This window comes from Pan paniscus, chromosome X, assembly GCF_029289425.2.
Source record: "Pan paniscus chromosome X, NHGRI_mPanPan1-v2.0_pri, whole genome shotgun sequence".
Classification (NCBI taxonomy): domain Eukaryota; kingdom Metazoa; phylum Chordata; class Mammalia; order Primates; family Hominidae; genus Pan; species Pan paniscus.
In genome coordinates this window covers 119295790-119367213 of record NC_073272.2, presented here as the reverse complement: position 1 = coordinate 119367213, position 71424 = coordinate 119295790, and the positions used below count along the sequence as shown (strand labels likewise).

The following is a 71424-nucleotide window of genomic DNA, read 5'->3' as shown; positions in this document are numbered from 1 at the left end:
ACTTCCATATGTGGGTTGGACACGGTGGCTCACACCTGTAAGCCCAGCACTTCATGGGGCTAAAGTGGGAGGATTGCTGCAGGCAAGTTTGAGACCAGCGGGGGCAACATAGCAAGACCCCATCTCTTAAACAAAATTATCCAGGTGTGGTGGCTGAGACGGGAGGATTGCATGAGCCCTGGTGTTGGGGGCTGCAGTGAGCTATGATCAATACACTGTGCTCCAGCCTGGATGACAGACTGAGACGCTGTCTCAAAAATAAAGTAAAATAAGAAAAGAAAAGAAAAGCTCTTAATATGACAATAGGAATTTCCCAAACTGAAAAGCAAAGAGAAAAAATAATGAAACAAAAAACAAACAGAATATCAAAGAACTGTGGACAATTACAAAGGTGTAACATATGCATAATGAGAGAAGAGAGAAAGGAATGGAAGAAATAATTAACATAATAATGGCAGAAAATTTTTCAAAGTTAATACAGAGAGCAAACCACAGATCCAATATAGTCAAGGAACACGTAGTAGAATAAATACCAAAATAATCTATATTTAAGCATATCATATTCAAACTATAGAAAATCAAAGACAAAGAGAAACTCTTAAAAGAAGATGGATGAAAACAATACCTTACCCATAGAGGAGCAAGAAGAGGTATTCAAAGAAAAGCACCAACAACCTAGAATTCTGCACCCAGTGATATTACCCTTCAAGAGGATAAAGACTTTCTCAGACAAACAAAACTGGGAGAAATTGTCACCAGTATAACCGCTTTGCAATAGATGTTAAAAGTTTTTTTTTTCTTTTTTTTTTAGACAGAGTATTGCTCTGTCACTCAGGCTGGAGTGCAGTGACACGATCTCGGCTCACTGCAACCTCCACCTCCCGGGTTCAAGTGATTCTCCTACCTCAGTCTCCTGAGTAGTTGGTATTACAGGCACCCCCCCTCCCATCACACCCAGCAAATTTTTGTATTTTTAGTAGAGACAGGGTTTCACCATGTTGGCCAGGCTGGTCTCGAACTCCTGACCTCATGATCCACCCACCTTGCCTCCCAAAGTGCTGAGATTACAGGCGTGAGCCACTGTGCCCAGCCAAAAGTTTTTCAAAGAATAGAAAAATGATCGGCTGGGCACAGTGGCCCAGGCCTGTAATTCCAGCACTTTGGGAGGCCGAGGCAGGCAGATCACCTGGGGTCAGGAGTTTGAGACCAGCCTGGCCAACATGGTGAAACCCCATCTCTCCTAAAAATACAAAAATTAGCTGGGCGTGGTGGCAGGTGCCTGTAGTGCCAGCTACTTGGGAGGCTGAGGCAGGCGAATCACTTGAAGCCAGGAAGTTGCAGTGGGCCAAGATCACGCCATTGCACTCCAGCCTGGGAGACAAGCGCAAGACTCAAAAAAAAAAAAAAAAAACCAAAAACTCCAATTTACATAAAGAAAGGAAAAACATTAGGGAAATCTTCGATAAAGGTAAAATAAAATAAATATCTCATTTTTCTTATTTGATCTAACTGATAACAGTGTTCAAATTAATTATAGAAACAATGGGTTCAGTGATTATAGTTTAGAGATAAGTGAAATGAATGACAGCAATGTTATAAAGGACAGAAATGTTATAAGGGAGGAATTGGGAATACTGTGTTATAAAATAGTTGTACTACCCATGCAATGATATAGTGTTATTTGAAAGTGAACTTAGATTAGTAGTAAATGCATATTGCAAACACTAGGGCAACACTAAAAATATTTTTAAGAAGTATAATTAGCCATGTGTGGTGGCGTGTACCTGTACTGCCAGCTACTCAGGAGGCAGAGACAGGATGACTGCTTAAGCTCAGCAGGTCAAGGCTGCAGTGAGCTATGATCGTGCCACTGCACTCCAGCCTGAGTGACAGAGTGAGACCTTACCCTAAAAAAAAAAGAAAAGAAAAAGAAAACACACACACAAACCATTAAATAAAATTTTAAAAAAGAAGTATAACTGATATACTAAGAGAGGAGAGAAAATGGAATCATAATTAGAAGCTCAATTACAACCAAAGAAGGCAGAAAAAGAGTAAAAGACAAAATAGAAACCAAGAACAAAGGCAACAAATTGAAAATAGTTACAAATATGGTAGACACTAATCCAAATATATCAATAATCACTTTAAATGTGAATGATCTAAATACACAAATTAAAAGACAGACAGAAACTTCATGATATGAGCATGAAGAGGAAAAAAAAGACAGAAACACTCAGAATGGATAAAAATACAAGACCCAACTCTATATTGGCTACAAAAAACTCACTTTAAATACAAAAACAGGCCAGGTGTGGTAGTTAACACCTGTAATTTCAGCACTTTGGGAGGCTGAGGCAGGCAGATTACCTGAGCTCAAGAGTTCAAGACCAGCCTGAGCAACATGGCAAAACCCCTGCTAATATAAAAATTAGCCAAGCAGGATGGCCTGTGCCTGTAGTCCCAGCTACTCAGAAGGCTGAGGTGGGAGGATCACCTGAGCCCAGGGAGGCTGAGGTTGTAATGAGCCATAATCACGCCACTGCACTCCTGCCTGGGCAACAGAGTGAGACCTTGTCTCATAAATAAATAAATAAATAAAATATAAAGACATGGATCAAAAGTAAAAGAATGGTTTTGATTTGGAGACAGGAGTTTTTTCTGAAAAAGGATGGAGAAAGATTATGCTATAGTAGCACTAATCAAAAGAAAGCTGTGCCAGGTTCGGTGGCTCACACTTGTAATCCCAGTGAGAGGTGAAGCCAGCTGGACTTCTGGGTCAGGTGGGGACTTGGAGAACTTTTCTGTCTTGCTAAAGGATTGTAAATGCACCAATCAGCACTCTGTAAAAATGCACCAATCAGCGCTCTGTGTCTAGCTAAAGGATTGTAAATGCACCAATCAATCAGCACTCTGTAAAAACGCACCAATCAGCACTCTGTGTCTAGCTAAAAGATTGAAAACACACCAATCAGCACTCTGTAAAATGGACCAATCAGCACTCTATAAAATGGACCAATCAGCACTCTGTAGAATGGATCAATCAGCAGGATGTGAGTGGGGCCAAATAAGGGAATAAAAGCTGGCCACCCGAGCCAGCAGCGGCAACCCACTCAGGTCCCCTTCCACGCTATGGAAGCTTTGTTCTTTTGCTCTTCACAATAAATCTTGCTGCTGCTCACTCTTTGGGTATGCACTACCTTTATGAGCTGTAACACTCACCGCGAGGGTCTGCGGCTTCACTCCTGAAGTCAGCGAGACCACAAACCCACTGGGAGGAACAAACAACTCCGGACGTGCGCCACCTTTAAGAGCTATAACACTCACTGCCGGGGTCTGTGGCTTTGTTCCTGAAGTCAGCAAGACCACAAACCCACCAGGAGGAGCAAACAACTCCGGACGTGCCACCTTTAAGAGCTGTAACACTCATTGCGAAGGTCTGCGGCTTCACTCCTGAAGTCAGTGAGACCACGAACCCACCAGAAGGAAGACACTCTGGACACATCTGAACATCTGAAGGAACAAACTCCAGACACACCATCTTTAAGAACTGTAACACTCACCACGAGGGTCTGCGGCTTCATTCTTGAAGTCAGCGAGACCAAGAACCCACTGGAAGGAACAAATTCCAGACACACCAGCACTTTGGGAGGCCGAGGCAGCTAGATCACTTGAGGCCAGGAGTTTGAGACCAGCCTGGCCAACATAGTGAAAACCAACATAGGGAAACCTCCCATCTCTACTAAAAATACAAAAATTAGCCGGGCGCAGTTGCATGCACCTGTAGTCCCAGATACTTGGGAGGCTGAGGCACGAGAATCGCTTAAACCTGGAATGCGGAGATTGCAGTGAGCCAAGGTCATGCCACTGCACTCCAATCTGGGTGACAGAGTAAGACTCTTGTCTCAAAAAACAAAAAAGAAAAAGAAAAAGAAAGCCGGAGTAGCTATATTAATTTCAGACAAAGCAAACCTTAGAGTAAGGAAAATTATTAGGGATAAAGAGGGGCCCTTCATAAGGATAAAGGAGTCAATTCTCCAGAAAACAGAACAATCCTTAATGTGTATGTGTCTAATGAGAGAGTATCCAAATATGTGCAGCAAAAACTGACATAACTGCAAGGAGAATGAGCTAAACCCGCTATTATACTTGGAGACATCAACACGTCAACATCAGTAATTGACAAATCCAGCAGGCAGAAAATCAGTAAGGATATGGTTGAACCATCAATAAACTGGATCTAGTTGACATTTATAGAGCATTTTATCCTACAATAGAATACACATTCTTCTCAAACTCGCATGGGACATTCAGCAAGGTAGACCACTTCTTTGCCATAAGACACACTTCTAAAGAACACATGGATCAAAGAAGACATTTCAGGGGAATTTGAAAAATATTTTGAACTACGTGAAAATGAAAATACAACTTTTCAAAATGTGTGGTAATCAATGAAAGCAATGCATAGAGGAAAATTCATTAGCACTTAGTGCATGTATTAGAAAAACAGGGCCGGGCACACGCCTGTAATCCCAGCACTTTAGGAGGCTGAGGCAGGTGGATCATGAGGTCAGGAGATCGAGACCATCCTGGCTAACATGGTGAAACCCCATCTCCACTAAAAATACAAAAAATTAGCCGGGCATAGTGGCACGCGCCTGTAGTCCCAGCTACTCGGGAGGCTGAGGCTGGAGAATTGCTTGAACCCAGGAGGCAGAGGTTGCAGTGAGCCGAGATCGTGCCACTGCACTCCATCCTGGGAAACAGAGCGAGACTCTGCCAAAAAAAAAAAAAAAAAAAGAGGAACTAAAATTCATAATCTAAACTTCAACCTTAAGAAACTAGAGAAAGAAGAGTAAATTGAATGAAAAGAAAGCAGAAGAAAAGATGGAATAAAAACTCAGAGCAAAAATCAAGGAAATTTAAAACAGAAAACAAGAAAAGCAACAAAACCAAAAGTTGGCTCTTTGAAAAGATCACAAAATCGGTAAATATCAAGTCAGGGTAACCAAGGGAAAAAAGAGACAAAACATAAATTTTTTTCCTCTTTTGGCGGGAGACAAAAGTCTTGCTCTGTCACCCAGGCTAGAGTGCAGTGATGCAATCATAGGCTGACTGTAAACTTGTACTCCTGTGCTTAAGGGATCTTCTGCCTCAGCCTCCCAAAGTGCTGGGATTACAGACATGAGACACCATGCCCAGAAACAAATTTCTAATATCAGAAATGAAAGAGAGGTCATTACTACCGATCTCATGGACATTAAAATGATGAGAAAGGAATATTTTGCAAAACTTTATGGCCACAAATTTAATAACTTAGATGCAATGGACCAATTCCTTGAAAGATACTGTTGGGATGATCAGACCCAACACCAGGTTGTGGGGACGACGAAGTCCAGTGGAGTCAAAGGATTGAGAAAAAGACAGTTTGAGAGAAAGTGGGACCAGGGGGCCATCGCAAATGTGGAGGCTGCAAAGGCCCTGAGCTCTGGGAGCCCACGCTATTTATTAGTGCTCAAAGAAACAGGTGGTGAGGATGTGGGGGTTGAAAGGAAACAGTGTATCAAGTGAATGAAAAACATATGGCTACTTGGGATAATGGGAGCGCTAGAAGTAAGGAGCCAGCAAGTCTAGCAGACATGCAAGCCCTGCCTCAGCTTCTCTCCCGACACTCAGCTTTTCTCCCTACACTCAGCTTTTCTCCCAACAGATACAATCTACTAAAACTCACACAAGGAGAAACAGACAATCTCAACATCTATATGTATTTTTAATTGAATCAATAATCTTCCAGAACAGAAAGCACCTGGCCAAGATAGTTTCACTGGGGAATTCTACCAAACATTTAAGGAAGAAATTATACTAATTCTCTACAATCTGTTCTAAAAAATAGAAGCATAGGAAATACGTCCTAACTCATCCTCTGAGGTTAGCATTACCCAAATATCAAAATCAGACAAATGCATTACAAGCAAGGAAAACCACAAATGAACATCTCTCATGAACATAGATGTAAAATCTTCAACAAAATGTTAGATCAAATTCAGCAATGTATACAAAAAAATTATACACCACAACTAAGTGGAATTTATTTCATGCATGCAAAGGTGGTTCAACATTTGAAAACCAATTAATGTAACCCATCACATTAACAAGCTAAAGAAGAAAAATAACATTATCATATCAACAGATGCAGAAAAAAGCATTTGACAAAATCCAACACCCATTCATGTTAAGAACTCTCAGAAGCCCAGGAAGAGAGAGTAAGTTCCTCACCATGATAAGGACATCTAAAAATGCCTACATTACACTTAATGGTGAGAAACTAGATGTTTTCCCCTTAAGATCAGGAACAAGGCAAAGGCATCACCTCTCACCACTCCAATTCACAATTGTCCTGGAAGTCCTGCCTAATGCAATAATAAAATAAAGTAAAATAAACAGTATATGAACTGAGAGGAAAAAAATAAAATTGTCCTTATTCACAGATGACATGATTATATGTGTAGAAAATCCCAAGGAATTAACAATAAAAAATAACACTCCTGAAACTAATGAGCAATTATAGCAAGATTGTAGGACACAAGGTTAATATACAAAAGTCAATCATCTTCCTATATGTCAGCAATGAGCAACTGGAATTTGAAATTAAAAACACAATACCATTTATATTAGCACCAAAAAATTAAATACTTAGGTATAACATAACAAAATATGTGTTATATCTCAATATCTATATGCAGAGAACTACAAAACTCTGATGAAATAAATCAAAGATCTAAATGGAGATCCTTTGAGCTGCAAGGTAAAAAATTTAATAAAAATAAATAAATACATGAAGAGAGATTCTATGTTCACGAATAGGAAGACTCAATATTGTTTAGATGTCACTTCTTCCCAACTTGACCTATAGATTGAATGCAATTCCCATCAAAATCCCTGCAAATCATTTTGTGGAAGTCAACTAACTGATTTTAAAGTTTATATAAAAAATCAAATGACCCAGAAATTGCCAAATTAATTCTCAAGAATAAGAATAAAGTGAGAGGACTGACATTTCCCAACAACAAGATATTACTATTATAAAGCTACAGTAATCTAGACAGTGGGGTATTGGTGAAAGAATAGATTGATGAGACATAACAGACAGCTCAGAAATAGGCCCACACAAATATAGTTAACTGATCTTTGATAAAGGAACAAAGGCAATCCAATGGAGAAAGGATAGTCTTCTCAACAAATGGCGCTGGAAAAACTGGACAGCTACATGCAAAAAAATGAATCTTACACCTTTCACAAAGAGTAACTCAAAATGGATCACAGATTTAAATATAAAATGTAAAACTAGGCCAGGTGCAGTGTCTCACACCTGAAATCCCAGCAATTTCAGAGGCTGAGGCGGCTGGATCTCGTGAGTTCAGGAGTTTGAGACCAGCCTAGGTAACATGGCAAAACCCTGTCTCTACCAAAAGAAAAAAAAAATTAGCCAGGCATGGTGGCGCCTGCCTGTAGTCCCAGCTACTTAGAAGGCGGAGGTGGAGGATTGCTTGAGCCCAGGAGGTGGAGATTGCAGTGATCTCGCCACTGCACTCCAGCCTTGGCAACACAGCGAGACTTCGTCTCAAAAAAAAAAAAAAATTAATGTAAAGCTATAAAACTTCAAGAAGATAACATATGAAAAAATCTGGGTGACTTGGGGTTTGTCAATAAGTTTTTAGGTAAAAAGCAAACAGAATAGTCCATGAAAAAAAAATTGATAACTTGGACTTCATTAGGATTAAAAACATCTGTCGTACAAAAAACATCATTAAGAGAATGGGGCTGAGCGCAGTGGCTCATGACTGTAATCCCAGCACTTCGGGAGGCCAGGGCAGGTGGATCACAAGGTCAGGAGTTCAAGACCAGCCTGGCCAATATGGTGAAACCCTGTCTCTACTAAAAATACAAAAATTAGCCCGGGCCTGGTGGCGGGCACCTGAAGTCCCAGCTACTCAGGAGGCTGAGGCAGGAGAATCGCTTGAACCCAGGAGGCAGAGGTTGCAGTGAGCCAAGATTGTGCCACTGCACACCAGCCTGGGAGACAAAGCAAGACTCTGTCTCAAAAAAAAAAAAGAGAGAGAGAGAGAGAATGAAAATACAAGCCACTGACTGAAAGGAAGTATTTTCAAAATACATATAAAAGGCTTGTATCCACAATACACAAGGAACTCTTCAACTCAACAATAAGAAAATAACCCAATTAAAAATATGTGAACCAAAAGAAGACATACACATGGCAAACAAGCACATGAAAAGATGTTCAACATCATATGTAGTTTGCAAATTGAAAATTAAAATGAGATACCACTACACAGCTATTAGAATGGCCAAAATCCACAACACTGACAGCACCAAATGCTGACAAGAATGTAGACCAACAAGAATTTTCATTCATTGCTGGTGGGAATGCCAAATGGTTCAGCTACATTCAAAGACAGTTTGGTAGTTTCTTACAAGGCTAAACATAGTCTTACCATATGATCCAGTAATCACACCTCTAGGTATGTACCCAAGTAAGGTTAAAACATATATCTGCACAAAAACCTACGCATAAATGTTTATAGCAGATTTATGCATAATTGCCAAAACTTGGAAACAATCACGATGTCCTGCAATAGGTGAATAGATATGCAAATTGTGGTGTATCCATACAATAGAATATTATTCAGCACTAAAAAGAAATGAACTGTCAAGTCACAAGAAGACATGGAGGAATGTGAAATGCACATTGCCAAGTGGAAGAAGCCAGTCTGATTGCAAATATATGGCTGTGATGGTTAATACTGAGTGTCAAATTGATCGCACTGAAGAATGTTCCAAAGTATTGTTCCTAGGTGTGTCCATGAGGGTGTTGCCAAAGGAGATTAACATTTGAGTCAGTGGACTGGGAGAAGCAGACCCACCCTCAATCAGGGTGGGCTCCATCTAATCAGCTGCCGGGGGGCCAGAATAAAAGCAGGCAGAAGAACAGACTAGACTGGTTTAATCTTCTGGCTTACATCTTTCTCCCGTGCCGGATGCTTCCTACCCTTGAACATCAGACTCCAAGTTCTTCAGCTTTGGGACTTGGAGTAGGCTCCTTGCTCGTCAGCTTATAGACAGCCTACTGTGGGACCTCACCTTGTGATCATGTGAGTCAATACTCCTTAATAAACTCCATATATATATATATATATATATATATGCTATTAGTTCTACTAATGCTATTAGTTCTACTAATAGCATATATATACTACTATTAGTTCTACTGCTAATATATATGTATATACATATATAGTATATATATACATATACAGCATATATACATATATACTATATATACATATAGTATACATACACATATATTGTATATGTGTGTATATATATACAATATATGTATACATGTATATATATACAATATATGTATACATATATTATATATATACACACACATATACAATATATGTATACATATATACACACACACACATATATATGTATATATATAATTAGTTCTGTCCCTCTAGAGAACCCTGACTAATACTATGGCATTCTAGAAAAAGTACAACTGTAGAGACAGTAAAAAGATCAGCAGTTTCCAGAAGTTTGGCAGGGAAGAAGGGAGAGGGTAGGGAAGGAAGGATGAATAGGTAGAGCACAGAGAGATTTTAAAGGTAGTGAAACTGCTCTGTATGATGCTGTAATAGTAGGTACATGACATTATGCATTTGGCAAAATCCATAGAAAGTAGAACACAAAGAATGAACCTAAATGTAAACTACAGACTTTAGTTAATTATCATATATCAAAATTCATTCATCAATTAACAAATGTGCCACACCACCAGGTGCAGTGGCTCACGCCTGTAATCCCAGCACTTTGGGAGGCCAAGGCAGGTGTAATCCCAGCACTTTGGGAGGCCTGAGGTCAGGAGTTCGAGACCAGCCTGGCCAACATGGTAAAACCCCGTCTCTATTAATAATACAAAAATTAGCTGGATATGGTGCCACATGCCTGTGGTCTCAGCTACTTGGGAGGCTGAGGCAGGAGAATCGCTTGAACCCAGGAGGCAGAGGTTGCAGTGAGCCAAGATCGCACCATTGCACTCCAGCCTGGGCGACAAGAGCAAAACTCCGCCTAAAAAACAAACAAATAAACAAAAAAACAAATGTGCCATACCAAAACAAAATGTTCATAATAGAGGAAACTGTGGAGGTGGAGTGGGGCAGGGCAGGGGGAGTATATGGGAGCTCTGTACTTTCTGCTCCATTTTTCTGTAAACCTAAAACTGCTCTTAAAAATAAAGTCTATTAATTTAAAAAAAAAAAACAAGGCAAGATCAAAGCATGACTACAGCTAGCATCTCTGCTCACTGAGTCCAATGTTTTCAGGGTGTGCCTATTTTGGGTTTTCAGTTTATTGGCATGGCTTATCCGATAATAGATACGAGTACTTCATGTAGTGTTTAGTTAAATTTTGCAAAACTGCATTCTGAGGAAGTCCTGTTCTTTCATTTTTAAAGCTACAGGAAGAGAGGGGGAAGGGACAGAAGGGAAGGAGGAGGAAAAGAAGCGGGGAGCATGAGGGAATCAAATGCCACAGTCCCATATTTAACATTTGCCCTTACAGGAATAGCAAATGTGCGGCACGTTGATTTCTCACTATCAGCACCAAAGTTTTGTACTCTAGATACTGCAAATAAGGAATGTCAGTTAATTGGAGTTAAGCAACACAGGAACAGAGGGTTATATCTTACTTCTCTCTGTGATCAACCCTCTTTCCCTTTTTTGCCCCTTCTCACATAGACGCAAACTGGAAGCTGTTCAATTGTATTTGGAATCTGTGACACAACTATTGTGTCTATTGTGATTATTGGCTGTGCTTTAGGATATCAGTTGTTTGGCCAAGTTTTGGGGCGGCCTCGTCCCCTGGCTAACATCCTAGTCCCCTAGGGACCCGGTGGGCAGCAGAGCACTCAAATTCTCCATCCATGTCTAGCACTGAGCTCTGCTTCATTCAATGTTCCTCTCTCTATCTTTTGTGTGCGCATGAGCACACACGATCTTTAGCTCGAATATATCCTAGAATGGTCACATCACTTATTTTATCCTGTGCTTTTGGTCCTCAGAACACACCTGCAAGTTCCAGCCATATTTCTACCTGTTGGTAGATACAGCTCCTCCTAGTGGAGTCAAATTAGAAACAGTTCTCCATTTATGACAGTCTTTCCAATGTGAGATTCAAATAGGCTAACCCAAGAGTGCGAAATTTTCCATATTTAGGGGCCTAATATCATCCAATTTCTTCCTGTAGAAGTAGTAGCAATTCATTATCAGAGAAGAAATGCAGATAAGTGAGGTGTTAGAGGAACTGACAAAGCCAGCACGCCAGTTAAGTTATCAGGGATCACAGGTCTGTATTGACTAAGAAGTATTCTAAAAGAAAATTCTTTTTAGAAATTATGTAGTTCGGGTTTTGATCCTGCAAATTCTTTCAAAAGAGGTTAGTGATTAAAAACATTGTTTTAATCTCGCAGTCTCTAAAACAATTGTTGGCATAATTGGAAAGCATCCTCAAATTCAAATGGACACAAACTACAAGAGTCCCCCTAACACCCACTCCTTAAATTCCATTTCCACAACCCAGATCCCTGCCTCAGTCCTCTGGGTGTTAGCCATGCACCTGTCCAGACAGCTGCAGAGTCTCAGACTTTGAAGAGGAGTAGTGAATGGAAGCTGAATACCTCCATATCCCATAACACACAAATGGTTTAATTCCTGTAGAGAATGGATCAGGTCAGGTGAGGTGGCTCACGCCTGTGATCCCAGCACTTTGGGAGGCCGAGGCGGGCGGATCACTTGAGCTCAGGGGTTCCAGACCCACCTGGGCAACATGGCGAAACCTTGTCTCTACCAAAAACGTCAAAACTTAGCCAGGCATGGTGGTATGCGCCTGTTGTCCCCGCTACTCGGGAGGCTGAGGTGGGAAGATCGCTTGAACCCAGGAGGCAGAGGTTGCAGTGAGCCAAGATAGTGCCACTGCACTTTAGCCTGGGTGACAGAGTGAGACCCCCATCTCAAAAAAAAAAATTTAAAGAATAGGCCAGGTGCGGTGGCTCATACCTGTAATCCCAGCACTTTGGGAGGGTGAGGCAGGCGGATCATGAGGTCAGGAGTTCAAGACCAGCCTGGCCAACACAGTGAAATCCCGTCTCTACTAAAAATACAAAAATTAGCTGGGCATGGTGGCGCATGCCTGAAGTCCCAGCTACTTGGGAGGCTGAGGCAGGAGAATCACTTGAACCTGGGAGGCAGAGGTTACCCAGGCTGGAGTGCAGTGGCAGGACCCAAACTCTGCAAGCCTGATCCCACTGGCTGTCTGCACCTCCCTGTGTGCTCTAGCTCCCCCTCACTGCCAACTCATGAAACACAGGCTGCTCCCAGGATACCTGGCAAGAAGAGCACCATGCCATTCAGATGTGCAGGAGTAGGGGTTTTCTCTTTCCAACTAAAGTACATGTCCACCAGCCATGGGGCAGGTAGACCAATCACTGTTGCAGAGTTGGTTTTATAGGCAACTGATGTGAAGGTGTACAGCCTGTTGTTGCAAAAGTTAGGCAGTAGGTTTTCCATTGAAAACTTTCTTATTAGAAATTCTCCCCAATCTCCATCCCAAATCACAGAATTTCTCTCACTCGATTAAGTTTTTGGACCTGGCCCCATGACAAATTAGTTATACATAGAACATATCCAATAGTGTGGTCCACTCTTTCCATTTAACATTATTTCATACGTCTTTCCCTTAAATTCCAAAAAAAGGAGATTTCTGATAATCAATTGGCATTAATTTTCATGATCTGATAAATTACTTCTTAGGAAAATCCCAGAGGCCATCATGCTACTGGCAGACTGGACTTGGAATTTCTTCAGCAAACCTATGTACCTTCAAAAATCCAAATTGAGGGCTGTGCATGGAGGCTGACGCCTGTGATCCCAGTACTTTAGGAAGCGGAGGCTGGCAGATCATTGGAGGTCAGGAGTTTGAGACCAGCCTGGCTTACAGGGTGAAACCCAGTCTCTACCAAAAATACAAAAATTACCTGGGCATGGTGGTGGGCACCTGTAATCCCAGCTACTTGGGAGGCTGAGGCATGAGGACTGCTTGAACCCAGGAAGCAGAGGTTGCAGTGAGCCAAGATCCTGCCACTGCACTCCAGCCTGGGCAACAGAGCAAGACTCTGTCTCAAAAAAAAAAAAGTCGAAATCAGTAGAATTAATGTTGGAATGCCCTTTGATTTAAAAACAGTAGAGGCCTAGGTGCAGTGGTTCAAGCCTGTAATGACAGCACATTGAGATGCCAAGGTGTGAGGATCACTTGAGTCCATGAGTTCAAGACCAGCTTGGGCAACATGGCAAAACCTCATGTCTACAAAAAAGTTTAAAAATTAGCGAACCGTGGCACATGCCAGCTACTCAGGAGGCTGAGGTGGGAGGATCCCTTGAACTCAGGAGGTGGAGGTTGCAGTGAGCCAAGATCACACCACTGCACTCCAGTCTGGGTGAGGGAGCCAGACACTGTTTCACAAAAGAAAAAAGAAAAGAAAAACAGTATAAAATGAATAGAAATGCTGGGCGTGGTGGCTCACGCCTGTAATCCCAGCACTTTGAGAGGCTGAGGCGGGCGGATCACAAGGTCAAGAGATCAAGACCATCCTGGCCAACATGGTGAAACTCTGTCTCTACTAAAACTACAAAAATTAGCTGGGCGTGGTGGCACGCCCCTGTAATCCCAGCTACTCAGGAGGCTGAGGCAGGAAAATAGCTTGAACGCTAGAGGCAGAGATTGCAGTGAGCCAAGATCGCGCCACTGCACTCCAGCCTGGTTACAGAGCGAGACTCCATCTAAAAAAAAAAAAAAAAAAAAAAAAAAAGAATAGGAATACTGATCCTTAACTCTATATTGCTGGGCTGGCATACAATGAGACGAGTTTAAGGAGCTGGACAAAGAGGGGATTACAAATTCCTTTTGCTGGACAGATAATAGAGGCTGGGTAGGGTATGTGGGAGGAAGCAGAAGGATGAAGAGAAATAGGTTAAAGGGTACAAACATACAGTAAGATAGAAGAAATAAATTCAATGGTTTTTGTTGTTGTTTTAAGATAGTGTCTCACTCTGTCGCCCATGGAGTGCAGTGGATCAATCACGGCTCACTGCAACTTCGATTTCCTGGGCTCAAGTAAGTGTTCCTCCCACCTCAGTCTCCTGAGTAGCTGGCATGCACCACCACACTCGCCAAATTTTTAAATTTTTTGTAGAGACAGGGTCTCCCTGTGTTTCCCAGGCTGGTCTCCAACTCCTGGGCTCAAGTGATTGGCCCGCCTCGGCCTCCCAAATTTCTGGAGTTACAGGTGTAAGTCACCATGCCCAGCCCCAAATTCAATGTTTGATATTGACAGCATGGTAGAGTGAGAGTACACTATTTTTTTTTGGAAACACAGTCTCACTCTGTTGCCCAGGCTGGAGTGCAGTGGTGCAATCTCACTCTCGGCTCGCTGCAACCTCAGCCTCCCGGGTTCAAGCGATTCTCGTGCCTCAGCCACCCTAGTAGCTGCGATTACAGGCACGTGCCACCAGGCCCAGCTAATTTTTGTATTTTTAGTGGAGACAGGGTTTCGCCATGTTGGCCAGGCTGGTCTCAAACTCCTGACCTCAAGTGATCCACCCGCCTCTGCCTCCCGAAGTGCTGGGATTACAGACGTGAGCCACCATACCAGGCCGAGAGTACACTTAACAAAAATGTATTGTGCTCAGATAATGGACACCTTAAATACCCTGACGTCATCACTACACATTATATACATGTAACAAAATTTCACATGTATCCCATAGATTTGTACAAATTTAAAAAATAATAAAAAATTAGCTGTGCGTGATGGCACATGTCTGTAATCCCAGCTACTCAGGAGGCTGAGGCAGGAGAATCACTTGAACCTGGGAGGCGGAGGTTGCAGTGAGCCAGGATAGCCACTGCACTCCAGCCTGGATGACAGAGTGAGCCCTTGTCTCAAAAATAAAAAAAATAAAAAATAAAATGACACTTTTTGGGGAAAAAAATACAAGCCAGACGCAGTGGCTCACACCTATAATCCCAGCACTTTGGGAGGCCGAGGCTGGCGGATCGCTTGAGCCCAGGAGTTCAAGACCACCTGGGCAACAAGGTGAAACCCTGTTTCCCCCGACCCCCCTCAAAAAAAAAAACTACCCAGGCTTGGTGTCGCATGCGCCTGTAATCCCAGCTATTCAGGAGGCCGAGGTGGGAGGATAGCTTGAGCCCGGGAGGCGGAGGTTTGCAGGGAGCTGAGATCTTGCCACTGTACTCCATCCTGGGCGACAGAGTGAGCAGAGTGAGTTCCAGTCTCAAAAAAAAAACAAAAACAAAAACAACAACAACAAAAAAAAACCTCCTTTTGCTGGGGCATATTGGTGGAGACGGTGGCTAGGGGATAAGTATGCAGTTTTTCTCTAGGCGGGAAACTTAATTGAAGTTTATCAGGCGCGAGTCATTAACAAAATTTGCGCCCTCTAAGCTAACACGGCAATATGGGGCTTAGACACCATAGCTCATCCCCAGTCGCGAAAAACCCTCCCGATTTGCTTGGGATTGGAAAGAAAAAGAAAATATACATTCATACTTTCATACATGACATACACACACACACACATTTATATATAAATACACACAGAAAGCACATGAAACACAAGCAGAATTAACTGTCTTGTTCATACGGCCACTCAGTGAAATGTATACTGTATATTGTGTTTGAAATATATACTTCCCTTCAAGTGTTTCAAGTTCAAGGCTGAGAAAGAACTTGGTCTCTTGCTTAGACTTGAGGAGCCTCACTCGGAACTGGAAGGATGCACGCAATCTAGTTGCCCCACCGGCTTATTTATATTGATGCACACATCGCTTCCTGTCGGTGACGACCGCCTAGATCCGGGGAAGGGTTTTGCAGAAGTACCCAGAACTGTGTCCAAGGTTTCCTCAGATTTGGGCTGTTCCGCAGCGGCAGGTCCCGGGAACCAAGGCAACAGACATCTTCCTAGGCTCGCGAGAGCGCCCCCTTGTCCCACGGCTGCTGGGGCCCCCCAGTAGCCATGGCTCCGGTGTCCGGCTCGCGCAGCCCGGATAGGGAGGCCTCGGGCTCGGGGGGAAGACGTCGCAGTTCGTCGAAGAGTCCGAAGCCCAGCAAATCTGCCCGCTCCCCGCGGGGCCGCCGCTCTCGCTCGCACTCTTGCTCTCGGTCCGGGGACCGGAATGGACTCACCCATCAGCTGGGTGGCCTCAGCCAAGGCTCCCGAAACCAGTCCTACCGCTCACGCTCCCGGTCGCGTTCTAGAGAGCGGCCCTCTGCGCCCCGGGGCATCCCCTTCGCTTCTGCCTCCTCGTCAGTCTATTACGGCAGCTACTCGCGCCCCTACGGGAGCGACAAGCCTTGGCCTAGCCTCCTCGACAAGGAGAGGGAGGAGAGCCTGCGGCAGAAGTGAGTGAGACGGCCGCACTTTCTCTTGTACGAGCCTACGTGCCTTTGGAGTCCGATCTATCATTCATTCCGCTTCTGACTATTCGCATTTCGCTCACTCTGCTTGCCTTGCGCCCATTTTCATCCCTTTCTTTAATCCACCCACGACAACCCTTTATTCGTCCTTTTCATTTTCCCTTACCCTCAGGCCCCTTCATATAGTGCCCTGGTCTCCCGCTACCCCCTTCCGCCTCCTGTCTTGTTAGCGAATATTGCCGAGAGTTCAGACCTACCAGAACTGTAGCATTTACCTGGTTGTGTCATTATCATTCGTGAATATATTTGTATTCCCCACTAGACTGAGCTGATGGAAAGGAGGAGCCAGTGAACGGAGGAGAATTCTGATCACAGAATTCTAAGTGCCTGGTACTTTATAGGCGCTCAACCATTGCTTGTTGAATGAAGGAACTTACAGGTCTGAGATAACAGGATATTTATGTAGAAATGTTTTGTGGGGAATTAGGAAGGGATGAAATCAAGGGTTTAAGTTGGAGAGGAAATAAACCTTCCCCTCAGACAAGACGATTAGATGCATGTAGGAAAAGTGATCTGATAAGCTATAGATGACCCCACTTTGAGGAAGGTCTTGTTAAGTGGTCTCAGTCTTGACCTCGAAAAATGACGCCAGGATGAGACTAGATCTCTAATCAAAGTGAGTATTGGAGTGGAAGAATGCATAGCTTGGGGATTGTTTTGTTTTGTTTTTGAGACAGGGTCTAGCTCTGTCGCCCAGGCTGGAGTGCAGTGGTGCAATCTTGGCTCACTGCAGCCTCCACCTTCTTGGGCTCAAGTGATCCTCCCACCTCAGCCTCCCTCATAGCTGGGACTATAGGTGCGCACCACCACACCCGGCTTATTTTCGTATTTTTTGGTAGAGACAGGGTTTCACCATGTTGCCCAGGCTGGTATCGAATTTCTGGGCTCAAGTGATCCTCCCACGTTGGCCTCCGGAAGTGCAGAGATTACAGGTATGACCCCACATGCCCTGCCGAACCTGTCCTTTTCATCACTATACTTTATTACCTCCCACTGCCGGAAGAAAAAGACTCAAGACATCTCCCAACTGTTGGAACTTTAACCTACCTCTCAATGCCTGTAATATTTCTAAGTTTCTCATTTTTTAAAACATATAAGTGCATGTAAATAACTTAGTACAGTGCCTGACACATAATTTAACAATAAACAAGATATTAAGACTTACACAGCAATAATTATGAGCCTTTTCCTTTCTCCTTAAAACTATGCATTTTTTGGCTGGGCGCAGAGGCTCATGCCTGTAATCCCAACACTTTAGGAGGCCAAGGCAGGAGGATCACTTGAATCCAGGAGTTCAGGACCAGCCTAGGCAATATAGGGATACCCTGTCTCTACAAAAAGTGTTTTAAAAATCAGCTGGGCGTGGTGGCATGTGCTTGTAATTTCAGGTACTGGGGATGCTGAAGTGGGAGGATCACTTGAGCTGGAAAGGCCAAGGCTGCCGTGAGCCATGATCTCACCACTGCACTCCAGCTTGGGTGACAGAAGGAGATGCTGTCTCAAAAACAAACAAACGAAAAAAAACAAAGAGAAGAACAGGAAGAAAGAAAGGAAAAGGACAAACTCCAGAATCAGACTGAGTATGAAGCCTTTATTTGCCACTTAATAGCTGTGTGACCTTGGTCAAGTTACTTAACCTCTCTGGGCTCCATTTCTTCATCATTAAAAGGGGGATAAAATAAGTACTATGGATTAAAAAGGGGATAAAATAAGTACTAGGGATTTGGGGATTGTAATAATTAAGTGGCTGGAACATAACTATTCCATAAGTGTTAGCTATTAATGTTTCATGCATGGGAGCAAAAACAGTAAAAACAGTCCTGAGTTAGGTTGGAGACCCATCTCTCCAAGTTACATTTTTCAGAAACATACCCACAGGCTATGTCAGTCAAAAAGTAAATAGTTTCTTCTTGGAGAATCCTCACCAAAAGATGTCAGAAGTGCTTGGATGAAACTTGCATATGTACATTTAGAAAATAAATAATTTATCTTTTTTTTTTTTTTTTGAGATGGAGTCTCGCTCTGTCTCCCAGGCTGGAATGCAGTGGTGCAGTCTCGGCTCACTGCAGCCTCCACCTCCTGGGTTCAAGTGGTTCTTCTGCCTCAATCTCCTGAATAGCTGGGATTACAGGTATGCACCACCACACCCAGCTAATTTTTGTATTTTTAGTAGAGACGGGGTTTCGCCATGTTGGCCAGGCTGGTCTCGAACTCCTGACCTCAGGTGATCCACCCGCCTCAGCCTCCCAAAGTGCTGGGCCCGGCCAATAATTTATCTTAACATTACAGATGAAACCAGGTGACAACAGGACTTCCTGCTGTTTACAGCCTGGTAGGCGTTCTTCCCCCGATATCCATACATTCCAAGTACAGCTATAAATATGTTACCTTTTAAATTGTCTGTTACTTCAGGTGGGAAACCCTCTCAGTCTGACTCTGCATAGTTATAATACCTTTTCCCCTGATTAAGGAAGCAAAAACAATTTATACAAAAACTCATTGCAATTATATTTATTTTGGAAGGATTTTTAAAAACAAATGGAGTCACAAGCAGCTAAACTTTGAGAGAATGAGCCTTAGTCTTTGTTTTGTTTTGTTTTTTAGTTTATGAGGAATATCAAAAATTAAAACAGAAGAAACCATAGGCATAAAACAAAAGAAGAAACAAATTTTAGTGTCCTTCAAAGAATAGATACAAAATGCACTCTTTTTCCAAAAAGGAACTAAAAGGAAAACAGAGAGGGAACAAACCTTGTATCTCATTGAGTATAGTTTTTTTTTTGTTTTTTTATTTTGAGATAAGAGTCTCACTCTATCACCCAGGCTGTCATGTGCAGTGGCGTGACCTTGGCTCACTGCAACCTCCACCTCCAGGGTTCAAGGGATTCTCCAGCCTCAGCCTTCTGAATAGCTGGGACTACAGGCACATGCCACCGTGTCCAGCTAATTTTTGTATTTTTTCTAGTAGAGACAGGGTTTTACCATGTTGGCCAGGCTGATCTTGAACTCCTGACCTCAGGTGATCCACCTGCCTCGGCCTCCCAAAGTGTTGGGATTACAGGCGTGAGCCACCACGCCCAGCCCCAAGTATATTTTTTGTTAAATGAAACTTTTTGACTAGGTGCAGTGGCTCATGCCTGTGATCCCAACGCTTTGGGAGGCTGAGGCAAGAGGATTGCTCGAGGCCAGGAGTTCAAGATCAGCCTGGACAACAAAGCAAGACCTCTTTTTTTTTTTGAGACGGAGTCTCGCTCTGTCTCCCAGGTTAGAGTGCAGTGGTGCGATCTTGGCTCACTGAAACTTCCACCTCCTGGGTTTAAGCGATTCTCCTGCCTCAGCCTCCCTAGTAGCCAGGATTACAGGCATGCGCCACCACGCCTGGCTAATTTTTGTATTTTTACTAGAGACGGGGTTTCACCATGTTGGCCAGGCTGGTCTTGACCTCCTGATCTCAAGCAATCCGCCCGCCTCAGCCTCCCAAAGTGCTGGGATTACAGGCATGTGCCACCGCGCCTGGCGGCAAGACCTCATCTCTACAAAAAAATAAAAAACTTTTATTTCGGGCCGGGTGCAGTGGCTCACGCCTGTAATCCCAGCACCTGAGGTGGATCTCCTGAGGTCAGGAGTTTGAGACCAGCCTGGCCAACATGATGAAACCCCATCTCTACTAAGAATACAAAAATTAGCCAGGCGTGATGGCGCATGCCTGTAATCCCGGCTACTAAGGAGGCTGAGGCAGGAGAATTACTTGAACCCAGGAGGCGGAGGTTGCAGTGAGCCAAGATCGTGCTACTGCACTCCAGCCTGGGCGACAGAGCGAGACTCCATCTAAAAAAATAAATAATAAAATAAAATAAAAACTTTTCTTTCATTTTCAGAACTTCAGTTGTTTTCTACGTCTAATGCATCATTTTTATTTTCTTCATTAATTCCTCGGTTTCTGAAAACTGAAGGTTTGACCATATCAAAAGAGACTTCTCTTCACCTTTCATAAATCTGTAAACAAATGAAGTTACTTACAAATGTGAAGCTGTTTCTGTCACATATTACAGATGATGAAATGAGCAGTTAAGAGCTGTGTCATGCATTCAGCAGAATGGATGCACTTGACAGTCTCCCAGGCCATCATTTCTATAGTCTGTACCATTTGATAGTATCATCAGAACATCAGACCTTAAGTGATGAGTTTACATTTAAACCAAGTTTTTATCCATGTTTAAAATATAAAGGGAAAAAAGGCTTAACTAGACTCCTATTGAATTTGATTATATATTTAGGAAACAACTCAGCCATTGAGTTATAATTTACATGTCTTTATCTGCTAGGAGATTAAGTGAGAGAGAGAGAATTGGAGAATTGGGAGCTCCTGAAGTATGGGGACTTTCTCCAAAGAATCCTGAACCAGAGTAAGTGGTTAAAAAATATATTTTTAAAATGTTATAATATGTGTTTAAATCCTGAATCTATTGTGAAAATGTTTAAGTGAAGAACTTTAAATATATCTCACATTTTTCTTTCTTGTGATTTATGTTCTTCTACCCCTTAAGTTTTAAAAACATAGAACATATCTAAAGATTAAAACATGTTGCTAGTAGATTTTAGCATAATCTAAAATAATTCATGGAGTATAATTTTCCTATTAATAGAAGGGTTCATTGTTAAATAATACACATTATTTTGAATTATTTTTTCTCAACTAAACTCAGTGGCAGATTGCATGCCAGATATTGGCATTACAAAGAGATTTTTTTTTTTTGAGATGGAGTCTTGCTCTGTCGCCCAGGCCGGAGTGCAATGGTGCGGTCTCAGCTCACTGCAACCTCCGCCTCCTGGGTTCAAGCGATTCTCCTGCCTCAGCCTCCCGAGTAGCTGGGATTACAGGTGCCTGCCACCACGCCCGGCTAATTTTTGTATTTTTAGTAGAGACGGCAGTTTCACCATGTTGGCCAGGCTGGTCTCGAGCTCCTGACCTCGTGATCCGCTTGCCTCAGCCTCCCAAAGTGCTGGGATTACAGGGGTGAGCCACTGCGCCCAGCCTACAAAGAGATTTTTTAAAATGAATATACCAGTATGGTTTTGTTAATATTCCTATATCCAATCCTATCTGCAGACTTAATGCTTTTTCTTTTTGCTTATTTCTTTTCTCTTTGATGCTACTCATAAGTTTCTTCTTCCCTCTCTATTTCTGTGCCAACTTTAGGTTGAGTTGAGACAATGTGCTTGACAGGTAAACCTGTAATTTGTGATTGGATAATAAAGCATTATTATCTGAAACTTGTTCTTACAGATACCTTTAGAAAATGCTTGAAGAGGCCAGGTGCGGTGGCTCACGCCTGTAATCACAGCACTTTGGGAGGCCAAGGCAGGTGGATTCCTTGAGCCCGGGAGTTCAAGACCAGCCTGGGCAAATAACAAGACTATTTAAAAGAAAAAAAAAAGAAAACACTTGAAGAACCTGAATGTATTGAATTAGAGTTGGAAGGAACCCTAAAAATAGTTTTCTTTCTTCTTTTTTTTTTTTTTTTTTTTTTTTGAGACAGAGTCTTACTCTGTCACCCAAGCTGGAGTGCAGTGGTGCGATCTTGGCTCACCACAACCTCCGCCTCCCAGGTTCAAGTGATTCTCCTGCCTCAGCCTCCCGAGTAGCTGGGATTACAGGTGCATGCCACCATGCCTGGCTAATTTTTGTATTTTTAGTAGAGATGGGGTTTCACCATGTTGGTCAGGCTGGTCTTGAACTCCTGACCTCATGATCCGCCCACCTCGGCCTCCCAAAGTGCTGGCATTACAGGCGTGAGCCACTGCGCCCAGCCAAAATAATTTTCTAGATAATATTTAAATTACTCCAAGTATGATCTTCAGAGGAAAAGATTATATGATGTGGAAACCCCTTTTCTAAACTATTGTAGAATTTGAATAATACTCATTTTCAGAATTCTCTGCAACAGAACAACATCTCTTTAGACTGTAGTTTGTTAGGTTTTTGCTCTGAGGAGACAGAACAGTTGCTGCTTTACCATTTGTCTTTTACGTGCTTAAAATAAAATTATAAAGTCTTTCTTCAGCCTTCTTATACCCAGTTTCTTTAATCTTTCCTATGGTTCCTGTTTCTCTACTTTTTCCCTGTGGTTTCTTGTGAAAATATAAATCCTCCATGCTGCTTTGTTTAAATAGCACTATGTAAACTCTAAAGTGTTATGCAAATGATAAGTTATTTTATTATTACAAAGATGGTAGACCCTTGAACTGCACGTTTATGAAAGTAGTTCAGTGCTTGCTTTGTTGTTGTTTTGGTTTTTTTGATTCCCAAGTTCTGCCTTAGGATCTCCAATGCTTGCTTTTAATGGTTCTTGGACAATCGATGCTGTTACTGAAAAATTTGGAGTTCATATCTTTATACTCCATGGTCCATATCTCATCACTTTCCTAATTCTTATAACCATTTTATTTAAATTCAGTTCTGATGAACATACACCAGTGGAGGATGAAGAGCCAAAGAAAAGCACTACTTCAGCTTCTACTTCAGAAGGTATTTTAAAAAAAGGGTATTTTTAAAATACAAGCTATTTTATTGAGAGATTAAAAAAATCAGTTTGTAAATAGTTGAACATTAGACTTTGCTTTTACTCAAATTGCCCATCGTCTGTTTCTTTTGATGTTCAGAAATAGTTTTTTAGAATATAATTTTTTTATTTGTACTTTCTTAGAAGAAAAAAAGAAGAAGTCTAGCCATTCAAAAGAAAGGTCCAAGAAAAGGAGAAAGAAAAAATCATCGAAAAGAAAACATAAGAAGTATTCTGAAGATAGCGACAGTGACTCTGATTCTGAAACAGACTCCAGTGGTAAGAACGCCAACAGCATTCTGCAAGCCTTGCTTCAAAACTAGTTTTACTTCTTAAAACTTATTTTAGAAGAAGGTTCCTGAAAACACTAATAATACTGAAGAGTTTTTGAACACTTGCTAACCTTGTGCCAGGTACCCCAATAAGTGCTTTATATTTATTATTGCCATTTAATCCATACAATAACTGTAGGGTACATCTTATAGATGAGGAAATGGAGACAGAGCAGGTTATAAGTACTATCCCTAAGGTCACACAGTTTGGATTCAAACCTAAGCAATCTGACTCCGGATTGGGATTGGTTGTGCAAAGTGTACAAGGCACATGGCACCAGACCAAGTCAGGGGGTTGGGCTGTACCAAAGTAAGCCTTACAGGGCTGCATCGGCCCAGTGGAAGGGCTCTTTTGTTTAATTCTCATGCCCAATGAGCACCTCTACAGTTTTCAAAAAGGTATGCCATAAAGTGCCTACTTCATGCTGGCTGCCTATTTGTGGAAGGCACCCTATCTGGGGTAGTGCATCACAAAGAGTCTCCTTTTTGTACTCTCTCCTGGCTGATGATTGACCAGAAGGTGCCTCCTCTGAGGTTAACACATTACACAAAGATTCACCTTCCTCTGATATCGCCGAAGTTTCCTGGCCCTCCCTGTCACTTCTCTTCCTCAGTGCTGGAAGACAGAACTTTCAAATATTTCTGTATGCAACACTTAAAAAGAGGCATTTTTATACTTAACTACAACACTATCTCATACAATAAAATTAGTAATAATACCCTATACACCAAATACCTACTTAAAATCCTTCAATAGCACTCCATAGCCTTCAGGGTAAAGTTCAGACCCTGACTCATTTCTCTCTAATCACATATACCCTGTTACACTCTCTTGCAACATCCTCTGTAATCTGAAAACTACTTTCTGTCTCCTCAGTATTCCATGTTCTTTCTCTTGTTACTTGGTAGAGAGGCCCTCTGCCTACAATGCCAGTCTCTCCCTCCATCCAGCTTGGTTTACTCATTGCACCAATGGGCATGCATTACTTTTGTAATCAAAGAACTACTTTAAGAGTCACCTTTCCTGATCAACCATTCCTCAGCCGCCCTCCTCAAATCAGTCTGATTTTGAGACTCCTCTGTGTGTCCAGGTTCCCCAAGCTTCCCTCTATCATTCCAGATTGTATTGATCTCTTTACCTATATGTCTCCTCCATTAGACTGAGCTCCAGGAAAGGATTCTCTCTCCCCCCTCCAACACACACATAGTTTTCTTTCCCTTTTTATCACGAAAATATTTAAATATTCAGAAAAGCGAAGAGAATAGTATAATTAATACCATATACTTAATCACCTAGATTTGGCAGTTGTTGGTATTTTTACATATTTGCTTCAAATATGGGCTTTTCACTGAGATAGTCAAAGTTAATTACAAATATCATCACACTTCCACCCTAAATATTTCTGTATGCATCCTGTAAAAAGAGGCATTTTCCTAATTAGCCACCACACTATCTCACACAATAAAATTAATAATAATACCCTATATCATCAAAACCTAGTGACTTTAATTTCTATGTTCATAGTACCTCCTACAGTTCGTGACAAATAGCAATAAATGTTTCAATGAGGTAATTTCTTTGTAACAATAAATGGGACAGCAATAGGATAGTTACCTACTCAAAAGTACTACGGTTTTAGAGTTAAAAAATTTTTTTCTTAATTGTAATGTGCTTTAATTTGCAGATGAAGATAACAAAAGGAGAGCAAAGAAAGCCAAGAAAAAGGAAAAGAAGAAGAAACACAGATCGTCAGTTTTTTAAGTTTTATTATGGAAAATTTCTTTTCTTTTTTTTTTTTTTTTTTTTTTTGAGACAGAGTCTCACTCTGTCAGGCAACAGAGTGCAGTGGTTCGATGTCAGCTAACTACAACCTCCGCCTCCCAGGTTCAAGCGATTCTCATGTCCCAGCCTCCCGAGTAGCTGGGATTATAGGCACCCACCACCATGCCCGGCTAATTTTTGTGTTTTTAGTAGAGATGGGGCTTCACCATGTTGGCCAGGCTGGTTTCGAACTCCTGACCTCAAGTGATCCTCCCACCTTGGCCTCCCAAAGTGCTGGGATTACAGGAGTGAGCCACTGCACCCGGCCAGAAAATTTCAAATGCATATAAAATTACATAAAATAGTATAATGATCCTTCCTGCACCTGTCATGCAGTCTAAATAATTATCAACTCATGGGCAGTATCTGCCATCCATCATTTATTTTGGACCCAATCTCAGATGTCATTCCATCCATAAGCAATTCAGTACCTTTCTCTAAAAGATAGGCATTCTTTTTGTTTTGTTTTGTTTTGTTTTGAGATGAAGTCTCGCTCTGTTGCCCAGGCTGGAGTGCAGTGGCGTGATCTCGGCTCACTGCAAGCTCCGCCTCCCAGGTTCACAAAGATAGGCATTCTTTAAAACAAAACAAAACAAAAAACTGGCCAGGCACAGTGGCACATATCTGTAATCCCAGCACTTTGGGAGGCCAGGCAGGAGGATCGCTTGAGCCCAGGAGTTCAATACCAGCCTGGGCAACATAGCGAGATCCTGTCTCTATATTTAAAAAAAAAAAAAAAACCCTTAACCAGAATGCTATTATTGTGCCTAAAACATTTAATAATAATTCCTCTATTCTCAGCAGTTTTTTCTGTAGTTTATTCCAATCAGGATCCAAATAATGTCCCTAAATTGCAGTGACCGTATTCTTATGGTATTCTTTGGCATGTTCTGTCCTCTGTATTTCCAATAGATTAATAGGTCTAGAGGCCTGAGAAGGCTCAGATTTGAGTTTGGGGCAAGAATACTTCGTAAGTGGTGCTGTTTACTGTCAGGAGGCAAATAATGTCTGGTTGTCACTTTTTGTCATATTAACAGCCATTGATGGTCATTATCTCGATCCATTATTTCATTAGGGGTTGTAAAATGGTGATAGTCTAATCCTGGCTTTATCCTTCATTTATTAGGCAGAATGATTCTATAAGAGAAACTTACCCTCATCAACTATTTAGATACCCTGAAATATAGTTTATATTGTAAGAGCAGGATAATTGCTTGATTTTTTTTTGTTTTAATGACTTTTCAAATAATGAATTGGATTTTTAAAAAGTATTATTAACCCAAGGATTTAAACATATTTGACATATTTTAATCCATTACACATAAAATTATTCATAATGTTCAAATTGTTGGGACTTTTTAGGCTGTTTTATTTCTGTTGTCTTTCTACAACATCAGAACTGTATTTCATTGTTCCCTTTAGTGAATTTTTTTTTTTTGAGACCGTGTCTCACCCTGTCACCCAGGCTGGAATGCAGTGGCACGATCACAGCTCACTACAACCTCAACCTTCCAGGATCAAGCCATCCTCCCACCTCTGCCCCCACTTTCCCCATACCTGGGACTACAGGCGTGTGCCACCACACCTGGCTAATTTTTGTATTTTTTGTAGAGACATGGTTTCGTCATGTTGCCCAGGGCTAGTTTCTAACCCCTGGGCTCAAGTGACCCACCCGCCTCAGTCTTCCAATGTGCTGGGATTACAGGGGTGAAACACTACACCCAGCCTCCTTTAGTGATAATTTTTATAGCAAAAGATGATTTGGTTAAATAAGTTAGAATACTTTTTAAAAAAATTGTTAAGAGGCAGTGTCTCGCTCTGTTGCCCAGACTGGAGTGCAGTGGGCTAATCATAGCTCATTGCAGCCTCGAACTCCTGGGCTCAAGTGATCCTCCCGCCTCAGCCTCCTGAATAGCTTAGACTACAGATGTGTGCCATCACACCCAGCTACTTTTTTTTTTTTTTAATAGAGACGGGGTCTTGCTCTGTTTCCCAGGTTCAGTTAGAAGCAGATTTTTTTAAGTAAAATTATCTTGTAAGTTTGAATAAGCTGGGAATTCAGATCATTTTATTGTCACCTTTCTTTGCCTTGAAAAATTAAGATGTATAGTCACCAGTTCAAAATTTAAAAAGAAAAGAAAAATTAAGATGCCCTCTAACATAGGAAGATTAAGTGAATTTGTATCAAATTAAAATCCCTATAGGAAGAAATATAAGAAAAAGAGGTCTAAGAAGAGCAGAAAAGAGTCCAGTGATTCAAGCTCTAAAGAATCCCAAGAAGAGTTTCTGGAAAATCCCTGGAAGGATCGAACAAGTAGGTTCTTCTGATAGACTAACTCAGAACAGATGAAACATTAAAGTAACGAATTAGTCAGAATGTGAATGTGTTTCTTAATATCTTTCATGCAGAGGCTGAAGAACCATCAGATTTAATTGGCCCAGAGGCTCCAAAAACACTTACCTCTCAAGATGATAAACCTTTGAAGTAAGTAGCAGTGTGTTTATAATATCTAAAGTACCTACCAAAAAGTCTGGTTCTAACTTACCTTGCCAAGCTTATCTGACTCTATTCCCTTATTTCTACTCCAGGTTCCAGCTGAGCTGGACTACTAAATATTCCCTGGGCTTAATGTGCACTTTGCAACTTTTATGCCATGTTCAGCTTATTTCTTCATCCAGTATGCCTTCCCTTCTTTTCCCTGCCCTCTGTTTTCTTCCCTATCGCCAGTTTCTTCCTGTTAAAATCCTTACTATCCTTCGAAGCCCTTTTCAAAAGGAGATGCATATGCTGATTCCCAATACTTCCCCTCTACAAGTAGGTGTGATTTCTATTTCTCTTTGATCCTCACAGAATTTTTTATTCCTTTTTTTCTTTTTTTACCAGCAGAATTTTTTTTTCTTTTTGTGAGACGGAGTCTCGCTCTGTTGCCCAGGCTGGAGTTTAGTGGCGTGATCTTGGCTCACTGCAACCTCTGCCTCCCAGGTTCAAGCGATTCTCCTGCCTCAGCCTCCTGAGTAACTGGGATTACAGGCACGCGCCACCACACTCAGCTAATTTTTTTTTGTATTTTCAGTAGAGATACGGTTTTACCATGTTGGTCAGGCTGGTCTCAAATTCCTGACCTCATGATCCACCTGCCTCAGCCTCCCAAAGTGCTGGGATTACAGGCGTGAGCCACCACACCTGGCCTAGAATTTTTTGTTTGTTTGTTTTGTTTTGTTTTTTTGAGATGGAGTCTCATTCTGTCTCCCAGGCTGAAGCACAGTGATGTGATTGAGTTTCACTCTGTTGCCCAGGCTGGAGTGCAGTGGCATGATCTTGGCTCACTGCAACCTCCACCTCCCAGATTCAAGTGATTCTCCTGCCTCAGCCTCCCAAGTAGCCAGGATTACAGGCGCCTGCCGCCACGCCCGGGCTAATTTTTGTATTTTTAGTAGAGCTGGGGTTTCGCCATGTTCGCCAGTATAGTCTCGAACTCCTGATCTCAAGTGATCTGCCCGCCTCAACCTCCCAAAATGCTGAGATTACAGGCGTCAGCCACTGCACCCAGCCTACTTTGTTTTTTGTTTTGTTTTGTTTTGTTTTGTTTTGTTTTTTGAGACAAAGCCTTGCTCTGTCGCCCAGGCTGGAGTGCAGTGACACGATCTCGGCTCACTGCAACCTCTGCCTCCCAGGTTCAAGTGATTCTCCTGCCTCAGCCTCCTGAGTAGCTGGGACTACAAGCATGCACCACCATGCCCGGCTAATTTTGTATTTTTAGTAGAGACGGGGTTTCGCTATGTTGGCCAGGCTGGTCTCAAGCTCCTGATCTCAGGTGATCCTCCCGCCTCAGCCTCCCAAAGTGTTCAGATTGTAGGCGTGAGCCACTGTGCCTGGCATACTTTGGATTTTTTAAGGGAAAAAGGGAAAGGGAATCAGCTGGAGCCAGAACCAGTAATGACAATACCTGTAGGGATAAATTAATCCATAATTGTAAACTGTGAATCTATACTCACAGCAGTTCTTTTCTTTCAAAATATTTCTGCATTTCTGGGTTAGTTGTATAGGTCATAGTGCAATGCAATGTTTAATACACTAATTAGGATAAAGCAATTCACATTGAGCTTCCTAGCACACTACTGCTGAGCACTGTTATTCCTACTCTTGTTTGAGAGAAAATGTGGGGATTTTTGGTGCTCTCTTTAGATTATAAGCTTTTAATATTAAGATGATTTAATGGACCTTTTCTGAATTCTGAATTACTTTGTAGCTATGGCCATGCTCTGTTACCTGGTGAAGGTGCAGCTATGGCTGAATATGTAAAAGCTGGAAAACGTATCCCACGAAGAGGTGAAATTGGCTTGACAAGTGAAGAAATTGCATCATTTGAATGCTCAGGTTATGTAATGAGTGGTAGCAGGTATGTTGTTGGCATTAAGCTCAGTTTCCATGATTAGATCTTTTTCTTCTTTTTTACTACCAGAATTATATTTTGGTAATTGATTTTCATTAAGTGACTGTTTCTTATGAAAAGTAGAGTATAAATATTGGTTTGATATTAGTGTTGTTAGTATAACATGGTTTTCTGCAATTCCAAGTATATATGCAACTCAGCCTCAAACTCAGCTATATCTCTGACTTCAAAGAATCAATCTTCCTAATGTCCTTTCCTAGTTGGTATTTGCTTACAGATATTTTATCCAATGGAGGATATAGTTAAATTCAGCTATTTATCACTGCCCCATGAGGAATGTGGCAGTTAGGAAAATATTTTCACAAGACAGTGTTTCCTGGTTACAAGTTTGTCTTCAGTTTTTTATGGACCCAGATTTCTGAGACTGAATAACAGAAAAAGATGATAAAAGACATTGGTCAGCTGAGAATATATCCTGGCTAATAAATAAATGAATAAATAAATAAATTTTAAAAAGACACTGGATTCAGCATGGGAAATGAATATAAAATTAGGAAAGAGAAAAGTTCCAGGAAGAACCAGGAGAATGAGCAAATAGGGCAGCAGTACTTAGATCAAATTGAATTTTGGATTCTTTAAAACTTGATAAACTTTTTTTTTAAGTAGATAACTATTTTTAAATGACACTGAAGGCAAATATTTGCAGAAACCCTGAAGCACCTCCAGAATCTTGTAATACTGAGGACCAATATTTGAAGCATTGCATTGGAGGACCCACACAGTAAGGCAAGAAAAAGAAATTAGAGACACAAGGATTGGAAAGGAAGGCTGGGCACGGTGGCTCATGCCTGTAATCCCAGCACTTTGGGAGGCCAAGGCAGGCAGATCACTTGAGTCCAGGAGTTCAAGACTAGCCTGGGCAACATGGCAAAACCCGTCTCTACTAAAAACACAAAAATTAGCCAGATGTGGTGGTACACACCTGTAATCCCAGCTACTCAGGAGGCTGAAGCAGGAGAATCGCATGAACCCAGGAGGCGGAGGTTGCAATGAGCCAAGATCACACAACTGCATGCCAGCCTGGAGAGCAAAACTCAGCCTGAAAAAACAATAATAATAATAATAAGGATTGGAAAGGGCGATATAACAATGTCATTTTTTAGCCAGGCGTGGTGGCTCACGCCTGTAATCCCAGCACTTTGGGAGGCATAGTTGGGTGGATCACCTGAGGTCAGGAGTTCAAGACCAGCCTGGCCAACATGGTGAAACCCTGTCTTTACCAAAAATACAAAAATTAGCTGGGCATGGTGGCGGACACCTGTAGTCCCAGCTCCTCAGGAGGCTGAAGCAGGAGAATCACTTGAATCCAGGAGGAGGTTACAATGAGCCAAGATCGTGCCATTGCACTCCAGCCTGGGTGACAAGAGTGAAACTCCGTCTTAAAAAAAAAAGTCATTTTTTTGTGAATGACATGGTGAATGATTTGATTGTTTACATAGAAAATCCCAAAGAATCTCCAGATAAATTATAAATGAGAGGAGGGTTTAACAACTGGTTGGATATAAGGTTAGTACACAAAAATCCATTGCATTTCTATTTACCAGCAACAGACAACTAGAAAATGTAACTAAATAAGAAGAAAACATTTGTAATAGTATCAGAGAATATGAAGGACTTCAGAATAAATCTTAACAAAAGATGCCCAGGGCTCTGTGAGGAAAACTATAAAGCATTATTAAGAGATTGTGTATTCAATACAGTTCCAATAAAAATGAACTGCATTTCTATTTACTAACAACAGAAACCTAGAACCTTGAGCGTTTATAACAGTGTCAGAATATGAGAGACTTAAGAATAAATCTTAACAAAAGATGCCCAAGGTTCTATGGGGAAAAATGTAAGACATTAAGAGTCCGTATCTTCAATATAGTTCCAATCAAAATCACAAAACAGTTGTTTATGAGACTTATAAAGCTGGTTCTAAAATTTATATATTACACTAAAAGGACAAGAATAGCCAGGTCACTTCTGAAGAAGAGCAAGAAGGTAAGATTAAAGAAAACTTAAATAGCTGGAGAGATACCAGGTTCACGGATAGGAAGGCAATATTGTAAAGTTGTCATTTCTTCCCAAATTGATCTTTATATTCAATACAGTCCCAATCAAAATCACAACACAGTTTTTCATGAAACTTAATAAGCCAGTTCTAAAATTTATATACTAGACTAAAAGGACAAGAATAGCCAAGTCACTCCTGAAAAAGAAGAGCAGGAAGGTAAGATTTCCCCTACAAATAGGAGGACTTATTATGAAGCTTACAGCACTTTAGAAAGCATAGGAGAACAACTGAATTGTTCAGTGGAATAAAATTGAGGCCGGGCGTGGTGGCTCACGCCTGTAATCCCAGCACTTTGGGAGGCTGAGGCGGGTGGATCACCTGAGGTCAGGAGTTCAAGACCAGCTTGGCCAACATGGTGAAACCCCATCTCTACCAAAAATACAAAAATTAGCTGGGCATGGTGGCTAGTGCCTGTAGTCCCAGCTACTTGGGAGGCTGAGGCAGGAGAATCGCTTGAACCCATGAGGCGGAGGTTGTAGTGAGCTGAGACCTCGCCATTGTACTCTAGTCTGGGCAACAAGAGCAAAACACTATCTCAAAAAAAAATAAAATAAAATTCAGAGCCCAAAGATAACCATACACGTATGGAACTTCAGTGTATGAAAGAGATAGCATGTCAGATCAATGGGGAAAGAAAGAACTATTCAGTACATGAAATAGGAGGCTGAGGCAGGAGAATCAGTTGAACCTGGGAGGCGGAGGTTGCAATAAGCCGAGATTATGCCACTGCACTCCAGCCTGGGTGACAGAGGGAGACTTGGAAGTTAAATCCACTGATAAAAACTGCTGTTCAATTACAGATTTAGACTTGGTTCTTTTTTTTTTTTTTTTTTTTTTTTTTGAGACCTAGTTTCGCTCTTGTCTCCCAGGCTGGAGTACAGTGGCGCGATCTCAGCTCACTGCAACCTCCACCTCCTGGGTTCAAATGATTCTCCTGCCTCAGCCTCCCAAGTAGCTGGGATTACAGGTACCCACCACCACACCCAGCTAATTTTTGTATTTTTAGTAGAGACGAGGTTTCACCACGTTGGCCAGGCTGGTCTTAAACTCCTGACCTCAGGTGACCTGCCTGCCTCAGCCTCCCAAAGTGCTGAGATTACAGGCGTGAGCCACCATGCCCAGCCTAGACTTGGTTCTTTTGGTTTTATGGTAAAGTAGAACCTTGAAGGAAGTTCCATCTGATTAATGACTAGTTAAATGTTTTATCTATCCTACTTCCAATTCCACAAAGGCAAATGGATATATCACCTAGGAAGTTTAATAATTTGCCCATTTCTGATTGTTTTACTGGGAACAAATTAGACGTATACCCTTAGTATTTGAAATTAATGATAGCGGCCAGGCATGGTGGCTCACACCTGTAATCCCAGCACTTTGGGAGGCCGAGGCAGGTGGATCACCTGAGGTCAGGAGTTCGAAACCAGCATGGCCAACATGGCGAAACCCCATCTCTACTAAAAATACAAAAATTAGTCGGGCGTGGTGGCACACACCTGTACTCCCGGCTACTCGGGAGGCTGAGGCAGGGGAATCACTTGAGCCCAGGAGGCAGAGGTCGCAGTGAGCCAAGATTGCGCCACTGCACTCCAGCCTTGGTGACAGAGCCAGACTTTAAGACTCACAAAAAGGAGAAAAGAAAAAAGGATAACATTTACTATGTTGACAGGAAATCAGAGATCATTATTTGAATAGTGGAAATGAATCAAAGACATATCAGGGCCGGGCACGGTGGCTCACGCCTGTAATCTCAGCACTTTGGGAGGCTGAGACAGGCGGATTACTTGAGGTCAGGAGTTCGAGATCAGCCTAGCCAACATGGTGAAACCCCATCTCTACTAAAAATGCAAAAATTAGCCAGACCTGTTATCCCAGCTACTCAGGAGGCTGAGATGGGGGAATTGCTTGAGCCAGGGAGGTGGAAGTTGCAGTGAGCTGAGATCGCGCCACTGCATTCCAGCCTAGGCAACAGAGCAAGACTCCATCTCAAAACAAAACAAAAAAAAAGGACGTGTCAGGCAGCTAAAATATTAATAAATGATCTTTTGGAAATTTAACCCATTTCAATTTTTGTCAGCTGTTAAATAGACCACTCTGGGTAAGAAAGGATTAATGATGATGTACTATGAAAATAATTACTGAGAAATTAAGCCAAAAATAAAATTCTCTCCAGGCATCGCCGAATGGAGGCTGTGCGACTGCGAAAAGAGAACCAGATCTACAGTGCTGATGAGAAGAGAGCCCTTGCATCCTTTAACCAAGAAGAGAGACGAAAGAGAGAGAACAAGATTCTGGCCAGTTTTCGAGAAATGGTTTACAGAAAGACCAAAGGGAAGGATGACAAATAAAGATTTTCTGATTGTCCAGAAGACATTTTTAACAACAAAAAAGAAAGTCTGGGTTCCACACATACATAGAAAAAGATTATTATGTTCTGAGAAAGCTTTACAGTGCTACTGTGCCTTCTATTTAATTCTTTCAGTCCTTCAATAAAAAGCTGCTTATTGATATAACTTTAGCAAGTTCTTTGGGTTATTTTGGATTGACCATAGTAACTTTCTGGTTTAAAAATCCAAATTATGGGCTGGGCACGGTTGCTCACGCCTGTAATCCCAGCACTTTGGGAGGCTGAGGCGGGTGGATCACTTGAGGCCAGGAGTTCGAGACCAGCCTGGCCAACATGGTGAAACCCTGTCCCTACTGAAAATACAAAATCAGCCAGGAGTGGTGGCACACACCTGTAGTCCCAGCTACTTGAGAGGAAGAGGCAGGAGAATTGCTTGAACCTAGGAGGTGGAGGTTGCAGTGAGCCGAGATTGTGCCACTGCACTCCAGCCTGGGCGACAAAGCAAGACTGTGTCTCAGAAAAAAATAAAAGGCCAGGCACGGTGGCTCACGCCTGTAATCCCAGCACTTTGGGAGGCCAAGGCGGGTGGATCACCTGAGGTCAGGAGTCGAGACCAGCCTGGCCAACATGGTGAAACCCTGTCTCTACCAAAAAATACAAAAATTAGCCGGGCGTGGTGGTGGGCGCCTGTAATCCCAACTACTCGGGAGGCTGAGGCAGGAGAATTGCTTGAATCCAGGAGGCGGAGGTTGCAGTGAGCCGAGATTGTGACATTGCACTCCAGCCTGGGCAAGAAGAGTGAAACTCTGTCTCAAAAAAAAAAAAATCCAAATTATGAATAAAATGCTACTGTATTGGAGGAGGTGGCTTGAACAAAAAGTGTTAGTGAGATGAGAAACTTCAATCTCACACCATGAGACAGTGCTACTATTAGCTCTATGCGATGCCTGCCCCACCCCCACCTCTACCCCAGCTGAACTTTTGGGAAATTATCACTCCTCTGTGTTGAATGTGTTATAAATGGACTTGATAGGAACATATAGGAGGCCACTTTTGTTAACAAAATGAAGGCATTGCTGCGAAAAGCAAATCTGGAATTTGAAAACTGACTTGTGTACTATAATATATGATCTACCCTGGAAATAATGGGTTTTGATTTAAGTCCCTACCTCCACTCTAAAACCAACAAACAAACCAAAAAGCAAACTAACCCACAGATTTGTTGAATTGAAAATGTGAACATTAGATATTTTAAATTGTTTTTTTTGAGATGGAATCTCGCTTTTGTTGCCCAGGCTGGAGTACAATGGGGTGATCTTGGCTCACCACAACCTCCACCTCCTAAGTTCAAGCAATTCTCCTGCCTCAGCCTCCTGAGTAGCTGGGATTACAGGCATGTGCCACCATGCCTGGCTAATTTTGTATTTTTAGTAGAGATGGGGTTTCTCCATGTTGGTCAGGCTGGTCTCGAACTCCCAACCCCAGGTGATCCGCCCGCCTTGGCCTCCCAAAGTGCTGGGATTACAGGCGTGAGCCACTGCGTCCAGCCTAAATTCTTAATAAGTTACTTTAAAATAGTTATTTGAAATATAAAGTCTTAAGAAGTCTACTCTTATCCCCATGTAAGTACTTTATTTCAATCTGAGCTGATATGAGCTTGAGGATAGGATAACATCCAAAAGAACAGGAGTCAACTATGGTCAAGAGTTCTGATAAGGAAAAATATAATGAGTCAGTATTTTAGCTTAATTATTTCATAAGAGAAACTAAAATGATATTAAATATTTTTAACTGTCTTTCATATACTAAGTAGATTTCATTTTAAACACTTAAACCTTTCTGTTTGTTTTTAAGTTGGGGAGAAATGGAAAATTGTGGGACTATGATATCATGATCTTGTTCCTTTGTTTATTTCGTTCAATTTTAATTAGGTCAGAAGAGTGAATGGGGGAGGGAACCCAGGAAGTTTTGGCTGTTTTCATTAAGGTTGGTTTTCTGTTTTTTGTTTTTTGAGATAGAGTCTCACTCTGTCACTCAGGCTGGAGCCCAGTGGTGTGATCTCGGCTCACTGTAACCTCTGCCTCCTGGGTTCAAGTGATCCTCCCACCTCAGCCTCCCAAGTAGCTGGGATTACAGGCACTCACCACCACAACTGGCTAATTTTTGTATTTTCAATAGAGATGGGGTTTCGCCATCTTGGCCAGGCTGGTCTCGAACTCCTGACCTCAAGTGATCTGCCCGCCTCAGCCTCCTGAAATGCTGGGATTACAGGTGTGAGCAACCGTGCCTGGCCGTTTTTGTTAAGGTTATTTGATCTGCATTATTATTACATGCCTATGATAAATTTAAATTACCTGAGTGATAAGGACATTCTGATTATACTATTGTAAAATGCCCGCTTGCCTTATATTTTTAAGTGGTTGTTTTTCAAAAGTGTTTAAATAAGGCAGTCATATTTCAAAGTATAGAGCAAAAGTTTTTTTATTATTATTTTTGAGACAGGGTCTCCCTCTGTCACCCAGGCTAGAGTTCAGTGGTGCAATCTCGGCTCACTGCAACCTCCACCTCCTGGGCTCAAGCAATCCTCCACCTCAGCCTCCCGAGCAGCTGGGACTACCAGTGTGCACCACCATGCCCAGCTAATTTTTGTATATTTAGTAGAGACGAGGTTTCACCTTGTTGCCCAGGCTGGTCTCAAACTCCAGACCTCAAGCAATCCGCCCACCTCGGCCTCCCAAAGTGCTAGGATTATAGGCATGAGCCACCACACCCGGCCAAAAGTTTTATAATTAAACAGTATTAACAGTCTTAAATACTATTAAATATATGTTCCAGGAAATGTCTACTTTTAACCCGCAACTACTGAAATAAAGAGTCAGCATGTAGCAGCATTAATGACCCCTGAATTTGAAATGATTTCTGTTTATTTATACCTAATTGTAGTTGCTGCCTAGCCTAATAAATCTGTAGTTTTCAAAAGTTAAAAGAAACTAGTTCCCAAAGTTTTGAGTCTCAATCCATCTACTTCCCTGAATAATAAAACCTGAATTTTGTAATACCCACTTAAAAATTTTATTCTCAGCTGGGCGTGGTGGCTCACGCCTATAATCCCAGCACTTTGGGAGGCCGAGGTGGGCGGATCATGAGGTCAGGAGATCAAGACCATCCTGGCTAACATGGTGAAACCCCATCTCTACTAAAAATACAAAAAATTTAGCCGGGCGTGGTGGCACACGCCTGTAGTCCCAGCTACTCGGGAGGCTGAGGCAGGAGAATTGCTTGAACCTGGGAGGTGGAGGTTGCAGTGAGCCGAGATCAAGCCACTGCACTCCGGCCTGGGAGACAGAATGAGACTCCGTCTCTAAATAAACAAACAAATAAAAATGTATTCTCTAAGGACATTTTTTTTTTGGTTACTGGTTCCTAGAGATGAAATGATTATCTTATTTTCAGTAGGCAAGGTAGTTTAAATGCAGAAATTCTGCGATATATGAATATTGTGACATCAAGAACAGCTTCGTTGGCATATTCTTTGGGAAAGAGGCAAGAAGAATAAAAGGGCTAAAAGTATTTTATTTTCAGCTTATGAGTGTTGTTACTGCTTCAAATTGTGTTTAGTCACCTGAGCCATAAATCAGTTGTAGTAGGGCTATTGTATTTTAAATATATTTTTTGTTCTCCAAGGAGACTTATCTAGTTTGCCACCTCCTTGCCTATTGCTCTGATATGGTTTTCCCTCCTTTTTTATTTATTGCACAAATATCTAACAGTTAAAAAAGAAAAATTTCAGTACCATATCAATTGTCTTTCATATTTTGTGTTCCTCCTTTCCAGTGCTTTTCGATGTAAGTAAATATTCTGATGTACTTGTAAGTAATCACTCAGAGCATAATGTAATTTTGTCTTTGGTGTCTTAAAATTTTGCAGCCAGGCAAGAGAGGTTCACAGGGAAGGTAGGAACAAGTGATTATTCAGTGTGAGGATGGGAAGAAGATCAAAGATAAGTAAGGGCAATGATTGTATCCTTCCCGTGTCATTGCCCCTGGTCCCCAAGCCACCCTCCTGCAATCATGAGTATAGTGGTGTATTGTGGAAGGCAGCATGCCCAGTTTTCCAGTTTCAAAATATATTATTTAGCAGTGAGGCTTAACTCCCAGTAAATGAAGGGGTCTGTGAGTAGGGGAACCCTTCAGACTGGTTATATTATGAGCTGTAGAACTGTTGCCATTTTGTTGTTCCCAGTTGTGCCCATAAAGAGATGTGTCTAAGCTGGAGACTTAGGCTCAGATGGGGAACAAACAGCCAAGTACCAACCTTAGTTTGGTCCAATAGGTGAATTTTAGCAACTCTCTAAACTCAGCTCTATGCCTGTAAGACTCAGAAGTGATACATATAGTGATAGAAAAAAATACTTTAGAAAATAGAAAACACTTACTGGTTACTCTGCTAATGTGATGGAGGTTGCAGAATGGAAAATGAATGAATGCAAAAAAATACAGCTGGATTGTGTGCCACAAGTTTATTACTCAATAAATATTCTGTGGTTTGACGTGCTGTATTGTATTTTTAATGTATCCTGATGAGAAAAACAATCCTAAGACATCCTGTAAGTATCAGACACGATTGAATAAGAAGGGGAATGACTCCATGAAACTATATTTGGCATCAGTAAGATTCTTCTGCCAGTTTTCTCGAAAGCGAACCATTCCTGGTCTACAAAGGAAGAAAAACAAACACTTTTAAAGTATTTTTAAATCAAAAGCTTTTAAAATCAAACAAAGGGGATTCCCTATTTACTCTTTTATATTCCTAGTAAGCAAGAAGCCTCTTTTATGGCGGGGGAGGGGAGGTAGCTAAGGTTCTCTATGTCTATCCTTTACTGTTTCTTAAGCCCAGTCAATGAAAGGATTCATGAGCTTATATGTAAAGATACTTTAAGAGAGCTGCTATAAAAGGGATTATTATACATGAGTTAATTTTATGTGATATTGAAGTTTTCCTTAGAAACAATAGACATGACCCACTTTGCCTCCACCCCACTCCAGCAACTAATCCTCAAGCTTATAATGAATGAAAAACCAGACACTAAGAAAAATAATTTTCTAGAACAGTTTCAGCCCATTCTAATGGGCTTGGTGGTCCAAAGAAGAAAAGTGACCATTACATGAACTATCTGTTGTTGCGCAACTGCTGGATTCCTGGAGTGTGATGACCTTTCTCCCACCCTTTTAAAACAAACCTCCAAATGTTCATTACCTGTGAACTAATGCTTGGTGGTCGCCTACATAAGAAACAACAATGGGTGCATCCTAAAAAAGAGAAGGACAACTGTTAGCCCAGACCAGTCATACCAACTCTTTTTGTTTTTTTCAGGATGGAGTCTTGCTCTGTCTCCCAGGTGTAAGTGCAGTGGCGCAATCTCAGCTCACTGCAACCTCCGCCCCCTGGGTTCAAGTGATTCTCCTGCCTCAGCCTCCTGAGTAGCTGGGATCATAGATGCCCGCCACCACACCCAGCTATTTTTTTTATTTTTAGTAGAGACGGAGTTTTACCTTGTTGCCCAGGCTGGTCTCGAATTCCTGACCTCAGGTGATCCGCCCACCTCGGCCTCCCAAAGTGCTGGGATTACAGGCGTGAGCCACCACGCCCAGCCCAATCGTACAAACTTAATTCCTTACTTCCCTACACTTGCCCATATGCATACTTTTGAATTTCTAGAATTCATCTTGCTTATGAATTGGGAATCTATAGGTGATAGTTTTTTGTCACTTTAAACCTCTGTTCCCCAAAATATCTTTTTGACAACAAATACCTTAAGAATCTTTACAATATTGGAAATACCTTGGGACAGGCTTGTGCTCCTCATTAATAGGAGTGTAAGTCATTAACCTTCTTTACATGCTCCACTTTACTCAACTGACAATCTCTACCTCTTAGGAATGGCATGAAAATGAATTAATATAGATGAAAAGGTGTGAAACATTTTTAAAGCAGCATAAACATGTAGGTTGTAATATTGTCTCAGTAGTCCCTCCCATCCTCGCCTCCAAAATTATACTTGGAATTTTGAGCAAGAGCCATTCTCCCAAGACCTCTCTCTGTGTGGTCTCTGGTGTAGTCTTGTTCCCCTCCAGCAGTCTCATTTCCTGACCTCTGACCTGGCCAATTAGTAAGACAGCTGGTAGAGGGATATATGACCAGAAGTAAGATCTCCGCATATTGCACCTCTTTAGATTACTGCAGGTTCCAAACGCTCTGAATAGGCACATTTGTACTAGGATAGGATGAATATAGGACATAGATGGCTCACTGACTGTGTGGTCATATACAAAATCTTAACATCAGGCCAAGGTGCAAATAACTTTTGGGAAAGGATGGGAAGGCAAAGAGGAAATAAAATGTTTATGTCTGTTATGTTTCAGGCACTATGCTTGGTACCAGCCCTGCTCCTCTGACGACCCTTCCCCTAGATTCATGGATGTTATTTTGGCTCTTTTCACACCAGCTATCAAGTTAACATATTTCTTATTCATGGTCTACCTCGTGGATACCAGCAATCATTCCTTCAAGTATTTATTGAGTGCCTACTATTTGCCAGGCCTTGTTTTACAGGAAGACAAAAATCCCAGCCTTTATGGAGCTTACATTCTGATGGAGGGAATAGACAATAATAAAACAATTACAGGGCTGGGTGTGGTGGCTCATGCCTGTAATCCCAGCACTTTGGGAGGCCGAGGCAGATGGACCACCTCAGGTCAGGAGTTCCAGACCAGCCTGGCCGACATGGTGATAGCCCATCTCTACTAAAAATACACAAATTAGCTGGGTGTGGTGGCATGTGCCCATAATCCCAGCTACCCAAGAGGCTGAGGCAGGAGAATCACTCAAACCCAGGAAGCAGAGGTTGCAGTGAGCCGAGATTGCGCCACTGTACTCCAGCCTAGAAGACAGAACGAGACTCCATCTAAAAACAAAACAAAACAAAACAAAAAAACAATTATATAGAACATGAAAAGGTGGTAAGTGCTATGGAGAAAAAGCATAGGAAAGTGAGTGAAAGAGGAGGTGAGGGAGCAGGCAATTCACATGCCTAGGGGAGAGTGTTCTAGTCAAAAGAAAAAGCAAGTGCAAAGGCCCTGAGGCAGGACTATACCTGACTTATTTGAGGAGAAGCAAGATCAGAATGGCCAGAGCACAGTGAGAGGGAAGGAGTAGTGGGAAAGCACAAGTAACAAGGGACCAGATCACACAGGGCCTTGTAGGCCCTTACTACTGAAAGCTGGTCTCTAGGCCTGCAGCCTCAGCATGGTCTGCGAGCTTGTTAGTCATGCAGAATCTGAATCCCTACCCCACACCTGCTGAATCAGATTCTTCATTTTAACAAGATCCCTAAGTAATTTGTACAAACTTTAAATTTCTTTCTTTCTTTCTTTCTTTCTTTTTTTTGAGATGGAATCTCACTCTGTCACCCAGGCTGGAGTACAATGGCATCATCTTGGTCACTGCAACCTCCACCTCCTGGGTTCAAGCCATTCTCCTGCCTCAACCTCCCAAGTAGCTGGGACTACAGGCATGAGCCACCAGACCCGGCTATATTTTTGTGTTTTTCTTTTTTTTTTGAAATGGTGTTTCGCTCTTGGTACCCAGGCTGGAGTGCAATGGCATGATCTTGGCTCACCGCAACCTCCACCTCCTGGGTTCAAGCAATTCTCCTGCCTCAGCCTCCCGAGTTACTGGGATTATAGGCACGAGCCACCACGCCTGGCTAATTTTGTACTTTTAGTAGTGACAGGGTGTTGGTCAGGCTGGTCTGGAACTCCCGACCTCAGGTGATCCGCCCGCCTTGGCCTCCCAAAGTGCTGGGATTACAGGCATGAGCCACCGTGCCCGGCCTAATTTTTGTATTTTTAGTAGAAACGGGGTTTCACCATGTTAGCCAGGCTGGTCTTGAACTCCTGACCTCAGGTGATCTGTCCACCTCGGCCTCCCAAAGTGCTGGGATTACAGGCATGAGCTACCATGCCCTGCCAGCACTTTAAATTTTGAGAAGCACTTTTGGAAAGTTTATCTATTTTTTTTTTAATTTTTATTTTTATTTTTTTTTAATTTTTTTTTTTTGGAGACAGAGTCTCGCTCTGTCACCCAGGCTAGAGTGCAGTGGCGCAATCTCGGCTCACTGTGACCTCCGCCTTTTGGGTTCAAGCAATTCTGCTGCCTCAGCCTCCTGAGTAGCTGGGATTACAGGCATGCGCCACCATGCCCGGCTAATTTTTGTATTTTTAGTAGAGATGGGGTTTCACCATGTTGGTCGGGCTGGTCTCGAACTCCTGACCTCATGATCTGCCCGTGTAAGCCTCCCAAAGTGCTGGGATTACAAGCATGAGCCACCGCGCCTGCCCTTGGAAAGTTTTAAACAGAAGAATGGGCCAGGCGCGGTGGCTCACGCCTCTAATCCCAGCACTTTGGGAGGCTAAGCCGGGTGGATCACTTGAGCTCAGGAGTTCAAGACCAGCCTGTGCAACATAGCAAGACCTTGTCTCTACGAAAACTCAAAAAAAAAAAAAAAAAAAAAAAAAAAGCCAGGCGTGGTGGTGCATGCCTGTAGTCCCATACTTGGGGGGCTGAGGCAGGAGGATGGCTTGAGCCCAAGAAGTAGAGGCTGCAGTGAGCCCTGATCATGCCACTGCCTGCCAGCCAGGGTGACAAAGTGAGACCCTGTCTCAATAAGTAGATAGATAGATATAGATAGATAGATGATAGATAGATAGATAGATTAGATAGGCAGACAGATATAGATAAAACAGAGGAGTGACGGAAATTTGTTTTACAGCTGGGTGTGGTGGCTCACGCCTGTAATCCCAGCACGAAGTTTGCTGGGCATGGTGGTGTGCACCTGTAGTCCCAGCTACAAGGAAGGCTGATGTGGGAGGATCACTTGAGCCTGGGATGTCAAGGCCTCAGTGAGCTCTGATTGTACCACTCTGCCCCAACCTGGATGACAGAGCGACTCTGTCTTAAAAAAAAAAAGAGAGAGAAGTTTGAGAAGCACTTTTGGAAAATTTTAAACACAAAAGTGACAAATTTGTTTTACAGCTGGGCGTGGTGGTTCACACCTGTAAGTCCAGCACTTTGAGAGGCTGAGGCAGGAGGATAGCCTGAGGCCAGGAGTTCAAGACCAGCCTGGGTAACAAAGCAAGACACCATCTCTTAAAAAAAAAAAAGAAAAAGAAAAATTTGTTTTACAAGACTCATTCAGGCTGCCTGCAACATTGAAAACAGACATGATGAGGGCAAGGGTGGAAGCAGAGAGACTGATTAGGAGGCTATTGACATAATCTTGGTGAGAGAAGATGGTGTCTTGGACCAGGATGATAGAAGTGGAGTAGTAAGAAATTGTTTGGGGGGGCCGGGCGCGGTGGCTCACGCCTGTAATCCCAGCACTTTGGGAGGCCAAGGTGGGTGGATCACTTGAGATCAGGAGTTCGAGAGCAGCCTGGCCAACATGGTGAAACCCCATCTCTACTAAAAATACAAAAACCAGCCAGGCATGGTGGCGCACGACTGTAATCCCAGCTACTTGGGAGGTTGAGACAGGAGAATCACTTGAACCCAGGAGGTGGAGGTTGCAGTGAGCCAAGATCGTGCCACTGCACTCCAGCCTGGGCAATAAGAGTGAAACTCTGTCTCAAAAAAAAAAATTGTTGGATTCTGGATATATTTTTGAAAGTAGAGCCAATAGGATTTCCTAATGGATTAGATGAGGGATATGAGAGAAGAGTCAAGGATGACACCAAGGATTTTGGCTATTAACTAAGATGAAGACTGCAAGTAGATAGGCTTGGAAGGGAAAATCAGAAGTTCAGTTTTACATACAATAAATTAGATGTTTATTAAACATCCACGTGGGACGGGTCTGTGCTAGAGATACAAATTTGGGGATCATAAGCTCTAGGTGGCATTTAAAGCTATGAGACTGGAAGAGATAACCACAGAACTGAGTATTAGAGAAGAGGTCCAAGGCCTGAGTTTCAGGACATTCCAACATGAAGAGGTTGGTATGAGGCAGGGAAACTACCAGTAGAGACGGACTGTGAAGGAATGGTCAGTGAGGCAGGAGGAAAATCAGGAAAGTATGTTGTTCTAGAAGCCAAATGGAAAGTTTCATGGAGCGGGGAGTGATCAGTTTTGGCAAGTGCCGTGCATAGGCCAGTAAGATGAGGACAGAAGTATGACTATTAAATTTTGTAAAAATGGGGTTATTGATGACCTTGACAAGAGAAGTCTCCATTCTCACTGAAGTCTCACTGAAGGGAGAAAAAGAAGAACTTACCGGCGGTTTGGTTTTGGAGACCTTCATGGTGAAGTAGGTACCAGCAGAGATTCGTGCTACGGGTAGGTCAGCAGTTGAGATACTCCAGTGTACATAGTAGATGTAGAGGAAGCTGTGAATTAAGTCTTTCCTCTCTACAAACTCTACGCCATGTGCCCAGCATTTTTTAGAAACACACTTCTGTTTCATAGAAAAAAGAAAAAGCACACAGAAAAAGAAAAGCCTTCTGTTCAAGTCCTGTAGATAAATGCAGCATGGCTGGGTGCAGTGGCTCATGCCTGTAATCCCAGCACTTTGGGAGGCCGAGGCAGGAGGATTGCTTGAGCCCAGGAGTTCCAGACCAGCCTGGGCAATGTAGCAAGACCCTATCTCTACAAAACAAATTTAAAAATTAGCCAGGCATGGTGGCACGCACCTGTAATCCCAGCTACTGGGGAGGCTGAGGCAATAGGATTGCCCGAGTCCAGGAGTTTGAGGCTGCAGTGAGCTGTGATCGCACCACTACACTCCAGCCTGGGTGACAGAGCAAGACCCTATCCCTAAAAAAACGAATAAATAAAAATAAAAGATAAGTGTGGCATGTAACAGTCAGGGTTAGAGCTCTGTTCTGGAGTCCGCTCCTAATTTTTTTTTTTTTTTGAGATGGAGTCTCTCTCTGTTGCCCAGGCTGGAGTGCAGTGGCATGATCTCGGCTCATTGCAACCTGTGCCTCCCAGATTCAAGCGATTCTCCTGCCTCAGCCTCCCAAGTAGCTGGGATTACAGGCGTATGCCACCAAGCCCGGCTAATTCTTTTTGTATTTTTAGTAGAGACGGGGTTTCACCATGTTGGTCAGGCTGGTTTCAAACTCCTGACCTCAAGCGATTTACCCACCTTGGCCTCCCAAAGTGCTGGGAATACAGGTGTGAGCCACCGCACCTGGCCACTCCTAATTTTTTTTATTGGGGTCAAACTAGGGTCAGCTCCCAATTATCACCATGGGTGGAGGAGAGAAAAGGTTAAGCTGAAATGAAACAAGTGAAGAATGCAAACATCAGTTGAGATTGAGCCTTGGACTGTAGGGACACACATTGATTGATTGATTGATTGATTGATTGAGACAGAGCCTCACTTCTTCACCCAGGCTGGAGTGCAGTGGCGTGATCTTGGCTCATTGCAACCTCTGCCTCCTGGGTTCAAGCGATTCTCCTGCCTCAGCCTCCCGAGTAGCTGGGATTACAGGCATGCGCCACCACGCCCAGCTAATTTTTGTATTTTTGGTAGAGATGGGGTTTCGCCATGTTGCCCAGGCTGATCTCAAACTCCTGAGCTCAAGTGTTCCACCTGCCTTGGCCTCCCAAAGTGCTGGGATTACAGGTGTGAGCCACCATGCCCAGCAAGGCACACCCTTCAATGTCTACATGTACATACAGACAGATGTTGCTTCAGACCCCCTCACAGGAGGCAGGTTCAATTAATTGGAAAATAATTAGAAAGTGATTAGAACACTTGTTCTGCTCATCCCAGGAGACCTAAATGTGTGACTGGAAAGTAATGAGGCTGGCTTTAGCCATTTGTGAAAATCCAACTCACTTAATTGTAGCCATAGGTGGTATATAAAATAAGTTCAGGGAGGCAATAGAATAATCCACATCCTACAGAAAGGAGGGATTCCTTGTTTGCACCCTTGGAGAAGCTTGCCCCTTTCTTTTTAAATTTTTATTTTATTTTATTTTATTTATTTATTTATTTATTTTAGAGACCAGGTCTTGCTATATTGTCCAGGCTGGCCTTGAACTCCTGGGCTCGAGCAATCCGCCCGCCTCAGCCTACCAAAGTGCTGGGATTACAGGCATGAGCCACCACTCCCAGGCGCTTTCCCCTTTCAAGGCACAAATCTTCATAGTGATGAGAGTTGAGAAACAAAATCTTCCTTGGAATGTCTCCTTTGTCTGGGCCTATTCTTGGAGTTGAGATGGGAATACAGTCCCACCGCTGCGGATTCTAATACATAGGGCCAACCTTTTCAATCCACAGTTGGTTACATCCATGGATGGGGGGACGACTAAGGGACTTGAGCGCACGTGGATTTTGATATGCATGGAGGGTCTGAAAACGTATTCCCCTGCAGATATGGACAGCCAACTGTACACAACTAAGGTTAACTACATTATTGAAAGTAGCATTTAGGCTGGGCACAGTGGCTCACGCCTGTAATGCCAGCACTTTGGGAGGCCGAGGTGAGCGGATCACTTGAAGTCAGGAGGTTGCAGTGAGCCAAGATCATGCCATTGCACTCCAGCCTGGGCTACAAGAGTGAAATTCCATCTCAAAAAAAAAAAAAAAAGTAGCATTCATTCAGTTCTTCTTTCCTTCTTTCCTTCCTTCCTTAATCCATTTTTTATTAACCTTCAATCATATCTATTCTACCTGAAATGTGTCTCAAATCTATCCATTCTTCTCCAGTCCCACTGCCACTGCTCTACTTCAGCTCTTAGTGTTTCTCACCTGGACTTAGGCAATAACCTATCTAGACTCCATTGTCCTCAACCTCACTTCTCCAATCCCCCACCCACAATGAAGCCAGAGTTATTTTCCTTAAGCACAGCTTCAGTCATAGCTGATCAGCTCAAAAACCTCCCGTGGGCGGGGCGCAAGCTTAGTGGCTCACGCCTGTAATCCCAGCACTTTGGGAGGCTGAGGCGGGCAGATCACTTAAGGTCAGGAGTTCGAGACCAGCTCGGCCAACATGGTGAAACCCCGTCTCTACTGAAAATGCAAAAATGAGCCGGGCGTGGTGGTGGGTGCCTGTAATCCCAACTACTTGAGAGGCTGAGGCATGAGAATCCTTCGAACCCAGGAGGCGGAGGTTGCAGTGAGCTGAGATCGCGCCATTGCACTTCAGCCTGGGCGACAAGAGCGAAACTCCATCTCAGAAAAAAAAAAAAAGCAACCTCCAGCAACTCCCCCATTGCCTGCCAAACAAAATGAAAATGTTTCACTGTGTCATTTAAGACTTCCCACAATGGCCAGGCGTGGTGTAATCCCAGCACTTTGGGAGGCTGAGGCAGGAGGATCGCTTGAGCCCAGGAATTTAAGACTGCAGTGAGCTATGATCGTGCCACTGCACTCCAGGCTGGGAAACTCCTTGTCTCAGAAAAAAAAAAACAAGTTTCATGTCACACTTTTCTCAACAAAATGCTCATATTCCCATCAAGCTATAACTAGCACTATTCCCCATGTTTACACCATGCTTTTGATCCAGCTGTTGTCATTTCTTGAGAAGCTTCTCTCTATCACCTACTTGATAAATTCTGTTTTCCTTAAAACTACCACCTCCAAGAAGTCTTTCTGATCCCTCTTCCAACCAGATGTGACTTCACACCCTTTCCCTTTGAACACTGGTGGAACTTGTTTTCTGCCTGTCTTATGGCACTTGAGACATCCCCGCATAGTACAGCCATAAGGAACTGTCTGCGTTGTAGTCTCCATATTAAAAAATTTCTTTTCTTTTTTTTTTTTTTGAAACAGAGTCTCGCTCTGTCCCCCAGGCTGGACTGCAATGGCACCATCTCGGCTCGCTGCAACCTTCGCCTTCCAAGTTCAAACAATTCTCCCGCCTCAGCTTCCCTGAGTAGCTGGGATTACAGGCGCCCACCACCACACCCGGCTAATTTTTGTATTTTTAGTAGAGACAGGGTTTCACCATGTTGGTCAGGCTGATCTTGAACTCCTGACCTCAAGTTATCTGCCCACCTCGGCCTCCCAAACTGTTGGGATTACAGGCGTGAGCCACCATGCCCGGCCAATATTAAAACATTTCTAACAGGGCTGACTTATCTGTAAGGCATAGTAAGCTCAATACCTAGGGCCCACAAAAAAAAATGTGTTCATTTCTTTTAAAATTAGAAGAAAAAGGCCGGGCACAGTGGCTCACGCCTGTAATCCCAGCACTTTGGGAGGCCGAGGAGGGCGGATCACCTGAGGTCGGGAGTTCGAGACCAGCCTGACCAACGTGGCGTAATCCAGTCTCTACTAAAAATACAAAATTAGCCCAGCGTGGTGGCGCATGCCTGTAATCCCAGCTACTTGGGAGGCTGAGGCGGGAGAATCGTTTGAACCCGGGAGGCGGAGATTGTGGTGAGACGAGATTGCGCCATTGCACACCAGCCTGGGCAACAAAAGCAAAACTCTGTCTCAAAAAAAAGAAGAAGAATATATGAATTTTAGGGTCATGATTATATTCATCTTTATACCAGTGCTGTCTTGAATTTTTTCATCTTTTGAAGGAGAAAGGGGCCTACAAAGGGAAGAGTGCCTAGGGCCCACAGAAGTCAAAATGCATCCCTGATTCCTGGCACAGGGCCTTAGATTTCACAGGTGTTCAACAAATTCAATTCAACTGAACTTCCTTGGGCTGGCTCTCGGGGCACCAGAAGCTTCTGAATCAAAGAAGAGCCTGAATTAAGATGAAGGTTCACAGAAGGAAGGAATTGGGAGAGTCTAACAAGTCCCAGTAATGTGGAGAGGGAGTACAGGAGACATCAAAAAGATTTCAGGCCCTCCTTTAAAAAAAATGTAGGCTGGCCTTTTGCCTCAGCTTATTTCAAACTTGTACCCAATTGGCTGTTTCAGTCCAGAGAAGAGCACTGGACTCGAGATTCCTTGAGATCAGGAGCTGTGTATTCTTTCATGTATCATTATTCCTTTTTTCTGAGACAGGGTCTTACTCTGTCACCTAGGCTGGAGTGCAGTGGCACGATCATGGCTCATTGTAGCCTCAACCTTCCCGGGCTTAAGTGACCCTCCCGCCTCAGCCTCCCAAGTAGCTGAGACTACATACAGGCATGCACCACCGCACCTGGCTAATTTTTATATTTTTTGTAGAGATGACAGTCTCCCTATATTGCCCAGGCTGGTCTCAAACTCCTAGGCTCAAGTGATCCACTGGCCTCGGCCTCCCAAAGTCATTATTCCTTCCTTTTTTTTTTTTTTGAGACGGAGTCCCTCTCTGTCTTCCAGGCTGGAGTGCAGTGACGTGATCTCGGCACACTGCAACCTCCGCCTCCTGGGTTCAAGCGATTCTCCTTCCTCAGCCTCCTGAGTAGCTGGGATTACAGGTGCTCACCACCACGCCCAGCTAATTTTTGTATTTTTAGTAGAGATCCAGGCTGGTCTTGAACTCCTGACCTCAGGTAATCCACATGCCTCGGCCTCCCAAAGTGCTGGGATTATAGGCACGAGCCACCACGCCTGGCCCCAAAATCATTACTCCTTTTAATGAAGGGGCCCAACAGTCAACCCCTTATGGCTCATTGGAGCATGCCTCTTTTTTTTTTTTTTTTATGTTTTTGAGATGAAGTCTTGCTCTGTCACCCAGGCTTGAGTACAGTGGCGTTTTCTCGGCTCACTGCAACCTCCGCCTCCCGAGTTCAAGTGATTCTTCTGCCTCAGCCTCCCGAGTAGCTGGGATTACAGGTGTGCACCACCACATTTGGCTAATTTTTGTATTTTTAGTAGAGACGGAGTTTCTGTGCTCGCTTCGGCAGCACATATAGTAGAGACGGAGTTTCACCATGTTGGCCAGGCTGGTCTCAAACTCCTGACCACAGGTGATCCACCTGCCTCGGCCTTCCAAAGTGTTGGGATTACAGGCATGAGCCACCGCACCCAGCCAGAGCATGCCTTTTTTTTCAACTGTTCTATATTACTCAATATACTTTTCTAGCCCTAATGTTTAATCTGTCACACAATCACAGACTTTATAACATTGAATAGGTCACTAGAGATAATCTAATGCAGCCCTTCACTTTGCAGATGAGGATACCAGGGCCTAGAAGTAGGTAGGGACAGTCTAACACAATAAACTGGGACTGGTACCCAGGACTCCTGAGCAGCCCGCTCAGTGCTTTCTCCACCCCACTAGAAGCCTCAGTTCTAAGAGTTTCTTCTTCTCAGCTTGGCTCTTAGTGGATTTTTCCCCCCTTTTGTGAATGAAGGCAGCCTTACACATGACATTAAATTTAACTATTTTCATCAGGCGAATCTCCTCCCATTTTTATCCGTGTGCAGGCAGCAGACTTTTATGTATCAGCAGTGTGTGTGTTTTGTGATTTTTACATGATACTGCTTCATATACTCACTTCCAGGAAACAGTATCTCACTGTACTACTTGATCATGGATGGCTTAGCCAGCTACATACTACTGGACACTCACAATCAACAGACACATAGAAGTATATGCACAAGGCAAAAAACAATGAAAAAAAAAGTATATGCACAAAACTGTTATCCATGGTAAGTGACCTTTGGGGTAATAGAAATGGGTATTTTGGGTAATTTCATTTTCTAATTTGTATCTTTTTGCTCACTGGGCATTTTTTATAGTGATGTCTTTTTTTTATTATAAAAGTAATTTTAACTGTCTGAGGTGATGGGCATTCTCTGATTTTTCTTTTATAAGGAACCCATTTGTATATTCCTGTTGCCAGACTGTGTTCCTGAAGAGAATGAACCAACTTTGCCATTGGCAATGTGTAAGTGTTCCCTCTCCACAACTATACCATCCTATACCATCCTTCTTCTTTTTTTTTTTTTTTTTTTTGACAGAGTCTCACTCTGTTGCCCAGGCTGGAGTGCAGTGGCACGATCTCAGCTCACTGCAACCTCCGCCTCCCAGGTTCAAGTGATTCTCCTGCCTCAGCCTCCCAAGCAGCTGGGATTACAGGCACACACTACCACACCCAGTTAATTTTTTTGTATTTTTGTAGAGACAGGGTTTCACCATGTTGACCAGGCTGTTCTCAAACTCCAGACCTCAAGTGATCTGCCCGCCTCGCCCTCCCAAAGTGCTGGGATTACAGGCGTGAGCCACTGCGCCCAGCCTGTACCAGCTTTCTGATACCAGGTTTAATTATTCGTATTCACATTGTAGTACCTTAAAATCATTTGAATTTGTATTTTTAAATGATAATAAAAGTCTGCATTATTTTTGTCATCCAAAAGTACTTTTCCTGGGTCAGTAGAAGCTGATGAGAAAAAACAAATAAGAAAAAAAAATACTTTTCCTACTGTGGTGGAAAGAATATATCAGATAGAACTGACTGGGTGCAGTGGCTCACACCGGGTGCAGTGGCCACTGCCAGTGGCTGGCAGTAATCCCAGCACTTTAGGAGGCTGAGGCAGGAGGACTACTTGAGGCCAGGAGTTCAAGACCAGCCTGAGCAACAAAGTGAGACCTCATCTCTACAAAAAAATAAAGAATTTACTCGGCCATGGTGCTGTGTACCCATAGTCCTAGCTACTCAGGAGGCTGAGGCAGGAGGATCACTTGAGCCCAGGAGTTTGAGGCTGCAGTGAGCCGAGATTGCGCCACTGCACTCCAGCTTGGGCGACAGAGCAAGACTCTGTCTCAATAAATAAATAAATATTTTTTAAAAAGAATGTATCAGGCCAGGCACAGTGGCTCACGCTTGTAATCCCAGCACTTTGGGAGGCTGAGGTGGGCAGATCACTTGAGGTCAGGAGTTTGAGACCAGACTGGCCAACATGGTGAAACCCCATCTCTACTAAAAATGCAAAAATTAGCCAGGCATGGTAGCATGCACCTGTAGTCCCATCTACTCGGGAGCCTGAGGCAGGAGAATCCCTTGAACCCAGGAGGCAGAGGTTGCAGTGAGCCAAGATGGTGCCACTGCACTGCAGCCCTGGGTGACAGAGCAATGCCCTGTCTCACAAAAAAAAAAAAAAAATCAGACAGACATATGATCATAACTTCGTTTTGCTGCTCAATCAGAGAGAGGTTGGGCAATTTGTGCAAAGTTCTCATCTTTTAAATGGGTACACTGATATACCCATACACAGTTTTGTTGTGAGGATTAAACGAGATAATGCATGATGATGTGCACTGCAGTGCTTAACACATAGCAGTACTCAGTAAATGGCAACTCCTAATTTACCATCCCCTGATGTGTAGTGGACCCTGGGAAACTGGCAATAAGCTTGAAAAAGCTCTCCATCAGAAATGCCTCACACTTTGGCCGGGTGCAGTGGCTCACACCTGTAATCCCAACACTTTGGGAGGCCAATGTGGGTGGATCACCTGAGGTCAGGAGTTCGAGACCAGCCTGGCCAAAATGGTGAAACCCCATCTCTACTAAAAATTAAAAATAAAAAATAAATTGGCCTGGCATGGTGGCAGGTGCCTATAATTACAGCTACTCGGGAGGCTGAGGCAAGAGAATCACTTGAACCCAGGAGGTGGAGGTTGTAGTAGGCCGAGATCGCACCATTGCATTCCAGCCTGGGTGACAAGAGTGAAACTCTGTCTCAAAAAAAAAAAAAAAGAAGGGCCGGGCGCGGTGGCTCACGCCTGTAATCCCAGCACTTTGGGAGGCCGAGGCAGGCGGATCACAAGGTCAGAAGATCGAGACCATCCTGGCTAACATGGTGAAACCCTGTCTCTACTAAAAATACAAAATATTAGCCAGCACGGTGGCACATGCCTGTAGTCCCAGCTACTCGGGAGGCTGAGATAGGAGAATCACTTGAACCTAGGAGGCGGAGGGTGCAGTGAGCCAAGATCACGCCACTGCACTCCAGCCTGGGCGAAAGAGTGAGACTCCGTCTCAAAAAAAAAAAAAAAAAAAAAAAAAAGAAATGCCAGGCATGCTGCATTAGTGGGGCTGGGAACAGGGCGATTTTACATCATGAGTTAATATAACATGTTTAGCTTTTCAGTCATTTACTTTTTAATTGTCTCTGTCCTCACAACAGCCCTACGAAATAGGTAAGACAAATCCTTTGACCTGGCTCTTCATCTGTGAAGAAATATGGTAATGCAATAATAAATCTGCTCATGTATTCAACATAGAGTTATTGAGCATCTGTGTACCTGACATTGCTAGGGGCTGGGAAGAGAGCAGTCAAGAGAAATCTGCCCTCATGGACCATATGGTCTGGTGGTGGAAGACAGGCAGCAGGACAAGTAAATAGACTCTAGTAGGCAGAAAGAAGTGCGAAGGGAAAAATGAATCAGAGAAGTGGAGAGGGTTGTGATTTTAGATGAAGTGGCCAAGAAAAGCCTCAATGAGCAGGTGATAGTTTTCAACAAAGATCTGAAGGGAGGTAAAGCAGTGAGCCATGGGTATACATCTTAGGGGAGAGGGTTCCAGGCAGAGGGAACAGCAAGAGCAAGGGTCCTGACAGGGGAACATGCCTGGCAGTCGAGGAACGGCAAGGAGGCAAGTGTGGCCGAGGGAAGAAGGTGAGAGGGGGGAAGGAGTGATGGGAGCTGAACCATAAGTTGGGAGGGGAAAGGGAACTCAGATCATATTGGGCCTTGTAGACCATTGTCAGGACTTACTTTTGCCTTTTACTCAGAATGACCAGTGGGATTTGCAAGGGAAATTTTTCCTACTTGCTATGTGTTCCATTCTAGTTTGATTCAGGAACCCTGAGTGCAGTAGGCAGGGGCCTTTGCCCAACCCCAAATGGAGAAGTGCTCCACAGCAGGAAGGCTCAAGAATAACTTGCACCATTCATCTTCACTATGCTCAAGATACCCCTCCTAATGAGAACGGTGAGTGGTGTCCGCTGGAGCATAGAAGGCGTGGAGCCAGAAATCCCTGACTTTTCCTCCTTCACACCTGACCAGGCCTTCCTAAGGCCTGGGAAACTGCCCTGAGGGCTGTAGGCTTTGAGGGGCTGGCCTGGGGAACAGAGAGAGCTGGAACTTTTCCCAGGGGTAGGGGAGTTCGCCTCCACCAATTTCAACTGGTCTCTGTTCCACAGAAGCACAATGAGAAGGATTTCAAGCCATTTTTTTTTTTTTTTTGAGACAGGGTCTCACTCTGTCACCCAGGCTGAGTGCAGTGGCGCAATCACAGCTTACTGCAGCCTCGACCTCCTGGGCTCAAGTGATCCTCCCACCTCAGCCTCCTGAGTAGCTGGAACTATACGTGCATACCACCACGCCCGGCTAATTATTATTATTTTTTTTTGAGACGGAGTCTTGCTCTGTCGCCCAGGATTGAGAATGCAGTGGTGTAATCTCAGCTCACTGCAACCTCTGCCTCCTGGGTTCAAGCGATTCTTCTGCCTCAGCCTCCCGAGTAGCTGGGATTACAGGCGCCCAGCACCACGCCTGGCTAATTTTTGTATTTTTAATAGAGACGGGGTTTCACCATATTGGCCAGGCTGGACTTGAACTCCTGACCTTGTGATCTGCCCACTTTGGCCTCCCAAAGTGCTGGGCTTACAGGCGTGAGCCACTATGCCTGGCCTAATTTTTTAGTTTTATAGAGATGGGGTCCCACTATGTTGCCCAGGCTGTCTCAAACTCTTAGGCTCAAATGATTGATTCTCCCGTCTTGGTATTTCAAAGTGCTGGGATTACAGATGTGAACCACTGCGCCTGGCCCAAGCCATTCTCCTTTATTCACTCACCAGTTATGCAAAGTAATCCAGGGCCTTCTCAGCAAAGCTGCCACATGAAGAAGTCAGAGTCAGACACAGGCAGAAAAACAAAGGAATTCATGGGATTGTACATCTTACTATGCAGGCAATATATTCCAAAGCCAAATCAAAAAGTCTTTTGATCCATCTGCATCCCCTCTGTTAACAGGAGCATTCTAAAGTTGGTGGTGGAGGCTGGGTGCAATGGCTCACACCTGTAATCCCAGCACTTTGGGAGGCCAAGGCAGGAGGATCCCTTGAGGCCAGGAGTTCGAGGCCAGCCTGAGCAACATAGCACGACCCTGTCTCTACAAAAAAAAATTAGCCAGGTGTGGTGACACATGCCTGTCTACTTGGAAGGCTGAGGTGGGAAGATCGCTTGAGCCCAGGAGTTCAAAGCTGCAGGGAGCTAGGATCGAGCCCCTGCACTGCAGCCTCGGTGACAGAGTGGGACCCTGTCTCTAAAAAAAATAAACAAAATAATGGTGGTGGAGAACTCCTATTTTGGAGGAGCATCTCCCTCCTTAGGCCACTAGGCCCCCATTTAATGCACCAGCATGGACAAATTGCTTAAGTAGGAAGAGCAGATTTTCCCAGGGAAATGTAAGGTTAGAATGATACAGACACAGGGAAAATGATTGTGATTGTGCATTTCACCTTCAAAGACTATCCCACCTTGATTTTGGAACTGAGATGGAGACGATGTTTACTTATTCTAGTCAGCCCCCTTTGATACCATCTCCTAGATTTTCCAGACTTCAAACTTTTGATCTGCTGAGAGTCTCTTTATTGTTCTTCACACTGGTGTACCATGCTGGAGTGGTCGGCCTAACTTACCGAAAAATATTCGTCAATTTGTTTAAGACCCTTTTCCACAGTGAATTCACCGTGAGTCATCCACTTGATGTTTTTCAAAGGGTTTCGCTCCTCTGCAAAAAAAAAGGTGTGAATTTGTTAGTTGCCAGGTAGTGTGGTGCTATATTTAGACTATATAGACAATTATTTAGGCATCCAAACAAACAGGATCACTACCTTCCACAATCTTAACAGCATAATTGATGACATCCTCAACCAGAGCTAGAGCTACTTGAGTCAATTCATCCTCGTAGTTCTTGTCTTGTGTATTCGGCATTGTTTGGCTTGCGGCTTTTTTATCCTCATCCATTGCTTTCTGGCTTGTTGAATTTTGAGTCTCACTCATTTTCTTTTTCCTGGGGAAAAAAAGAAGTTACTGTGTGCCTGTGTGTGTACACACATGTGAACACACTCATATAAGTACAGATCATCTCTTGAAGAATCACAAGAGACAGGAAGCAGTTATTGCCTCTAGGGAGGGGATTAGGGGTTTAAGGGTAGGAGTCAGACCTGTGCCTAGCTGCTGATATCTACTTTTCCTGAAAACCAAGGATTCTCACATTCTCAAAATCATAATGAGGCCCGGCGCGGTGGCTCACGCCTGTAATCCCAGCCCTTTGAGAGCCCGAGGCGGGCAGATCACCTGAGGTCAGGAGTTCAAGACCAGCCTGACCAACATGGTGAAACCCTATCTCTACTAAAAATGCAAAATTTGCCGGGTGTGGTGGCGGGCGCCTGTAATTCCAGCTACTCGGGAGGCTGAGGCAGGACAATTGCTTGAACCTGGGAGGTGGAGGTTGCAGTGAGCCAAGATCGCGCCATTGCACTCCAGCCTGGGCAACAAGAGCAAAACTCCATCTCAAAAACAAAACAAAAAACAAAAAAACACCATAATGGCTTAAATCAAAATGTAGTAGAAAAAAAGCAGCACTTCTTTGGAGTGCCTAGCAATACTGATTCCAAGTTGAATCTTTGATAAGAAACCCAATCCCTGCTAGGAGCAACTGAGGGCACCTGGCTCTTTTAAAATGATGTTAAAATGAAGTGGGTGTGGTGGCATGTGCCTGTAATCTCAGCTATTCAGGAGGCTGAAGCAGGGGGACAGTTTGAGGCTATGAGTTTCAAACCAGCCTGGGCAACATAGTGAGATCTCCCCACTCCCCAACCTGTCTTAACTTTTAAAAAGAAATATAAAGGCCCGGCGCGGTGGCTCACGCCTGTAATCCCAGCACTTTGGGAGCCTGAGGCAGGCAGATCACGAGGTCAGGAGTTGAAGACCACTCTGGCCAACATGGTGAAACCTCGTCTCTACTAAAAATACAAAAATTAGCTGGGCATGGTGGCTCATGCCTGTAATCCCAGCTACACAGGAGGCTGAGGCAGGAGAATTGCTTGAACCGGGACCCAGGAGGCAGAGGTTGCTGTGAGCCGAGATCGCACCACTGCACTCCAGCCTTCCAGCCTGGGCTACAGAGGGAGACTACATCTCAAAAAAAAAAAAATGTATAAAGACAGTGTTTTGTTTTTTGTTTGTTTGTTTGTTTGTTTGAGTCAGAGTTTTGTTCTTGTTGCCCAGGTTGGAGAGCAATGGCGCTATCTCGGCTGACCGCAACCTCCGCCTCCCGGGAGAATCTGGGTTCAAGTGATTCTCCTGCCTCAGCCTCTCGAGTAGCTGGGATTGGAGGCATGCGCCACCACGCCCGGCTAATTTTGTATTTTCAGTAGAGATGGGGTTTCTCCATGTTGGCCAGGCTGGTCTCGAACTCTTGACCTCAGGTGATCCACCTGCCTCGGCCTCCCAAAGTGCTAGGATTACAGGCGTGAGCCAGAGCGCCGGCTAAGATAGTGGTTTTTTTTTTTGAGACAAAGTTTCGTTCTGTCGCCCAGGCTGGAGTGCAATGGCACAATCTTGGCTCACTGCAACCTCCGCCTCCCGGATTCAAGTGATTCTTCTGTCTCAGCCTCCCGAGTAGCTGGGACTACAGGTGTGTGCCACCATGCCTGGCTAATTTTTTGTAGTTTTAGTAGAGACGGGGGTTCACCATGTTGGCCAGGCTGGTCTTGAACTCCTGACCTCAAGTGATCCACCCACTTTGGACTCCCAAAGTGCTGGGATTACAGGTGTGAGCCACCACACCTGGCCTATAAAGATAGTGTTAAAATGAGTAGAGGCATTACAGCAGAGGAATATTGGTTTCATAGTTCTCTCTCTTGGGTTTTTCCAGTACAGTATACAATTATATCATCTCCAATAAACTGTCACTTTTATCATCTTTTTTCCAGGAGTATATATCTCTTATGAGTATTAGCTTTGGTTAATACTTCCAGAAAAATGTAAAATGAAAGTGGAAATAATGAGCATCCTCCTATTGTGTCTGACTTTGATGGCCTTGCTTTCTGGTGTTACACCATTAGTATGATGTGGTTTGTGGTTTGAGATGTATCACATCAAGAAAACATTCGTCTGTTCCTGTTCTAGTAAGATTTTTATCATAAATGATAGCTATAATCTTCCAGATGCCTTTAACATGTATTGACAATGTGAAAATTTGTGTTACTAGGGCTGTAAAGATGGCTCCATCACAGAGCTAGAAGTCTTTGCTCATTTTCAATGTTTTTTACATCTTTTCCCTTGAGTCTTAAATCCTTTCTTTTCTTGCTACTGTTTAAGTCTCTTTGCTTATGAAAAATTGCTTACTTCCAGCACAGCTTTAAATTCCTTACAGGCGGCTGGGTGCAGTGGCTCAGGCCTGTAATCCCAGCACTTCGGGAGGCCAAAGTGGGAGGATCGCTTAAGTGCAGGAGATTGAGATCAGCCTGGACAACATAGCAAGGCCCCATCTCTACAAAAGTTTAAAAAATTAGCCAGGCATGGTGATGTGTGCCTATAATCCCAGCTTTCTACTCACAAGGCTGATGTAGGAGGATCACTTGAGCCTGGGAGGTCGAGGCTGCAGGGAGCCGTGATCTCACCACTGTACTCCAGTCTGGGTGACAGAGCGAGACCCTGTCTCAGAGAAAATAAAAAACATGGCCGGGCACGGTGGCACATGCCTGTAATCCCAGCAATTTGGGAGGCCAAGGGGGGTAGATCACCTGAGGTGAGGAGTTTGAGACTAGCCTGGCCAACATGGAGAAACCCCATCTCTACTAAAAATACAAAAATTGGCCTGGGCCAGGTTTGGTGGCTCAAGCCTGTAATCCCAGCTCTTTGGGAGGCCGAGGCGGGTGGATCACCTGAGGTCAGGAGTTCAAGACTAGCCTGGCCAACAAGGCAAAACCCCGTCTCTACTAAAAATACAAAAATTAGCCAGGTGTGGTGGCACGTGCCTGTAATCCCAGCTACTCAGGAGGCTGAGGCAGGAGAATCGCTTGAATCTGGGAGGCGGAGGTTGTGGTGAGCCCAGATCACGCCATTGCACTCCAGCCTGGGCAATGAGAGTGAGACTCCATCTCAAAAAAAAAAAAAAGTTGGACTGGCATGGTGGCCAGCACCTGTAATCCCAGCTACTCGTGAGGCTGAGGCAGGAGAATTGCTTGAACCCGGGAGGCAGAGGTTGCAGTGAGCCGAGATTGTGTCACTGCACTCCAGCCTGGTGACAGAGCAAGGCTGTCTCAAAAAATAAAAAATAAGTATGTTGCAAGCAATCCTTCCATTGAGTGGAAGGGCTACATGAAAGTGGGTATCTCTCTCCAAATGGAGCTATTTTTCTATAAATAACAGCTCCCAATTTGGGGGTGTTTAATGTGCTATGTTTCATTTAACTGTCATCACAGCCCTATGAAAGAGTGCGCTGGGCACCTTCCATTTGCCTTTCCAAATCCACTGTCCTTGCATCTCCTCCTGCTTCCTGCCCTGGAAAACTAACCTGACTGCACCCATAAATGGTGCCCTCTGGCTTCTAGGGGGTTCCACACAATAAGGAGATCAGGAAGTCAAAATGTATGTCCCTGGTGGTTTTCTCCCTGCGAGTTGGCTGATGGCTGGCTGCATGAAGTCCCCAGCGTCTTTCAGGGCGGCGCTCTCCCAGCTTCCCAGTGTGGTAAGGGTAAGCATTCTCTCCCCTCAACGTTTTAGGCCCACTGTTACTAGCCCCGGGGAGCTGCACCTTCCTCTGTTGCCCTGCACTCTGGCCACACCTTTGTAAATATTCCCTTACTTAACCCTTCTACAGCTATCCTCATTTTAATATGCCAACAGTTTCCTACAGGAGCCCTGAGTCACAGACAGAGGGCCTGTTGCTGCCATGTGAAAATGAGGAAACTGAGCTGTACACCCACAGTGTCTGGCTTCACAGCCCATGCTCTCAACTGTGCTGCTCTTCTCCCTCCAAGATTCAGAAAGAGCAGTAGGGCCCTATTCTCACATTTTCTTTCTTCCTTTTTTTTTTTTTTTTTTTTTTGAGACAGAGTCTTGTTCTGTCACCCAGGCTGGAGGGCAGTGGCACGATCTCCGCTCACTGCAACCTCCGCCTCCTGGGTTCAAGCAATTCTGCTGCCTCAGCCTCCCGAGTAGCTGGGATTACAGGCACCTGCCACCACGCCCAGCTAATTTTTGTATTTTTAGTAGAGACGGGGTTTCACCATCTTGGCCAGGCTGGTCTTGAACTCCTGACCTCCTGATCCACCCACCTCAGTCTCCCAAAGTGCTGGGATTACAGGTGTGAGCCATCGCGCCTGGCCTTATTCTCACATTTTCATCTAGAGTCCAGTGACCCACTCTCTCTCTGGGAGCCTCTTTCACAAAAGGCAACTCTTTTTTTTTTTTTTTCGAGACGGAGTTTTCACTCTTGTTGCCCAGGCCGGAGTGCAATGGCAAAATCTCGGCTCACTGCAACCTCTGCCTCCCGGGTTCAAGTGATTCTCCTGCCTCAGCCTCCCAAGTAGCTGGGATTACAGGTGTCCGCCACCATGCCCGGCTAGTTTTTGTTATTTTTAGTAGAGACGGGGTTTCACCATGTTGGCCAGGCTGGTCTTGAACTCCTGACCTCAGGTGATACACCTGCCTCAGTGTAATCTCCAAAGTGCTGGGATTACAGGTGTGAGCCACCACGCCCGGACAAAGGGCAACTCTCTGTTTCCTTTCTTGACATCATCATTGATCCCAGGGGGTAGTAGATACTGCAAAAGGCAACCTGGCTCCAACGGCCATCAGTTCAAGAACCACTGGGACAGCCTTTGAACATCCCTGAAATAATGTTGGCTATTGTTCATTTTAGCTTTTTGTTTTCCTTTTTTTTCTCTTGAGATAGGGTCTTGCTCTGTTACCCGGGCTGGAGTACAGTGGTGCAATCACAGCTAGCTGCAGCCTCAACTTCCTGGGCTCAGGTGATCCTCCCACCTCAGCCTCCTGAGTAGTTGGGCCTAAAGGCCTATACCACCACAGCTGGCTATTATTTTTTTCTTTTGAGACAGAGTCGCACTCTGTCACCCAGGCTGGAGTGCGGTGGCGCAATCTCGGCTCACTGCAACGTCCGCCTCCTGGGTTCAAGCAATTCTCCTGCCTCAGCCTCCTGAGTAGCTGGGATTACAGGTGTGTAAATACAAAATACAAAAGTATTGTAAATACAAAAATACGCCCAGCTAATTTTTGTATTTTTAATAGAGACAGGGTTTTACCATGTTGGCCAGGCTGGTCTTCAACCCCTGACCTCGGGTGATCTGCCCGCCTCCGCCTCCCAAAATGCTGGGATTACAGGCATGAGCCACCGTGTCCTGCCTACACCAGGCTATTTATTTTATAGGTCTCAGTATGTTGCCCAGACTGATGTTGGCATTTTTAAGCTCAGTTTGCCTCTGCCCCAGTTCCTTGTTGCTACAGCTGGAGGTAGACAGGATCATCTGCCGGAGCACACAGAGCATTTCCAGGTTGCCCACTCCAGAGCAGCCAGAGGCTAAAGGGTGGTCAGTGAGGAGCCTAAAGGTCCTTAACACTAGAGAACTGGCTCTCCCTAGCCCTTAGGCCATGCCAATTTGGCCAGAGCAACCTGCTATAAACTCTGTAGTTAAAGACAACTGTACAAAGGTTTTTGGGTAAATTGGTAATTTCAGTAGACTTTGGTGAGGTAGCCATATATCAACTTGATCCTTTAGAAAATTGTCCATTTGGGCCGGGCACAGTGGCTCACACCTATAATCCCAGCACTTTGGGAGGCCAAGGCGGGCGGATCACGAGGTCAGGAGATCGAGACCATCCTGGCTAACACAGTGAAACCCCGTCTCTACTAAAAATACAAAAAATTAGCCAGCCGTGGTGGTGGGTGCCTATAGTCCTAGCTACTTGGGGGTCTGAGGCAGAAGAATGGCATGAATCCGGGAGGCAGAGTTTGCAGTGAGCCAAGATCTCACCACTTCACTCCAGCCTGGGCAACAGAGTGCAACTCCACCTCAAAAAAGAAAAGAAAGAAAGAGAGAAAGAAGGAAAGAAGAAAAGAAAGAAAGAAAATTGTCCATTTGGGGCCAGGCGCGGTGGCTCACACCTGTAATCCCAGCACTTTGGAAGGCCAATGTGGGAGGATTACCTGAGGTCAGGAGTTCGAAACCAGCCTGGCCAACATGATGAAACCCCCATCTCTACTAAAAATACAAAAATTAGCAGGGCGTGGTGGTGCATGCCTGTAGTTCCAGCTACTCGGGAGGCTGAGGCAGGAGAATCACTTGAAACCAGAGGCGGAGGTTGCAGTGAGCCTTGATCGCGCTGCTGCACTCCAGCCTGGGCGACAGAGCGAGACTCTGTCTCAAAAAAAAAAAAAAAAAAGAAAAGAAAAGAAAAGAAAAGAAAAGAAAAGAAAACTGCCCATTTGGTAACTTGGACATTCAGTAACTTTGCTTTCAGCAAATTTCCTATTGATAAATCGATGAGAAGTCAAATCTGTGACCTCCAACACGAAGCACATGGGGTGTGTGCTTTATGCATGGAAGGACCTCCTTAAGACTTTCCCTGGGGAGCCTGTGCTCCAACAGGAGAGGGAAGATGGGGAGCAGTGCCCAGGAAGAAGCTCAATTTTTACCCTCACACATCTGTGGGCCCACACCATTCTTAAGCCTCCCTCCCACTGGCATCTCCTAGTTATTTTTCTTCCCTTCCCTCCCCTCCTCTCCCCTCCCCTCTGCTCCCCTCCCCTCCCCCTCCCTCTCCCTTGTCCTCCCCTCCCCTCCCCTCCCCTTCTCAGAGGCCAGATAGGCAGGGTGGGTGGGAAGAGATGGGGGGAATGGTAACGTTTGGGGTCTGGGTGATGAATAGGGAGAACCACTGCAAGTCCTTTCTGTGGACTCCCCCACCCCGGAGAATCCCCAGTACCGGAGTGAGCAGATCTTCTTTGCTTGGAACAGGAGCAGTGGTAGGTGGCTGGGGATGTCTCAGGATTCTCTCAGTAGCTTCTCTCAGATTGCCAGATGGAATGTTTGCAAGTGCTGCCAAGGAAACAACAATTTCAACCAATGAGAAGCATAGCCTACATGTTTCTGACTGCTTATGTTAATAACAGAGGGTAAGATGGGAGGGGGTGAGGGAAGGAGGGGAGAGCCAATCACAGCAACTGTCTGACCGCAATAATAGGACCAAACTGTAGTAGCTATACCTAGCTTCTCTTCAGCCGAAGATGAGCTTACAGGGCCATGCCAGGAAGAACAGTGGTGATAAGCCTCACAGCTGGTATGTATTGGGCATCCCTATGATATGCCAGTCACTGTGTTAAGCCTTCAGTGTCTGAAGTCATTTACTCCTCACAATAGCATTATGAGGTATTAGTATTTGCATATTGCAGTTGAACAGACTGAGGTACAGCAAGTACTGTCCCAAACTCACACCCAAAGCTGACTTCTTTGGCTGAGCTTTTACTTTTTCATTTCCAAATTCTGAGGTTAGGACTTCCCATGTGTACTTCATTGCTTTGCAAACCAAAAAGTATCTGAAACAGGTCTCAATTTACCAGTTTATTTTGCCAAGGTTAAGGATGTGTCTGGGAGACAGGTCTGTGCCTTTCTCCAAAGATGACTTTGAGGGCTTCAGTATTTATTTATTTATTTAAAGACAGGGTCTCACTGTCACCCAGGCTGAAATGCAGTGGCACAGTCATGGCTCACCCCAGCCTCCACTGCCTGGGCTCAAGTGATTCTCCCACCTCAGCCTCCCAGGTAGCTGGGACTATAGGTGTGCCACCACCACACCTGGCCAATTTTTAAATTATTTGTAGAGACAAGGTCTCGCTCTGTTGCCCAGGCTGGTCTCGAACTCCTGAGCTCAAGCTATCCTCCTGCCCCAGCCTCCCAAAGTGCTGGGATTACAGCCATGAGCCACCCCACCTGGCCAGGCTTCAGGTTTTAGTTTGTTTGTTTGAGACGGAGTTTCACTCTTGTTGCCCAGGCTGGAGTGCAATGGCACGATCTTGGCTCACTGCCACCTCTGCCTCCCGGGTTCAAGCGATTCTGCTGCCTCAGCCTCCCAAGTAGCTGGGATTACAGGCTCCTGCCACCACACCCAGCTAGTGTTTGTATTTTTAATAGAGACGGGATTTCACCATCTTAGTCAGGCTGGTCTCGAACTCTTGACCTTAGGCGATCCATGCACCTCGGCCTCTCATGGTGCTGGGATTACAGGCCTGAGCCATCACGCCCGGCCTAGGCTTCAGTATTTAAAGGAGAAATGCAAGGGCAGGTGCAGTGGCTCACGCTTGTAATCCCAGCACTTTGGGAGACCAAGGCAGGCAGATCACCTGAGATCAGGAGTTGGAGACCAGCCTGGCCAATATGGTGAAACTCTGTCTCTACCAAAAATACAAAAATTAGCTGGGCATGGTGGTGGGCACCTGTAATCCCAGCTACTTGGGAGGCTGAGGCAGGAGAACCGCTTGAACCCGGGAAGTAGAGGTTGCAGTGAGCCAAGATTGCGCCACTGCACTCCAACCTGGGCAACAAGAGCTAGACTCCGTCTCAAATAATAACAATAATAATAATAAAAAATAATAATAATAAAGGGGAAATGCGAGCTTGAGGGAAGAGAGGGAAGGTATGGTCACATGATTGAATCCACATGTTGCAAGAGAAAAAGAGCAGGTAGAGGAAGAATCAATTATGTATCTGTCTCCTGCTCAGTAAATCAGCACTTTACATAAGATAAGGTAAACATAGAGTAGCTACAGGTGGAGATATTTAACCTGTTATTTGTAGCTGTCTGCTTAGGAACAAAAGGAAAGGCAGCTTCTTGCATGACTCAGCTTTCAGTTTAATTTTTTTTCCTTTTGGCAGAGTGAATTGGGGTCCCAAGTTTTTATTTTCCTTTTACAGCTTTCAAAGATGTCTTTTATGAATCAAAGATGAAAGAGATATAGTGCTTATCAGCTTACACTCAGGAACAATTTAACATTTTTCTTTCTCAGTTCCCTTGTCTATAAAATGGGGTTAATAACAATGCCTACAGAATAGGGATTTTATGGGGATCAAACCAGGCAATTCATGTGAAGACCAAGAACAATGCCTGGTACATCATAATCTCTCTCTATAATGATTAGATAGCCTTTCTTTTTCTCTCTCTCTCTCTCTCTTTTTTTTTTTTGAGACAGAGTTTTGCTCTTGTTGCCCAGGCTGGAGTGCAGTGGCACTATCTCGGCTCACCGCAACCTCCGCCTCCCAGATTCAAGCGATTCTCCTGCCTCAGCCTCCCGAGTAGCTGGGATTACAGGCACCTGCCACCACGCCCAGCTAATTTTTGGTCTCAAACTCCTGACCTCAGGTGATCCGCCCACCTTGGCCTCCCAAAGTGCTGGGATTACAGGTGTGAGCCACTGTGCCCAGCCTTTCTTTTTCTTTCTTTTTTTTTTTTTTTTTTGAGACAGGATCTCAAAATGTTTCCCAGCCTGGAGTGCAATGGTGTGATCAAGGCTCACTGCAGCCTCAACCTCCCAGGCTCAAGTGATCCTTCCAACTCAACCTCCTGGGTAGCTGGGCCCACGGGCATGTGCCACTACACCCAGTTTTTTTGTTTGTTTTTGTTTTTTGTTGAGACAAGGTCTCTATTTGTTGCCTGGGCTGGTCTTGAACTCCTAGGCTCCCACCTCCACCTCTCAAAGTGCTGGGATTACAGGCATGACCCACCATGCCCAGCCTAGATATCATTTCTATTAATAGTATTATTTATAGTAGTGGTATTGGCCAGGCATGGTAGCTCACGCCTGTAATCCCAGCACTTTGGGAGGCTGAGGTGGGTGGATCACCTGAGGTCAGGGGTTCAGGTCCAGCCTGGCCAACACAGTGAAACCCCGTCTCTACTAAAAAGTAGCTGGGCATGGTGGCGGGCGCCTGTAATCCCAGCTACTTGGGAGGCAGAGGCAGGAGAATCACCTGAACTGGAGATGCGGAGGTTGCAGTGAACCGAGATCTCGCCACTGCACTCCAGCCTGGGCAAAAAGAGCGAAACTCCGGCTCAAAGAAAAAAAAAAGACAGTGGATTTCAAACCCACCAAAGGAAGAAAACTGCAATGTTAAGTGTCTTTATCCAGGAAGAAATGCTGAGCTCACTGCCTGGAAGACATCACATGTTTTGAGGTCCCACACCCAGAGATCATGCTGTGGAGGTGGAGTGGTGAGGCAGGGGAATGGAGGGTGGGAAGGGAGGAGTTTTGGAGACAGTGTGGTTTAGTAGAAGAAACACAGACTCTGGGCCGGGCACAGTGGCTCACGCCTGTAATCCCAGCACTTTGGGAGGCTGAGGCGGGTGGATCACCTGAGGTCAGGAGTTCGAGGCCAACCTGGCCAACATGGTGAAAACCCATTTCTTCTAAAAATACAAAAATTAGCCAGGCATGGTGGTGCTGGCCTGTAATCGCAGCTACTTGGGAGGCTGAGGTGGGAGAATCGCTTGAACCTGGGAAGCAGAGGTTGCAGTGAGCCAAGATTGTGCTATTGTACTCCAGCCCAGGCAACAAGAGCGAAACTCTGTCACAAAGGAAAAAAAAGAAACAACACAGACTCTGAATGCAGATACAGTACAGGGTTTCAAATCCGAGCTCTGCCACATACTGGCGTTGTAACTGTGACTTCAGGCAGGTTGTTTTGTAGCAGGATGAGTCGCAGACAAAACTCCTCAGACACCGCATTAAAGAAGGAAGAGGTTTTTATTCGGCCGGGAGAGTCAGCAGACTCGCGTCTTAAGAGCCGAGCTCCCTGAAAAAGAAATTCCTAGCCCTTTTAAGGGCTTACAACTCTAAGGGGTCCACGTGAAAGGGTCATAATAGATCAAGTAAGCGTGAGGAACGTGACTGGGGGCTACATACGTCAGGTAACAGAACAAAAGGTTTTACAGTGCTTTCTCATACAATGTCTGGAATTCACAGATAACCCCTGACCAAAACTACTGGTGTTAATATTATTTTAACCACCACGGCCAGGTGCTGGCACCAGGATCATCTAGCTATTTATCTTACTTCTGTTTCTTTCCAACTTTTTGCTTTCTCCCTTTTCTCCTGTCTCATAAACTAGGGCAAAGGGGAGGTGGGGGAGAAGCTAAGAAGGACAACAGGAGAAGCAGTGGTCTCATTCCATAGTTTTACCTCTCTGAGCCTCATGTGCACAATGGGGATCTTAATAGTCTTTTTATAGGGTTGGTAAAAAGATGAATTTAGGTGATTCAGACAGAGACCTCAAAACAAGGACAGGTACATTGTACGTGCTCAATAAACATTAGTTTACGTATCATGATGATGGTAAGACTGACTGGGTCTGGAATTAGTGGGTTCTTGGTCTGACTTCAAGAATGAAGCCACGGACCCTCTTGGTGAGTGTTACAGCTTTTAAGGTGGCGCATCTGGAGTTTGTTCCTTCAGATGTTCGGATGTGTTCGGAGTTTCTTCCGTCTGGTGGGTTTGTGGTCTCCCTGGCTCAAGAGTGAAGCTGCGGACCTTCGCAGTTAGCGTTACAGCTTTTAAGGCGGCGAGCCTGGAGTTATTCATTCCTCCCGGTGGACTCGTGGGTCCTGCTAAGCTTCAAGAGTAAAGCTACAGACCTTCGCAGTGAGTGTTACAGCTCATAAATGTAGTGTGGATCCAAAGAGCGGCCAGTAGCAGGATTTATTGTAAAGACCAAAAGAACACCACCTCCACATTGCGGAAGGGAACCTCAGCGGGTTGCTGCCGCTAGCTCCCGCAGCCTGCTTTTATTCTCTTATCTGGCCCCACCCACATCCTGCTGATTGGTAGGGCCCAGTGGTCTGTTTTGATAGGGTGCTAATTGGTGCGTTTACAATCCCTGAGCTAGACACAAAGGTTCTCCACGTCCTCACCAGATTAGCTAGATACAGAGTGTCCACACAAAGGTTCTCCAAGTCCCCACCAGAGTAGCTAGATACAGAGTGTCGATTGGTGCATTCACAAACCCTGAGCTAGACATAGGGTGCTGATTGGTGTGTTTACAAACCTTGAGCTAGATACAGAGTGCCGATTGGTGTATTTACAATCCCTGAGCTAGACATAAAGGTTCTCCACCTCCCCACCAGACAAAGGAGCCCAGCTGGCTTCACCCAGTGGATCCCACACCGGGGCTGCAGGCGGAGCTGCCTGCCAGTCCTGCGTGTGCGCCCGCACTCCTCAGCCCTTGGGTGGTTGATCGGACGGGGCGCTGTGGAGCAGGGGGCGGCGCTCGTCGGAGAGGCTCGGGCCGCACAGGAGCCCACGGAGGGGGTGGGAGGCTCAGGCATGGCGAGCTGCAGGTCGCGAGCCCTGCCCCGCGGGAAGGCAGCTAAGGCCAAGTGAGAAATCGAGCGCAGCGCCGGTGGGCCGGCACTGCTGGGGGACCCAGTACACCCTCCGCAGCCGCTGGCCCGGGTGCTAAGCCCCTCATTGCCCGGGGCCGGCAGGGCCGGCCGGCTGCTCCGAGTGCGGGGCCCGCCAAGCCCACGCCCACCTGGAACTCCAGCTGGCCCGCAAGCGCTGCGCGCAGCCCGGGTTCCCACTGGCGCCTCTCCCTCCACACCTCCCTGGAGCCGGCTCCTGCCTTGGCCAGCCCAGAAAGGGGCTCCCACAGTGCAGTGGTGGGCTGAAGGCCTCCTCAAGTGCCGCCAAAGTGGGAGCCCAGGCAGAGGAGGCGCGGAGAGCGAGCGAGGGCTGTGAGGACTGCCAGCACGCTGTCACCTCTCAATGACCAGCACAGACTCCAAAAGCAGAGGAACTGGGAAGAGCCCACCACTCTGCTGAGCTGGGAGAATTAGCCCAGTACTCCAGGGCCCGGTGTGTCCTGAGCTCATGTGGTAGGGTCAATGCCCGGAAGCCAAGCCTGAAAGAGGATTTGTATGGGCCGTGCATGGTCGCTAATGCCTCTAATCCCAGCACTTTGGGAGGCCGAGGCGGGCGGATTACCTGAGGTCAGGAGTTCCAGACCAGCCTGGCCAACTTGGCGAAACCCCGTCTCTACTGAAAATACAAAAATTAGCCGGGCATGGTGGAGGGCACCTGTAATCCCAGCTACTCAGGAGGCGGAGACAGGAGAATCGCTTTAACCCAGGACGCAAAGGTTGCAGTGAGCCGGATCGCGCCATTGCACTCCAGCCTGGGCGGCAAGAGCAAAACTCCATCTCAATAAATAAATAAATGAGAGGATTTGTGTGGATGTTGTTGTTGAGCACATAAGCTCCTGAGCTGTGATCGACGATGGTGACTGCCTTCGGTTCTGCTCACCGGTCTGATTCCCAGAAAGCCCATCACACCAACTGTCTTTAACCCTCTGGTGCCACAACAGGCCAGGAACCACAGCCCTGCCCTCCTCCTGGGTTCAGGGTGGGGGAGTTGTGCTGCTTCTGGGATGGGGGTTAGAAACAGGCCCCACAGTAGCTGCATTGTGTAAAGCAGAGCTCCCATTTCCTTCGTGTCGAGCTTAGGTGGGCAAGGACAGCAAGACCTCTCCTAGGCAGCCCAGAGGCCACTGGTGAGAAGAAGATGGTGGTGAGGACCTGATGTGGGAAGGGGAGTGGGATTCTTTCTTTTTTCTTTTTTCGTTTGTTTTGTTTTGTTTTGTTTTGTTTGAGATGGAGTTTCACTCTGTCACCCAGGCTGGAGTGCAGTGGCGCCATCTCGGCTCACTGCAACCTCCTCCTCCCGCGTTCAAGCAATTCTCCTGCCTCAGCCTCCCTAATAGCTAAGATCACAGGTACACGCCACCAAGCTCAGCTAATTTTTTGTATTTTTAGGAGAGACGGGGTTTCACCATGTTGGCCAGGCTGGTCTCGAACTCCTGACCTCAGGTGATCCTCCCGCCTCGGCCTTCCAAAGTGCTGGGATTACAGGTGTGAGCCACCACGCCCGGCCTTATTTTAATTTTATTTTGAGATGGAATTTCAATCTTGTTGCCTCAGCCTCTTGAGTGGCTGGGATTATAGGCGCCCGCCACCATGCCCAGCTAATTTTTGTATTTTTTTGTGGGGGCGGGTTTTTGCTATGTTTCCCAGGCTGGTCTTGAACTCCTGAGTTCAAGGGATCCGCCAGCCTCAGCCTTCCAAAGTGCCGGGATTACAGGTGCGAGCTACCACGCAGGGCCAGGATTTGTTTTTTTCCCCTTTGTTTTGTTTTCATTTTTCTTTCGGTGGGGGGAGGGGAGAGATAGGGTCTCACTCTGTCACCCAGGCTGGAGTGCAGTGGTGCGATTACGGTTCACTGCAGCTTCGACCTCCTGGACTCAAGTGATCCTCCCGCCTCAGCCTCCCAAGTAGCAGAGACCACAAGCACACACCACCAAGGTCAGCTAATTTTTTGTAGAGACTAGGTCTCACTATGTTACCCAGGCTGGTCTCAAACTCCTGACCTCAAGCGATCCTCCTGTCTCAGCCTCCCAAAGTGCTAGGATTACAGGCGTAAGCCACCCCAACGGGCTTGGGAGTAGGATTCCTTATTGCCTGCCCAGAGGAGACAAATGCAGGCAAAATACTTTCGTGGAGGGAACCTGGAGAGATTTCCCAGCAGATTAGAAAGGCTCCTTCTTTGAAGCAGAAGCTTAAATTCTGTGGCCAGAACTTTACTTCTTACCCCCAGCCAAGCCCCTTACTGAAACGCACAAATTTTGGCTTCCAGGGCTCTCTAGGTTGAGAGGCCTTTTGAATCCTCATGCAGCGCCGAGGACAAGTTCTTCCAAACTACTCCCTGCTCGGATGCTAGTGCAGGTCTGAGTGGAGAAAAATGGCTTGGAAGCAGAGATGGAGGGGAATGCTGGGAGGAGCAGGTGGGGCACAGCGGGAGGAGCTGGCTAGAGCCTTGCCAAGCTCAGCCCCTCCCTCTTCGGGAAGAAAATAGACTTGGCTGCTTGGGAAGCCGTAACTCCCACCCGACTCCCCACCCCCGCGCCGCACCCCCGCCATGGGCCTCTGGAAGCATCGGGACTATGGGGGGCAGGGAGGCTGCGCCGGCTGCCCACTGGCGCGTGGTCCAGCGATGCGCCCGCGTTCTTCTGAAAGAACGTGGAGACTGCACCAATACGCGCCGCCCCAGTAACAAAAATTAGCCGGGCGTGGCGGCGCGCTCCTGTGGTCTCAGCTACTTGGGAGGCTGAGATGGAAGATCACTTGAGCCCGGGAGGTCGAGGCTGCAGTAGCCATGATCGCACCACTGCATTACAGCCT

General features: G+C 44.7%; 2 protein-coding genes across 2 annotated transcripts; one reads left to right on the top strand and one right to left on the bottom strand.

Annotated features, from left to right (window-relative positions):
- The first annotated feature begins 15993 nt into the window (after window positions 1-15993).
- Window positions 15994-34381, top strand: NKAP (NFKB activating protein). The gene is made up of 9 exons (XM_003806402.6): window positions 15994-16561; window positions 20962-21042; window positions 23095-23165; window positions 23344-23478; window positions 25217-25280; window positions 27558-27667; window positions 27763-27838; window positions 29604-29753; window positions 34037-34381. The coding sequence occupies exons 1-9, from the start codon at window positions 16176-16178 to the stop codon at window positions 34209-34211; spliced, it is 1248 nt and encodes a 415-aa protein (XP_003806450.1). The 5' UTR covers window positions 15994-16175; the 3' UTR covers window positions 34212-34381.
- Window positions 34248-64678, bottom strand: AKAP14 (A-kinase anchoring protein 14). Its single transcript, XM_003806400.5, has 7 exons — window positions 63410-64678; window positions 63130-63242; window positions 56007-56185; window positions 55812-55903; window positions 44541-44720; window positions 39467-39519; window positions 34248-38923 (listed from the first exon to the last, which is right to left on the bottom strand). The coding sequence occupies exons 3-7, from the start codon at window positions 56173-56175 to the stop codon at window positions 38824-38826; spliced, it is 594 nt and encodes a 197-aa protein (XP_003806448.1). The 5' UTR covers window positions 56176-56185; window positions 63130-63242; window positions 63410-64678; the 3' UTR covers window positions 34248-38823.
- Between the last annotated feature and the right edge of the window lie 6746 nt (window positions 64679-71424).

Coding starts and splice junctions, on each gene's coding strand:
- NKAP (XM_003806402.6), top strand. CDS start 16,176: ATGGCTCCGGTGTCCGGCTCGCGCAGCCCGGATAGGGAGGCCTCGGGC. Junction 16,562..20,961: donor GAGGAGAGCCTGCGGCAGAA/GTGAGTGAGACG, acceptor TTTATCTGCTAG/GAGATTAAGTGAGAGAGAGA. Junction 23,479..25,216: donor TTCTGAAACAGACTCCAGTG/GTAAGAACGCCA, acceptor TTTAATTTGCAG/ATGAAGATAACAAAAGGAGA.
- AKAP14 (XM_003806400.5), bottom strand. CDS start 56,175: ATGAGTGAGACTCAAAATTCAACAAGCCAGAAAGCAATGGATGAGGAT. Junction 39,520..44,540: donor TCTCCAAAACCAAACCGCCG/GTAAGTTCTTCT, acceptor TCTCTTTTTTAG/GATGCACCCATTGTTGTTTC. Junction 38,924..39,466: donor CACCAAGCATTAGTTCACAG/GTAATGAACATT, acceptor CTTCCTTTGTAG/ACCAGGAATGGTTCGCTTTC.